Source organism: Nicotiana tabacum, chromosome 6, assembly GCF_000715075.1.
Source record: "Nicotiana tabacum cultivar K326 chromosome 6, ASM71507v2, whole genome shotgun sequence".
In the NCBI taxonomy this organism is placed as follows: Eukaryota; Viridiplantae; Streptophyta; class Magnoliopsida; order Solanales; family Solanaceae; genus Nicotiana; species Nicotiana tabacum.
Window position 1 is genome coordinate 142,385,373 of NC_134085.1, and position 72,089 is coordinate 142,457,461.

The following is a 72,089-nucleotide window of genomic DNA, read 5'->3' on the forward strand; positions in this document are numbered from 1 at the left end:
ATTGATGCCAGGGTAGCCAATGCATCGGCAACCTCGTTATGGATTCTTGGAATATGCATGAACTCCACTGATCGAAACCGTTGACAAAGATCATGTAGACATTGTCGGTAGGGTATGAGCTTCAAGTCTCGTGTTTCCCATTCTCCTTGAATTTGATGTACCAGAAGATCCCAAGACCAAGATTTCCTGGATTCCCATGTCTGCAGCTAGCCTTAACCCCAAAATACAAGCTTCACACTCAGCCATATTATTGGTGCAATAAAACCGCAATTGAGCCGTAACAGGATAGTGATGCCCGGTTTCAGAAATAATCACAGCTCTTATCCCGACTCCTTTCATGTTAGCAGCCTCATCAAAGAAAAGTTTCCAGCCAAGTTTTCCAATTTGCTCCATCTCACCGATATGCATTACTTATTCATCGGGAAAATAAGTTCTCAATGGCTCGTACTCTTCGTCGACCGGGTTTTCGGCTAAATGATCGGCCAATGCTTGGGCTTTTATTGTCGTCCGAGTCACATAGATGATATCAAATTCTATGAGCAATATCTGCCACTTTGCAAGTCTCCCTGTTGGCATAGGCTTTTGAAAAATATATTTCAACGGATCCAGACGCGAAATGAGGTAAGTAGTGTAGGATGACAAATAGTGTTTCAATTTCTGAGCTACCCAAGTTAGGGCGCAACATGTCCTTTCCAGATGAGTGTACTTAACCTCATAAGCTGTGAACTTCTTGCTAAGGTAGTAAATGGCCTGTTCCTTTCTGCCGGTGATGTCGTGTTGCCCCAGTACACAACCAAATGAATAAGACTGTCAAGTAAAGAATCAAAGGTATTCCTGGCTCTGGCGGAACCAGCACGGGTGGGTTTGATAAGTATCCTTTTATCTTATCAAATGCTTCTTGACACTCGTCAGTCCACTTGACTGCAGCATCCTTCTTCAACAATTTGAAAATAGGCTCACAAGTTGTTGTGAGCTGAGCAATAAACCTGCTGATGTAATTCAACCTCCCTAACAAACTCATTACTTCAGTCTTGTTCCTTGGAGGTGGCAATTCTTGGATGGCTTTGATCTTTGATGGATATAGCTCGATGCCTCGCCGACTGACTATAAATCCCAACAGCTTTCCAGATGGAACGCCAAATGTGCACTTGGCAGGGTTAAGCTTGAGGTTGTACCTGCGAAGTCTCAGGAATAATTTCCTCAAATCCCCAACGTGGTTGGCCTGATGCTTTGATTTTATAATCACATCGTCCACAAATACCTCAATCTCCTTATGTATCATATCATGAAACACCGTGGTCATTTCTCTCATGTAAGTTGCCCTAGCATTCTTCAAACCAAATGGCATTACCTGGTAGCAATAAGTTCCCCATGGGGTGATGAATGCCGTCTTTTCTGCATCTTCTTCATCCATCAGAATTTGATGATGCGCGGCATAACAATCCACAAAAGATCCTATCTCGATCAAAATATGGATATTGGGTAATGGGAAGTTATCCTTTGGACTTGCTTTGTTGAGATTGCGGTAATCGACGCATACTCTAATCTTGCCGTCTTTCTTTGGCACAGGAACGACATTAGCCAACCAAACAGGATATCGAGTGACTCGAATGACCTTTGCCTCCAACTATTTGGTGATTTCTTCTTTAATTCTCACACTCATATCAGGCTTGAACTTTCTCAACTTTTGTTTGACAGGAGGCACCATTGGATCAGTGGGCAATTTGTAAACCACTAAATCAGTGCTCAAGCCTGGCATGTCGTCATATGACCATGCAAAAACATCTTTGAATTCGATGAGTGTTTTAATTAACTCTTCCCGGATCTTTGGTTCAAGGTGGACACTTATTTTAGTTTCTCGGATATTATTTGTGTCCCCTATGTTGATGTCTTCGGTATCACTCAGGTTAGGTTTGGTTTTTTCTTCAAAATGAATTAACTCTTTACTAATCTCTTCGAAAGCCTCATCCTCATCATATTCTGATTCATAATCACAATATACTTCTTGAATTATTATTTCGGAATCAAATTGATTTTTAAGACTGAGCTGAGGATTCCTTATGCATGCAATATCACTAGAGCCAGCGTAAAAAGAACAAGACTCCTTTCGAATGGGGAGAGGAGTGGCTTTCCAATTATTAAGATTTGTCTCTGGCCCAACGAATTGAACTTCCGTGTTGCTAGAACATTCATCGTTTTCCACCATGTTCACATCGTCAAACAGCTTTTCAAATCTTTCAATTAATTCCTCCTCAGGATTAATCATGGATTTAGGAATTGTTGTTATCGGGTGATTTCTGGTACCGAACTTGACAAAAGACTTTGATAGATGTGGGACTGGTTTTGGAAGGACCCATGCCTTTTGTTTCGGCTTTCTGGCCTTTCTCACGTCTGTGACAATGATTTAATAAAATGACATTACATGTAACATAGTTATACATCTGAACCATTCGCAATATTCCAACATCGTAAACGTAACGGATTATATCAATTCACCTTTCACCTATTGGTTATACACATAACCGTTATCATGCCATATACGAACAAAATACAACTTACATCATCTAGCTTTAAACAAAAGTCGGATATTTGATGAGATACGCTAATAATGTAGTTTCTTGATATTTCCATACTATCCTATACTTAGCCAACAATATCACAAGATTTAATTAATGGCCAGCTTTCTGCCATATTCCCTATCTTAACAATTCAAAAATAAATGTCATCACTAAACTTCAAAATAAATAAGATTACCGCAGAATTTATACTACTTCAAAAGGCAAATTGGCTGATAGTTTATCAGGTCAAGTATAATACTATATTAACCAACTAAAACAAAACTGAAACTTAACTAATAGATTTAAATGAGTAGAGGATATAATTGCAATTCTAAACTTCATTTACTTGCAATGTTGAAGCTTTTCATGACATGATCTACAGATATGTACCTGAAAATGAGGGTAAAAGAGGTAAGGTTCAGCAGTCACAGCAGCAACAAAAACCAGCAGAAAAATGCCAATGATTTAGCAGATTTGAGCCAAAAACAGCAAGACCCGTGAAAACAGACGAACAGTAACAGAAATTTTATGAAAATTTCAGATCCAATCAAACAGTATCACCAAACAAACCCAGACAAATATGAGGAAATCATATTTCTGACTTCTCTTATTTTTCTGTTCTGTTTCAGATTCAGTGTGTGTGTGTGTGCTTTTTTTTTTTCCTGTTTTTCTCTTCTTTTCTATCCTCCTCTATATCCTTTCTGCCTATCTATTCTCTCTATCTCTTCTCTATCTTTCTCCTATCTGTTCTATTCTTCTTTTTCTTCTTGATTTTTTCAACCCTCTTTTCTTTTTCTTCTGTCCTCTTTTGTATATCTCTCTCTCTGTCTATTTTTTTATTTTATTTTTTCAAATTTTACACAATTAAATTGTAAAATCAATTAACATTTTGACATACAAATTAAAATAAGTAGTTAAAATCACAATCTCTCAAAGGCATACTTAAATGACAAAATTTATAACAATTATATATTTTTGTGATTTTTCCTTTTTTTTATAAAACAAACCTGTTAATTCCTAAATTGAAAAAAAACTAAATCCTAAATGTATTATATTATTTTATTTATTTATTTATTTGTATTTTTAAATGCATTAATAAAATTACACACGCACATATACCTATGCAGACAAACAGGAAATCCGTACAATATTTCCTAAAAATAACACATAATTAAAGAAAAGACCTAATTTCGGGAATTATTTTGGAGTAATTTGTATGAGGAAAAAATCATGTGCTCACAGGGAACACTTCGATTAAAGTCCATTTGACCTCAAAGAAGTCAAGTCTGATTCAGGCCTGATTCGTTTTTTCTGTAAGCTTCCGGGGTAATTTTCTTTTCTTTCCTTCTGTTTGTGTGTTATTCGTATGTCCGTAGATTTGTTTTGGATTTTTGATTATTTTTCTGTCAATCCTCCCCATCTTCAAAGACCCTTTTATTTGGTCGATTTCTTTTCTATTTTCAGTGTTAGGTGTATGTTATGAGATATCTATTCGCTTCGACTAATGTCGTCGAATAGTTAAGTTTCGTGAACTCCCTGTTAAATGTCCCGAGTATTGAAATAATTTGGTGGCCTGTTTAGTCTATGTTGTTTGTCGATTGATTGTTCATATAATAGTTTGTATAGTCGACCTGAGTAACGTCGTCGTATACTAATTAGTCGCTAATCAACTAGAATCAACTTAACTCTTACTGTCTGACTTTTGTTGAATGGTTGCGGTGAACTAATTATAGGTTATTATTTGTTAGTTGTGGGGGTTCGAACTAGGTTTCACATAGTTATAACTGGCAAATTCAACAGAATGAAAAGGTGGGGCAAGGCAGTAATGATCAGGGGTTTGTTGGGTAATTTTGGTTTGACAAAGACTGATTAAATGTTTAGGATTAATGGGCTGTCAAATGGTTAGTCAAAAATACTATTAATCTAGTATTAGTGTGGACAAAACATAAGAGCATGGGAGTTTAAAATGAATACTTTAATGAACCCATGACTCTTGATTAGAGCAATAGGCCAAGGATGGGGAACCAAATGACTGGTATCAAGAAGATGCTTAGGCATGGGAAGTTGAAGGTATGGAGAGGAAGTCTGGATACGAGGCTGTCCTGTGAAGGTCCTTTGGGCCTATAAATGAGCTCATTGTTTTTACTAGAGGGGGGGATTTAGGAGAGAGAAAAAAAAAATAAGAAAGGTTGGAATATCATTAAGGGTCGAGAGAGAAATTGAAAGAAGAAAAAATCTGTTTTGCTTTTATTATTGAAATTAGTGTTCACCTCTGTTACTGTTGCATTGAGAGTTGCCAGAAATTTTCTGAAAGTTTGTTTGGTCCATCTTTTGTTGCCAATTCAAAATTTGGTCATCTTGTGCTGTTGGGCATTTGTGTTGCAGTCTGGGATTCTTCTGTTGCATTTGGTGTAGCTGCGTGGTATAATCTGAGCTGTTGTTGGGTTTAAATCTGTTTGTTGCTGCTGTGTTATTGTTGTCCGTTTGCTTGTTGCTGTTTGTTATTTACTGCCGGACTGTTTCTGGTTTTCATTGCTATTAAAGTGGTTATTGGCTGTTCATTGAGTTGTTGTTATTGTGGAACTGTTGTTGCCGTTTGTTGCTGTTGTGCTACTGCTGTATTACTGATGTCTGTTTGATTGCTACTGATATCATTCTTCTTCTTCTCGTTCTTATTGTCTAACATCCAGGTACACATTCTAATTTCACTGGTGTAATGATGAACTTGGAGCATGAATAAGAGTATAAGAAGAATTGCAGTCTGAACTTAGTGTAGTGGTTTTTATCTTTTTGCTGTTTGCAGTTTAGAACATTCTGTATACCCGACATGTAAAGTTTGACCTCCAAACTGTGTAATGGAACAGTTTTCAGTCTATAAGAGTTTGGTCCAGTAATTTGTCGGTGTATGTTAATCAAGAAAAAACTAGTGGTGTAGTAGTGATGTTCGGCCAACAATGGTTTCACATAGGGTCGGTTAAGAATGACAATGCAGTAATCGCGTTTGTTTCACCTTGGTTCATCAGTAGATAATGTATATTTCAAAGGCATGCTAGGCAGTTTGGATTATCGCAAAAAAGATAAAAATCGTGTAGGCCATGTTATTGGATAAATGTCGCCTGAAACATGTAGTGGTATCACCTAAGTTAGATAGGGTCAGTTTCAGTCTTTTCGCCTTTAAGTGTTAAGCGTGTATGGAATAATTAACTGAACCTCATACGTATGCCCATCGATGAACAAGGTTGCCATATGCATGTCTACTTTTTCCGATCCAATCAACTGGTTATCACATTTTGCGAGCAGGTAATTGAAAAGTACTTCCCGTTTGTTTTATTCCAGAGACGGATTTAATAGAGAAAATGTAGTCATTTTAGGATATCCTTTTAAAATAAAAATGAGACGAGCCTCGCCAAATAAAACGCGTAGATTGCGGGGCCCTCACAAAATGTATTGCTTTAATTATTTAGCCTTCGGGACGAGCCGTTTAGCAAATTTCACGGTTTTCCCAAAATAACAATACGTTAGTCTCTTTAGGACACGCTTTAATAAATCTTACCTTCTTAAACTCGGGTGCACATTTATGTGACCCAAATCCAAATCTCAATAGAATCGAAATGCGTCTCTAATCACGGGTACATTGATTGTGACGTGGTTCGAGATGCGTGTCCATGACATTGCAAATTCCTTTTAAAAGAAAAATAAGAATGAGATGAGCCTCGTCGAATGAAAAATACAAAATTGCGGGGGCCTCAGTAAATATTTGATTTTAAAATTTCTTAGACTTCGGGATGGACCATTTAGCAAAATTCCATGGCCCTACCCAAAGTAAATGATACGCTAGTCACTTTAGGCGCGCCTTTAATAATTTAATTTTCTTAAACTCGGGTGCACATTTATGTGACCCAAATCCAAATATCAACAGAGTTGAAATACGCCAACAACCACGGGTGCATTGATGTGACGTGGTTCGAGATGTGTTTCCACGATGTTGCAATTCTTGATAAAAATAACAGTAAATGATAAAAGCGGTTAAAAGTTAAATTTTGCACATAAGTTCATATTTGTATAAAATCAGATAATCAAGCCGAATATAACAGTTGAGCGACCGTGCTAGAACCACGGAACTCGGGAATGCCTAACACCTTCTCCCGGGTTAACAGAATTCCTTATCCGGATTTCTGGTACGCAGACTATAATATGGAGTCATTCTTTTCCTCGATTCGGGATTAAATTGGTGACTTGGGACACCCTAAAATCTCCCAAGTGGCGACTCTGAAATAAACAAACAAATCCCGTTTCGATTGTCCTTTAACTGGAAAAAACTCCTACGCCCCCGCGGGGCGGAAAAAGGAGGTGTGATAGCAGGTATGGGAGTCAAGTCCGATGGTATACAAGGTTGTTTGCCGTAGGTGGTTTTGTCCATGTAATTGTATGTTGCGTGCGACCAAGAAGAAGACAGGTATGTGGAAAGTGGGTAAATACATTCCCACCCACACATGCGAAATGGACACATTCAACGGGAATCACTTCAACTTGGATATTGACTTGATTTCTCTTGTACTTATTCCGCATATCGAAGCGTCCATAAGGTATACAATCAAAGAGTGCATTACATCGGTCCACCAGGAATATGGCCATACCATTACGAAAAGAAAGGCATTTCTCGGGCGCAAACGAGCGTTTGAAATTGTCTACGGTAATTGGGATAAGTCATTTGCATCTCTGCCAAAGTACATGGCCGCACTGCAGCACTTTAACCCCGGGACAGTTGTTGAATGGAAGCTTGAGCAGACTCCGGGAACACCAGAATACATATTCAATTACGTGTTCAGGGCGTTTAAGCCAGCAATTGATGGTTTTTCGCATTGCCGACCAGTAATATCCATAGACGGAACTCATGTCTATGGAAAGTACGATATCAAGCTATTGATAGTTGTGGTTGTGGATGCTAATGGACAAATATTTCCTCTAGCTTTTGTTGTTTGTGCCAATGAAAGCACAGAGACCTGGACGCTGTTTTTGAACCACATGAAAGAGCACGTTGTCAAACAGCGTTCAGGTATTTGTCTAATATCTGATCGGCACGGTGGTATATTAAGTTCTGTGGAGAACTTGCCTGCATGGCAAGAACCTTATGCATACCACCGTTACTGTGTGAGGCACTTTAAGGCCAATTTCCAGAAGGCACATCCCAACAAGGATCTACATGATTTGATGTGGATGGCAGCAACAGACCACCAACAGCATAAATTCCGGAGGCATATGGATTCTATCAGGCAAGAAGACGAGGCAGCCTATCGTTGGTTAATGCGACATGACCCTGAAAAGTGGACGTTGCATGCGGATGGTGGCAGACGATGGGGAATTCTTACTACAAACGTGTCAGAGTCCTTCAACGGGTTATTGAAGTCGGCAAGAGGATTGCCCGTCACAGCCATGGTGCGGATGTCGTTCAAGCAGATGGCGGAGAGGTTTGTTCAACAGTCTGCAGCTGCAACGAAATTGATGGAGAGGGGTGTTGAATTTATTCCAGTGCCTATGAAGGGATTTGAGAAATACAGACGGCGAGCACATTGGTATTCATTTTTGCAGTATGATAGCGAAAGAGGTGTTTTTGAAGTTCGCACCGCTATCCATAATAATCGGGGTAATAATGTACATACTGTAAACGAATTTGTAAGGTTATGCTCCTGTGGGAAATGGTCCATCTACCACATGCCTTGCTCACATGCCATCAAGTGTTTTCAACGTATTGGTTATGCGGAGACCAACTATGTTGATCAACAATATAGTGTTTCCAAGTATCTAAACACATATAGTAGTCAGTTGCAGCCAGTGGGTTCTGAGCATTATTGGCCTCCGGAACCATTTAAAATGGTGTGTAACAATTCCTATTTGCGTAAAAGACAGGTGCAGAAGAGAACACGTATACGGAACCAAATGTATGTTAGTGACACCGTTTATGCGCGCAAATGTGGTATATGCTCGCAAACAGGACACGACCGTCGTAAATGTCCTTCAGCTGGTTTGGGTGGCAAAACTAATCAAGTTCGTGGTGGGTGTTCTTCTAGTGTACCTAACTACCCCATGAGTTGATGTTGTAATAATTAGTTGTTATATCTATGTTGCAAGATTTATGAAATAAAATTATGCTTGTTAACTATTATTTGTACTTTCCCATTTTATCTATTTAAATAATAATTTAATAAAATTATCTGTATATTTATTATGTGTGCGTTGTCTTGTCGAACTGAAAAAGCTGACCAGCTGACATAAAGTTGTCTTGTCAACATCATGATATTTAACAAGCAAAGTATAGCGCCATTAGATAGTCCGTTATGTGTGTGTTGTCTTGTCGAACTGAAAAAGCTGACCAGCTGACATAAAGTTGTCTTGTCAACATCATGATATTTAACACACAAAGTATAGCGCCATTAGATAGTACGTTATGTGGGTGTTGTCTCGCCTATAAATAACGGGCTCATTGTAGATATTTTGTTTGCTCAAAATTTACTAAAAGCAAATATTTTATTAAAGGTAAAGTTTTTTTTACTAAAAGCAAATATTACACAAATGGCTCAACCTCTTCGTCCACCAAAGTGCAACTGTGGAAAAGCATGCTTGATGCAAAATTATTGGGAAGGTGGTGAAGTTGGACGCTCTACTGGCACTGTATGAACCAGTTTTACAAGGTTCCCGGCGAACCTATTTGTGATTTTAAAGAATAGGTTGATGAACCATGTTATCAGGAATGTTACAGAGAACAACTATAGTTTCTTCATAATATGTGTTTAAGACAACAGGAACACGAAAAAGAAAGCAATAGAATTATTGCAGACTTGAGGGCGAACCTGAAGGAGGTGGGAGAAGAAAAATGGAAAACACAATGGAATTGTGAAGCACAAAAGGATCGGAAAAAAAAATATAAACTGGAACTTGCGGAGGTAAAAGCGAAATTGAAAGAGGTAGAAGAAGAAAAAGAACAACTGGAAGAACGATTTAAGTGGTTGGAGCGGAGAATAAATAGCAACCGGGGCTAAACATTGGCATGTATGTGTTTAGTGTATTTTTCATATTTCATATATTTTTATTATGTTGGCCTGCTATGTTTGTGTTTGTGATTGTGTTTGTGCTGTAGTAATGTTTTCCTTGTGTGTTGTACTAAATTTTATTTTAATTGAAGTAGAAGTTAAGTTTAAATGCTTGTGTTGTACTACATTTTATTTTAATTGAAATGGAAGTTAAGTTTAAGTGCTTGTGTTGTACTAAATTTTATTTTAATTGAAATGGAAGTTAAGTTTAAGTGCTTGTGTTGTACTAAATTTTATTTTATGAAATTATCAAACGAATGGAGAACTAAAAAAAGTAATGCGCATATTCGATTAAATAATATTGTTAATATATACAAAAATATTATTTACACCATGTCAATGTGTCCCGCATCCGGTGTGTCTCAATGCAGCCGCTGGCCTGAGGCGCATCCCCTCCCGCCCGGGTACGGTATCAGGATCATCATCATCAAGTCGTCTCCTTATAGCCGGATGCGGCGCAGGATGACATGTATCGGTGGTGTTGTCAGCTCCAGTAGAAGGCTACATAATAATATGAAACTTAGTATAGAAAACTACATAACAATTCACAACAATTTATATTGTCTTACCATCATCGTCTCTAGATCTTGAATATAGTCATCCGTCGCTGCATCGCATGAAGCCTTAAAAAGGAAATTAATAAACTTAAAGAAAATAAATAAGTTACAATTAAAACAAATTCAAATTCAATACTAATAAACTCATACTTGCGCATGTGATGTGGAGTCATAACTCAGTCGGCGCCCACTATAAAAATCTCGGGTCGGTCGATCCTCAACAGTGGTAGACGGGCCTGAGAAGTATCTACCCCAATCCACTCCTTAAATATCCGAGCCCGTGATCAATAAATGACCCGATGGGGTCACCTGCGATGGCACTGGAGTGCAAAAAATGCCAAGGCTGTAAGACGGCATGTCCGTCTCATGCATGCCACCTGCCATATCAGCAGCAACATCATCAGCAGGAGCCTCAACGCCCCCTTGCCGGGGACCACCTCCTCTCCGCCCACGACCACGTTGCCCGACACCACCAGCTCGTCGGCCACCACCAGCTCGTGGGATGCCACGACCCCGATGGTATTGTGCTGGGTCCACATAATCAGCCTCGTGTGCCAAACGCTGATCTGATCGGGCTCGCTGCAATGTCTGGGCAGCCACATCCATGAATCGACGACTATACTCCTGCATGGCCACAGGATCGTGGACATAACTCTGCATCTGCTACCTCATATGGTAGACGGTATGCAATCCAATCGCCTGCACAAAGTAAAAAATATAAATGATATATTTGGCACTAAATTATAGCTATATAACTAATAATAACAGAAAACATGAAAGGGCCTCGTGTCTCCCGGCGTATGGGACGTACCGACCGTGTGCCTGATGAACTGGGTTCCCGATAAAAAGTCGGGAAACAGTGCGGTACCATGTCATATAACGTGGAATAGGAAAGTGCTGCGGAGGTGGGGTCAAGTCCCCTCGCCTGTCCCAGGTACCAACTGCTCGTTAAGCCATGCCATAAATGTGTCGTCCGCCCTGGACCGATCATCCCTCTCATAATGTAAAGCATGCCATGCAGGCGGAGTCGGTATAGGTTGCGGCAGGCCAAACTGACGAAATACCCGCTCGGAGGCATGGTGCTCGACAATATCGAGGCATATGAGCGGGACAGAAGCCCTCCAAATATGTCAGCCGAACGTGCAATACGCTGGCAGGGTACCTATCACCTCATCGATGTACGACGTCCAGATGAACTATCAAATAAGAACACAAACCGTTAGTATGCACAACACTAAGTTAATCTATAACAAGTAAGTTTAGTTAGATATTCACTTGTGCATCTTCCAGCAGATCCAACACATCCCTGCAGAGGGGGAGATTATGATGGGCATCATACTCTCGTGCAAGAGTACGACGCATAACCCACCTACAGGCTAGAGGGAGTTGCGGAATTTCTACATTAGCCGGTAGCTGTGGTAGAGGTGGCTGAAACTACAGAAATCGCTCCCAGACCCAAACCTAACATACAAAGTTGGCGTAAAGTATAAGATTAAGTATAACTAGGTAGAATTGTAACTAATAGACATATTATTTGAATATGTTGTCACATGTAGAAGCCGACAGAAAGCCAGTAACGTCTCTCTGTGTGCCGATGCAAGCCCGACACATCTGCCTGTACAGATATGAGATGACAGCACCACCCTAGCTGTACAAAGATGTATCCTCGAACCGGGCAATATGATGCAGAAAACGGAGGCTCACTAAGTTCCCCAAAGTGTTCGGGAACAAGACCCCTCCAAATAGAAGGAGCAACAACAGCCTCGTATATCGTTGTACATCCACCTCCGTAGACTCATCGGTGATAGTATGGTGGATCTACACCAGGTGGTCTCTAATGGGGACCAACTGTATATGACTGGACCCATACGCTACCGCCTCATCCTCCGGCATGAAACCCGTGAGCATGTGCAGCATATCCCAATATGCCTGCCGCGAATAATATCTCATGGTCGGAGGCAGTAAAACTGGCAAGCCATCAGCGGACAGGCCATATAAAATCTCAGCGTCCTGGAATGTGATGGTGGCCTCGCCGATGGGCAAATGGAAAGTGTGCGTCTCCGGTCGCCACCGCTCAATCAAGGTCGTGATCAAATCATAGTCGAGTTGTATCCGGCCAATACTAATAATCCTATATAATCTCATCTCCTCCAAGTAATGGACCACGCGGGGAGGACTCAAAAACTCCCACAATAGATCCACTCTCCTAGCCCGGAAAGTCTGCGTAAGCAATTGTCCGTCCCATATATACTCGGATCTATGCTGGGGCTGTAGGGCTAATAGATCCAACATCCGAGGGCCGGGATGTATAGTCGCGTCCATGTCGTCAACTGTAAATTCATATTTTTTAATAACTTAATTGTACAAATTATATATATATATATATATATATATATATATATATATATATATATATATATATATATATATATATATATATATGGGTTCAGGGCTCGATATTTTGAGGACCAGTGACACTAAACTATCATTAATAATTATATGTTTTTATTATAATTTAAATTCATATTTTTTAATAACTTAATTGTACAAATTATATATATATATATATATATATATATATATATATATATATAATTATGTGTTTTTATTATAATTTAAATTATTATTTTTTAATAACTTAATTGTACAAATTATATATATATATATATATATATATATATATATATATATATATATATATATATATATATATATATATATATATATATATATATATAATGTGTTTTTATTATAATTTAAATTCATATTTTTAATAACTTAATTGTACAAATTATATATATATATATTCAGGGCTCGATATTTTGAGGACCAGTGACACTAAACTATCATTAATAATTATGTGTTTTTATTATAATTTAAATTATTATTTTTAATAACTTAATTGTACAAATTATATATATATATATATATATATATATATATATATATATATATATATATATATATATATATATATAATTACGTATTTTTATTATAATTTAAACTCATATTTTTAATAATTTAATATATATATATATATAATTTGTACAATTAATTTATTAAAAAATATGAATTCAAATTATAATAAAAACACATAATTATTAATGATAGTTTAGTGTCACTGGTCCTCAAAATATCGAGCCCTGAACCATATATATATATATATATATATATATATATATATATATATATATATATATATATATATATATATATATATATAATTATGTGTTTTTATTATAATTTAAATTTATATTTTTTAATAACTTAATTGTACAAATTATATATATAAATTATATATATATATATATAATAATGTATTTTTATTATAATTTAAATTCATATTTTTAATAACTTAATTGTACAAATTACTAATTATGTGTGTTGATACAATTATTAACTTAATTGTACAAAGTTTGCATTTTCAACTACCAGTATAAGATACTTAAACAAAAGGAATTCTAAGCTAAAATACTACACATTACTACGCTACAAGGCTCTAAATTTTACTACGCTATAAGGGTCTACGTTTTACTACGCTAAAAAGGTCTGGATTTTACTACGCTAAAAAATAATCTAAACTAACCATAAACAACAAATAAATTTAATTGCAAATAAAATACAAAACGGCATGAAAACACATATATATAAATCAGGATATTAACAAACAAATTTATTTTACTAATTTATATTTTTTTATAAAACACTAATATTAAATCCGGATAAATTTAATATGCTAGTTTCGAAAAAAAATACAAACCGAAATAGAACACATACAAATCAAATAATATATATTATTATAAATGTTTCAACTTAAAATAAATCGAAATACCTCGATTTAGAATTTTGGCAAAGCAAAAAGATTGAAATTTTGACTCTGGAATTGTGAATCAACAATAGCACGAAACTCTAGTCGAATGTGGGACCCTTTTTCTTCGAGTTTTATGTATCGAGGGGACCCAAATTTTATTTTATTTTTTTAAAAAAATGGCAGAAACGGGGTATTTGGTGGGGGACCAAGAAAGATGGGGGTTTAAAAATGGAGGATGAATCGAGTGGAAGACGGAGGGGTATAAAATATCTATGTATAGCGCCACTATACCCGGCGCTATACATTAATGATGTATATATAGCGCAAGGTATTGTGGCGCTATACCTGGCCATGTCAGCTTTTACAGTATAGCGCCACAATACCTCGTGCTATACCTTAACGGTGTCGTTACTGTTAGTATATAGCGCCAGGTATTATGACGCTATATATAAAAAGATCATTTTTTTACCACCTATTTGTATAGTTTGACTCCAAAAAATCACATTTTGATTCCGGACTCCTAAAATTTATGGGGACACGAGTAGGGCCTTATGGATCACTTGGTTGGTGGGATCAGGATAAAAAATAGAATTATTTTATCTCGTATTTAGTTATAGGCAGTAATTAGTTTGAGAACTATTTTGTATTAAAATGGTGGGATTATCATTTTAGATATCTCATATAAAAAGTGGGATAATTAATCACATGGGATATACCAACTAATAGAATATCCTTGTATATTCCATCCCACCAACCAAACGAATCCTAGCAGTAAGAATTATCAATAATTAAAAAACAATTAATAGAATTCAAGAAAATTAAAGAGAGCAATGGTGATTTTATTGATTCGTTACCTGAGGCCTCTTGTATCCGTATTAGCTAATTATAGTAATAAAATAAATTATACTCCGAGCCTTTATTGTGAGTAGAATATAATAAGTGAGGCGTGGGAATATCCCTTTATTTGTTGTGCGCGTTTGCCAGGGACGTTGAGTAATTTGACAGGGAGTTGGTGGTGGGGCCGGGGGTATTATTCCTTTTTATTGTTCTTTGGCCAACAAGTACACGCTGTGAACATTTTTAAAAAAAGAACATTCATCCTTCCCATGCCTTACACATGGAAGGTCTAAGCTATAGAAATTGCTTTTTGGTTCTAATAACACTAGTATTAAAATATCACAACACGCCTGTTATATAATCCTTTGTTTGATGTGAACCTATTTCCTTTTTGATCCGTGCCAAAAAGAATGACCTTTTTTTTTATTTGGAAACAATTTACCTTTATGCAGTGATTTATACCCACACAAAATATATGTACCTTATTTTACACCACAAATTCAAAAGTCTTATCTCCTTTCTTAAACTTCGTGCTCAGCCAAATGGGTTCACATGAATTGAAACGGAGGGAGTAGTAAATATATCCAGATTATGGAAAATTGCATAAGAGGAAGGTTCAAGCTTCTTTCTTTCTTTTATTCTGCTAGTATACACAGATATGTACATAAATTAGTGTGAGGGCGACTTTGCAATCATCAAAGACTGTTTGTTTCTTTTCCCCAAGAGAAAATGACCCCAATCCTTATTCATTTGTTTCTTCATCTACTGCTACTACTACACTCTGGCGTAGAAGTAGCAGCCCAAGATAAATGCTTGCCAACAAGATGTGGCGAATTTGGTCCGCTCATCCGGTTCCCATTCCGGCTAAAAAATCAACAACCACCTGGCTGTGGCTACCCTGGTTTCGAACTATCTTGTACATCAGACAATATTACTCAATTCATGCTCCCATTTCCCCTGTGGGCATCGACCAAGAACATTGACATTTCACTATCAACCAATGTTTCTGTTGGGGAAATTGATTACAAGTCACAGAAAATAAAAGTATCAGGTTTCAATCCTTTGTGTCTTCCAAGGCACCTTCAAAACATAAATGCGTCTGCTTCTCCGTTCACTACAATTCCTCAGGATCCATATGTTGGCTACACTTTATTCAATTGTTCCTCAGACAAAGGGTACGCAATTCCTTTTGATCGGATAACTTGCCTTAGCGGCCCACATTATGACGTCCTTGCTCTTGCCTCTTCAATGAGTATCTCTTTTTTACCATCTTCTTGTAAATATATGTACAATATTTCATATATCCCAGACGAGGTACTTTCTGGGCAACGAGAATTAAGTCAAACCCAGATTCCTCTCCATTGGTCTGAACCATTTTGTGGGAATTGTGAAGCTGATGGAAACTACTGCAAGTTGAAATCCAATGGTTCAGGTAGCGAAACCGAATGCGTTGACGGCCCAGGAGAACCTAGCAAAGGTACTACTGTCTTTAGAGTTGACTTATTAAACTCAAGTGACAAGTTAATAAATGTCAATAGTATATGGTAACGTTATTCTATATTTGACTATTTTAGTTAAATGCAACTCTATATATACGAAATTTGAATTAAAAGATAATTTTGAAATTATAGATAAAGCTCTAAAATTCAAATTCAAATTAAAAAAAAATTATCTTTTTTTATCATGTTATCATACGTAATTCGGTTAATGATCACATGCAATTAGGAACTTTTGTTATTTTTTCTAATTATTTAAATACTACTTCGCCTCTAGCAAAAAAAAAATACTTCATATAAATATAAACTCTTTCACATTTAATATCCTATAAGTATAGTTCTTTGAAACACTATAGCTAGATTTGAATAAAATGAAATTCTTTTAAAATAAATGTAATATATAGGGTACACGTTTATGTTTATATAAATAACAAAAAAGAGTTTACAAAACCAAATAAAAGTTTACTTACATATATAATAAAGTAAACATACATGCTGGAGAAAGAAACATCACAAAATCAGTCAATGTTACAAAAATTTATTTCTTTTTAGTTCTTGAAGAATATTTGTTTGAAGAGTCAATTTGCATAAATGGACATCAAACAAATAACAAAACTTTGGCTATACAATTGCAATCATTAATTTCAATTTAGCACGTTCAAGAAATTGACGGGTATAAGCTGAAACCCCTTCATTTAGCTGTAGTCAAGCCAATATTGCAAGGATATAATATTTTTTTCGTTGAAGAATTTTATTTTAGAATTATTAGATTATGTGAAAGGTTTTTTTTTCAAACTCAACAAGAGAGAAATTGATTTCTAATTGATAGTTTCTATAGTGACTTTAAGTGTAACAAAAAAAAATATAAAGAAAAAATTGGTATGACGTGAATTTTTTTTTAAATGTAAACAAATTATTTCGAGAAGACTCTTTACTTTTTTTAATTCAAAATAATAAAAAAAAGATATTTTTGAATATTAGTAGAGAGTTTTAAAATTATTATAATAGAAGTTATATTATGGATAAACTAAAAAAACTGAAATCTTATGGAATATTTACATAATATCCGGCCATATTTATTGTTTACTTTTTATAGCTAATATAAATAGATGATATACCGACAACACACGATTATACACATATTATATATGGATTATATATAAATTACACACCATTCAATTTTTTAATTTAAGTGGTCAAGTGAGCACCTATTTAGGCTGATTAGATAGAGCCAAAAGAAAAATATGAAATAATTTCAACCAAAGACTAAAAATATAATTAAGTTCATATGTGGACAATTTTTATTAAAACTCATCCTTTTATAGTGAAATAAATTATTTTTTTGTAACAAAAGAAATAATGACATAAAAAATAAGATAAAAGAAATAAATATTGAAAATAAATTTCTTCTTATGTTTCATCTTTGTTGAGTATAACAAATTTGAAAGTTAGTCTTATCGATTTCAAATATATTTTTTTCAACTCAAATACATAGATTATAAGATAAGGATATCTTAGATTTTTTTTTTAATTTACATTATGTGCCGTTTTTAAAAAATTATTATTACTAACCAACTGATATAATATTCGAGACACCTATGAGAATAGTGTAAAAATAAAATTATCACTACGAGTATTGAGAAAATGTTAATCTTTTTTCATGTAGTGTTTCTTAATTAATATCTGACGATTATATATAATTATTTAGAAGGTTTAAATGTTAAGGTTATTTATATATAATTCAAATAACTAGGATATTTTACATGGTTAATGTCAAATATCAATTTGGAGTAAAAAAATCACTCGCTAAAGAATTTTTTATATTATTAGATAGCCAAATAAAATGAGTTTTGAATTAAGAATAATATTTTCAATTACACTATTATATAAATAATTATTATTGAAAAATAATGTTTTAGAAACTGATATTTTATGAAAGAAATATTTTTTAAGAGATATCAACACACCAAATAAGGGGTAAAGTAGTAGTAAAAAAGTTAAGTCTTATCCAAAGAGTCATTCATTGTCTCAACATTTGATTGTTTTGCCATAAATATGAGTTATTATTTTGTTTCCTAACTATTTTTAGGATCAAATGACACCGGCAAGAATTGTATCAAAATAGAAAAATAGAAGAAATGATTAATTTGTTTCATGTAGTTAATATCCAATGATTATCTACATTTACTGAGAAAGTGTAAATTTAAGATTATTTACATACAATCCAAATAACTTAAATATTTGACATGATTAGTGTCTGCGCATTTGCGCGAGTACTAATACTAGTTAGTCATAAAGGGATTGAGAGTCTTGTTTAGGGGAGAACGTGAGGCAAGTGTTATACTGTCACTTATGTGTGCATCTTCATGAGGTTGTTCTCTCGATATATTGTATTCTCTTTATATAGTGGATTACTCATCTCCCCGTAGGTCAATTGACCGAACCACGTTAAATGTTTGTGTTTTTTTTGGTGTATTTTTCTTATGTTCTCTGATTTATCGTTGTTCAAGGTTTGCTTAGTTAGCTTCTGCATGATACTTGATTATTTCGATCCTAAACACTTTCTTTATAATAATACAAACTGATAATGCTATCATCCTCATTTTACAGGGCTGTCAAAAGAAGGCATTGTCGCAAGTGTACTGGGTGGTGCGTCTGCTTTTGTAGCAGTCTACGGACTAGTCAAATTGAAAATAAAGAAAGAGGATCAAAAAAGGGTTGAGAGGTTTTTGGAGGATTATAAAGCTCTCAGACCTACAAGATACAGTTATGCAGATATCAAAAAGATTACAAAGCAATTCAAGTATAAACTAGGTCAAGGAGGTTATGGGAAAGTATACACAGGGAAGCTGACCAAGGAAATTCTTGTTGCGGTTAAGGTCCTTAACAATTTCAAGGGCGATGGTGAAGACTTTATTAATGAAGTGGGCAGTATAGGCAGAATTCACCATGTGAATGTTGTGCGCTTAGTTGGATATTGTGCTGATGGATATCGACGAGCTCTTGTGTATGAATATTTACCAAACGATACGCTTCAAAAGATCATATCATCAGGGAATGGAAACACGTCACTAGGTTGGGAGAAGATGCAACAAATAGCTGTAGGAATCGCCAAAGGGATCGAGTATTTGCATCAAGGGTGCAATCAAAGAATTGTACATTTTGATATTAAGCCTCATAATATCTTGCTAGACCAAGATTTCAATCCAAAAGTTGCAGATTTTGGGCTAGCAAAGTTGTGTGCCAAGGACCAAAGTGCTGTATCAATGACTGCTGCTCGAGGCACCATTGGCTATATTGCCCCTGAAGTGTTCTCCAGGAACTATGGAAATGTGTCATATAAAGCAGATATTTATAGTTTTGGCATGTTGTTGCTTGATATGATTGGTGGAAGGAAGAAATTTGAAGTCGCAAATGAACAGAACGATATTAGTGAGATTTACTACCCAGAGTGGATGTACAAACAACTAGAGAAAGGAGAAGAAATAGAAATCCAAATTGAGGATGAAGATGACAGCAGCATAATCAAGAAACTAGCAATTGTAGGACTTTGGTGTATTCAATGGTCTCCAGCGGATAGACCATCCATGAAAGTTGTGATACAAATGCTAGAAGGTGAAGGCATTCCCATTATGCCAGCAAATCCTTTCGGCTCTATAAATTCGCCAAACGTGGGTTCAAATGCAGAAAGAAGCCAATTCGGCTGTGAGCTTGGAAGCAGTTTTGGAACTGGTGCAAGTTTGAATATTGAGTAACTGTGATATATAATATTTCTCACCTTAAAGAAAGAAACAAAGGGAAGGAGGCCCTCCCTACTTCAATGGAAAGGGGCGAGTCGCCATTTCACAGCCGCTCCTCTACAACTACCTTTCCCCAAACATGATCACGAACGAAGATAGAGAATTGCGTATATAGGAGGACGAAACGAACCAACCCGGTTGTCCTGATCGGAATGATTGAATCGAGACACTCTTTCTCTTATAGCGGAATTCCCCTTCACTTGCCAAACCTTCTTCTTCCTGGTCCTATCGAACCAGACACTGAATACCTGGCCGTACCCAAGTCTAGTCTGCTAGCATATCCTTGGTGTATACCTATATCAATTTGGTTGAATAGGACTTTGAATATTTATTTCTCAAACAGCATCTATACAAAACAGCAACTAATCAGTCTTGCAAATTGCATCATGACCATTTGGCATGTAAGATGAGGATGATATCATTATTAGCATGTACTCCAAAAACCATGAGAAAAAAAAAAGTTTTATGGATATTTCTCTAATTTTTCACAAGAACATTGAGTATGACTTCCAAACATCTATTTCTCAACAATAAAAGCCAACAACCAGTAGTGAGCACCTCATTATACATACATAGTGCGCAATAACTGGGAGTCCTATTCCATGAGGCTCTCAGTTCACTAAACTAAGGTTCATCTCGTGTAGTCATATCATAAATCAAAAGATGAAGTTTACACTCAAATGAGACATAATTAGGGAACCTCACTAAGGGATAATGGCTTGGGCTTTGGAGAGTTGCGGCAAACTGGACAGGAAGCATTTAATCGAAGCCATTCATCAATGCATTCTGAATGAAAACAGTGTTGGCATTCAGGAATTGTCCTTAAGGTTTCCTTGGGCTCATATTCAGCCAAGCAAATGGAGCAAATATTATCATCGGGCTTGGGCAAACGTCGGCTCTCTCCCAAGATAGTTTTGGGATAGGATTCTATTGTAGGCCCATCTAGGCCCATAAATACAATGGGCTGTGGTGTCACAGTAGAACTGAATTCTAGTATTGGTTGGGCTCTACCTCTCCTCCTGCAAGACCTTATCCTTCCACAAATGAAACATAGAAGCCCAATCAGGAACAACATTGCCGGCACCCCAGCTCCCACTGTTATAGCGTAGCGTGCGCCTTTTGGAAGCCCTGCAAAATTTTCAAGTCATTACTTCAGTTAATAAAATTGATCTAACATAACAGCAGACAAAATATCAGCGTTACATGTGCAGATGAGAAGTGACAGATCAAAGTTAAAATGCGTGCAAAGCTAACGCGAATAACATTAATATAAAAGACGGAAAAGGGCCAAAAATACCTCTATCGTTTGGTAAATTGTTTAAATTTACGCTCCGTCCACCTTTTGGTAATAAAATATACACAACATTATCTTTCGGTCTATAAATACTCTTGTGACTAACGGAATATTGTGTGGTCCCCTTTTTAATGTGCTAGCAAAAAATTATTAGGTCATGCGGCACCCCCGTCCGGATTGATAAACCCGCCCCAGGTCGAAATCTGGGGCAAGTTTATTCAATCCAGGCTGAGGTGCCACGTGACCCAATAAAATTTTGTCAACACATTAAAAAAAGGACCACACAATATTTTGTTAGTCGCGAAGGTATTTATACACCGAAAGATAACGTTGTGTGTATTTTTGGACCAAAAGATGGACAAAGAGTAAATTTAAACCATTTATCAAACAATCCGGTATTTTTAGCCCTTTTTATGAATAATGGGAGCTTTACTTTGATTTCGCTCTTTCTTTTCTTTATTCGTTTTGTTTTGTTCAACCTTTTTCCTTCGTCACTTTTCCTATTAAAATTAAGCAAGAAAGGAAAAAGTAAAGGCAACATTCCGCGCATATCGTTATAACGTAGAAGAATGGGTGTGTGGTTGCGTATGTGGGACTGTTGACTCACTCAAACACAGTGCTCCAATTCCTAAGTCAAACTTAGGCAGAATATTGAGTGCAAAGGGAAAGGCGTTTGATAAAAGTTCTTTTTCTTTTGGGTTAGATACAACTATTGAGTGAGAGAGAGAGAGAGAGAGAAAGAGCAATGAAACATAAAGATGCAAAACCACCACGACGGTCGAAAACAAAGGCCACTAAAATAATGAAAAACGGCTTAAAAAGTCAGATGATGGGGTCAGCTGCTACACATCAAGTTCATCCAAATAATCATTTCTTGCATCTTCTTCTCCTTATTACTTTATCTTTTATGATTGACTTAAAACTCATTCGTTGATAGCTTCAAATTCCACTTCAGCAGGCTTATTATTAAGGAAAAATGATACTCATTGTACAGTCGTTGTAAAAATAATAGTCGAAAAAATGTATAAAATTTATATATTTTTTGTATATATATACCTTCTGTATGTTATATACAAAAATTATATACTTTTCCGACTACCAAATTTAAATAGTTTTTGGCTCGGACTAAAAGTGATAATACCCCTATTATTAATTCCTAGATTGCAGCTTATAAGTTACAGTAACACCAAAAATCTTAAGGTGTTCTTTTTTTTCCTTATCGATTTAAGCTATATGGCAAAAAACATTTACAATAGCATGCTACTTATCATTAATTGTAAGTGAAGAATGGATGTTTATCAAATAATATTATCTACAATCATAAGTAATCCGACTACGTAAATATGAGTTTTTTTTCACTGTTAGTACGTAAAACTTGAATTCTCTCCTTTTTTTCCCCTTCTCTTGAAGCCACTTTCAACCTAAGAATTTCTCCCTGTTCGTTTGGTATTAACTAGAGCCTATTTCCCGACCTTGATGGATAAAGTACAACTTCAAGTATTTTGAACTAAAACTACATTATATTTAACATTATGGATCTAGGGTGTGCATATTCAGATATTAGAAACTGTATCCCTAGTTGATTATTAAATAATTTTTTCAGTACTAATATATATTATTGGACTACCAACCACATGAAATGAACAAAAAGTCTCCCAAGGCAGCTGTTGACTTAAACATGTGAAGAGAGGTAGGGATTTCTTTGCTTCGAGAAGATTGAATTACCAGAAAGTTAATTACCCTTAATACAGACCTTTATGTATAAAACCCTACTTCTATTAGATAACACGAAAAATTAAACTTCTGTCATATGAAAAAGCTAACTACGTACACAAAAGAGATTAGAAACATAAGAGGTATTTCAAAAGAAAGAAAATGATTTCACGTATATATAGTTATTAAACTTAACTCACCAACCGCTTAAATTAATAATAACAGATATAATATATGCGTAATTTATATATTGTGTGTATATAATTGTGTATAATCTATATATATAGATAGAAAAAGTAAATAATGAATATTTGTGTAAAAGTCCCTTAATTTAGTGACAAAGTTATTTTCATCACTTTAAAATAGTTCAAATATATCCACCTTCTGTAAAGTCATAAAAACTGGAGTAATTTTTTATGACATTAAAGTAACGGTAAAAGGAGGAAAGCCAAAAAAGGCAATTTTCAGTTTTTAGCATAAAAATACCACTATACAAAAAAACGAAATTAGAGAAATTTTAAGGAGTAAAAAAAAGATGAAGTTATGGATATTACCGCGTTGGCGAACATTTTCACAAACGATCTGCTGACTAAAATTGGTTTTCCTCAAACCACATCGTCCACCCTTAGACTCGCACTTTCTACAATCTGGATTAGCCCAAGACAGCCTAATATCACCACTAAGATCCGAAGACAAAACCTGTTCGAAAAATGGCCACTGAACTGGAACAGCAATAGTTCCAATCAAATTACATGCTGGTGTTGACAACAATCTAGCTCCTCTCATAGAAGATGTAGCGTACACCGTATAATTTAAACCACTTAAACAAGCTATTGGATTTAGCTTGGTCCTTGTGTAAGAAAACGAGCAATTGAACAACGTAAAATCTTGATAATAAACCCCAGAAAAAGGAGAAGAAGAAAGGTTAAGTTTAAGAAGAAGCTGAGGTAAGCAATCTTTTGGGTCGTTAAGCCATAATTCTTGTGTAGAATAATCTATATCATGAACAGTAAATTCTCCTGATGAATCTGGTAACTTAAGAATTGTTTGGTTTGCTGCATCACAGTGCAAGTTGAAACCTGAATAGCCACAATTTTGGGATTGGATTTTCTGTAGACGAAAAGGGAAACGAATCAAAGGTTCGTCCCGGCGACATGCAGAGGTAAAGCAAATTTCAGTGCTTTTGACTATGGTAATTAAATAATAGGAGAGGAGAAGAAACAGAGCAATGGTTTTTTGCAATTCCATGGGGTTGCTTGCCTTGTAAAATGGTACTACTATATGTTAAACAAGTCGATCTAGTTTTAAAAACAAAGTAAGAGTAAATATTTAGGGGGTAGAAGGAGGGGTGATGAGCGACTTTTAACCATTGATTGGCTTCTTCAAGATAAAGGGTGTCATTATATATCGTAAGTCAACTTTCAGAAAAGTAGTGTAATTTAATATTAAAACAATAGTTGGAACTTTCTCAAGGTAATTTACTAATCAAATAATTCAGGGATAGTTTTTCTCCCTGGAATGATTTACAGTAAGGATGAAAGAGAATGACTTCCTACTCTTTACCTAAACATAAATATTGGAGTAGTTTAGTTTCATTTCGGTGAGTATTAGGAGAAGTAGACGAATTTAATTAAGCTTAAATTCCTCGTCAACTCTTTCTTGGTTCGATGTAAATCTGATTTCTCCTTCCTACACTTACCATGCTTTTTCATCCATTTAGTACTACATATGTCAATCTAGAAAAATACTAATAAGTACTAGCTAACCTTTTAGTTTATCTAAAAAGAATGTAACATTCTCAAATTTAGTACTATATTTTTAATTCTACCATTCCTATTTTACCTTTAGTAACTCCCCGGTAGAAATGATATGACATATTTGAGACCATCAAATTCCAAAAGTATTTTAATATGTTACACAAAGCTCTAGTTTAAAACCACATAATACAAAAAATTTCTTTACATTATTAAACTCTATGTCTTGTCAAACTAAAACATAAAATGAGACCGGTGGCGTAATAAATTTCTTTTGTGTTCCACTTAAAAGATAATTTTTGGTTGACGGCTAAAGCACACTTAACGTTGCAGATACCATTTGTTAATCTGGTTTTAGGAGTCATTTCTAACCTTACTGCGAATACTTCAGGAAGAAACGCTACAAGGGAGAAAGAAGAAAGCTTGTATTACTCAAAACTGGCCAGCAAGGATCACATCCTCCTTTCTTAAGATTGTCATTTTGGTGGTGGGGAATGGAGAAGGAGAAAAATCATTTATATCATTTTGGTATTGACTCTTGACTTTATAAATTAGGGTTAGTCAATGCCATTAATTCATTCAACAAAACCATGTACCCACTAGGTACTGACTTAGAAAATGATAAATGGCACATCGGGAAAAAATAATAATTGAATGTTTCATTACAGAAAGAATGATTGAAGTCACCTTCAAACGAGATAGGCAATTATTTTAAGTGCAAGCGAGTTATCAACTCCTTCACTTTAATGAATAGACGATTAAATCGTCTTATTCCTTAACTTCTGACTGCCTCAAAAGTGAACCCTATATGTTGGAAAACAACCGTAGCTAGCCTGAGAAAAGAGACATAAATAGGTCCCAAATATCAGAAAACTTCAAATCATACAATCCTCTAAACGCTGCTATCGTTAATTGATACACTGCAATATTGCGGCATCAGCCAGGCATTCCCATAATCATAAAGAGAACTTCCTAATAACAAGACTTATCACCTATACTATCAGACTGCTCTTATTCAATGAGTGCAACATTCAAGCATCAGAGGAACAACCCTATCATCAGAAAAAGAAAACTTCGAAACTAACACGACTGTTTTGACTGTCACTCACGTTATTATTTATTCGTCTCCCACATATGCAACGGGTAAATCATCACCTATGAGATGGAAGTTGAATCAAAAGCTGAAAGAAAATCAGAAATCAGAGCAGCGACCACCACGCTCCCAATCGCCATAGCGGGTGGGCTCAGGACCTTTAGGGCCTCCAATCTCACCAGTCTTTTTATTAATGTGATCACTGCCCCCTTCATCATTCTCGCCCTCAACTTCAGTACTCCCTTCATTTTTGTTATCAACCTTCTCCTTCTCATCTGAGGTACGAGGATCGTGCTCTCCAGGACGATCCTGTTTGATTTGCGCTCCTTGAGTTGAAGAGCAAATGAGTCGACCAGCTGAGTTCTTTGTAAAACCAACTTTGGATACTGGAAGCTCAATCATCGATCTCAAGAGATGACCCATATTTCTTGCCATTTCCTGTGTGTTTTGCCAGTCTTGACCAGACTCGTTAGCTGAGACAGAAAACCTTCACAAACAGTAAAAAATAGCACCTGATCAGATTACAGTTAACCCGTGAACTCGCTCCTTACAAGTGCAATTCCAACTTTTCTCCTTGACTGGCACCAAAAAGCATTTGAAAATTGTTGCCAACTTAAAATCTCACAAGCATATGCTTTTGACATTCAAAGTCGCAAATCAATAGAGATTCCAACTACTTACCACAATGATTTCTCAAAGGACAGCAGTTTCTTTTTTAAAGGAAAAAAGAACTTTAAAAAAGGAATACACTGTGTTCATCTGAACGGAAATCGTCTTTAGGACTTATATCATTCAGAGAAGATGCTCCATGATTATTAATAGTATTAACTTTAAGACAAATATCATAGGATGAGAATAACTTCTATCCGCACATTTGAAATTTTGAGAAAGTTAATAGGGAAAGAAAAACTTGCAAGATGTCTAAGTATCGAAAATTCACATGATATAAGTTCCTCTCTGAGATGAGTAGAGAAAAACAATCAACTGGAAGACGCAAGATTAGTTGGTCAATAAACGATTCCAATCATTGTTCTTGCTTCTAATTTTCTCAGCTCCGAGGAAGGAATTACAAATGATGAGATAAATAGCAACAAGGGAAAAAGGACAAAACTCGTATAAAGGAGAGAAAAAAAGAGAAAGCATGAAAATCATCGTTTAACAGCGTCATTGGACCTTGTCTGCCACCTAAATAAAACAGTTCAAGTTATTTTTAAAAAGGAAAAGTTAATTGGGAAGAAAGCACAGAAACAAATGACGATAGCAAAAAACAGCAATCCTACCAGGGCAGCAGTTCACAGCACAACTAAGAGAAACAGAGGCAGAGAAAAGAATTGGAGATAGACAGGGAGAGATCAGTGGAAAGCAAAACTGAGAATAGAAACGAAAGCTTGAGAAGTCCCCCCCCCCCCCCACCACCACCACACCACACCAAAAGTGTGCTTTAAAACTTAATGTGGAGGAGCTTGTGATTGGGGAAAAAAGGTTCTCAGGAAACAAGAAAGCGTGGAGATGACAAACAAAATTAGATGTCAAAACTTCAAGATATGTAAAGATCATATGGGTGATCGGATAGAGTGTTAACTATTAAGAAGGGTCCTCTACAAGTAACTCATTTTCCTCTTGCTTCTCCTTTTGTTTGTTGACTTAAAATGTTTCTGTACGGTGTAAGTCCCTAAAATAGTACATCCTGGGTGTATCGTGCCTAGGCTCCAAATAACAGTGCCTAGGCGATAACAGATGAATCTGAAACAAAAACTTCAAAGAGACTGCCGGCTAGGCACCATCAGTTGGCGCATGAACGCAATCAAAAATACATGGATTCACAGAGGTGCTACCAGAGTGTGTTTTCACAGACTGGTGCTAGGCGCTACAACAGCCACCTTGGCTCCATCATCTAGAGTCTCCATGTCATCCCAGCACAAATGTTCTTTTTTTTTTTAATTGAAACATTACATCATAAAAGTCACCAAAAGAAAATTATAGATTATGAGGAAATAAAGTTCGACCTAGGTTTTTTTTTCTTTTCTCATCGTTTGGTTTTTTCTTGGTTCATAGTATTCTCACCACAAAGACGTTTATTTGTTTAACCACTATAATTAGAATCATAACCATCCAACTGAGGAATTTCAAAAGTAGTTTTCAATAATGTTGCATATCGTCTTCCATCAATTATATAGGTAATAATATTACGATTTTGAGCATATTTTGCAAATATTCCGTATATCTTTTCACTCTTATTTATTTAACTCGTAGATCAGTGACACAAACACCACATACTTTGAAGTATTTCAAACTTCGGTTTCTTTTCCCTTTATAACTCGAAACCTTCATTTTCAGACCCCTATATTGGACATAACAAGCATCAAGAATAGCTTGATCCCATAAGTTATAGCATATGTTCGTACATAAATTAACCATATCATGGGGGTATGAGTTTTCTATACACTGAATACCATGTTCCTCACAGAAAGTACTATAAATTTAGTATAAAGATCTAGCGGAGTACAGTTTCAGATACAAATAAGAATTTCATTTTCCATGAATCTTAAAATTTGATGATATAAAAACTTTCAAGAATAAAGATGTGCATAAGCCAACTCTCTAGACTCATTTGATTCTACATTCTTAGAAAGTGAATTTCACGTAGAATAGCAAATTGTAGTTATGCCAACTCATGCAATACTCTTTGGCATTAGAATAGCAAATTGTAAGTAACCACAGCAATTATGCTTTTCCTAAGCACAAATGCAACACGAGATCATCACTTTGTGATGCATCTATCCTAGCATTGATAGATATCGGACTATACCAAAACCACAAAGGATAGCAAATAAATAAATGATAAATAAGTAGGCTTCAATAAAGTATAACCCTATTTTGCTACTTCTTGTTGTATCTTGTTGATAATAGGTGAATTTAACTATATTCAGGCCCTAAATAACCGCCTTCTTGCATAGTTTTACTAATAAAAGTGATAACAAAATGCTCTTATTAGTGCTTTTCATGATTTGCAGGTTATATATGACTAGGGAAGGCTAGGGAGCACTTTTGGAGTCAAAAAAATGAAGAAAGAGAGGTCAACCGTGAAATGTCCCAAGTGAACCGCGGTGAAGGATGCTCGCGGACAGAAGGAGATTCAGAGGAGCTGTTTGGCCGCGGTTCCACCGCGACCGCGGCAGGCGCGAGAAAAGTGCAGGGACTAAAGTGCAAACACGGGATTTTTAGCCCTAAAACCTATTTTAAACACTAGACTTCGCCTAAGAGAGGCATGTATTGATTTTTAGAGTATCTTGGCAAGAAAAACAATTGTGAGAGATCACCCAAAACATCTTTCTTCTTTTCTTTGATTTTGATTGCTAGTTTATGATGGATCTTATCTTAGTTTGTTTACCCATAGTTATGAGTAGCTAAATCTTTTGTCTAAGGTTTTGATGGAACCTATTGGGGGATGAACTTCTTGTTTATGTGAATACAAATTGCTAGTTTCAATCTTTATTTATTCAACTATGTTCTTGTTGTAGTTAATTGACAGGATCCTCAATTAGCTGTGCCTATTTAGTGTGCATAACTCGGGAGAGAGTGCATATTTAGGTTATTGTTGAATAACACCACTCCTAAAGTATAAGAGGAATCTATAACTGCGGGTTTAAAGGCGGGATTAGGGATAACGAAGCATTGGGTGCAATCTTAAGTGAACTGTGTTAATTAAAGCTAGCTAGTGTATCTCGGGAGAGTGCAATAGTATATTACTGTGATTACTCGGGAGAGATTTATGGTAAGACGAGCATTCATGATTGATAGAGAAGTGTTGGTACATTTGTATGAAGCATAAACAGAAGGGATTCCATCAATAGGGGAAATCTTTACCTTAGCTTTATCTCATCATTGTTTACAACCTTAGCGTTTTAGTTTACAACCTGTTTAATTTACTTGCAATCTTAGTTACTAAAGAAACCATCAACTTGTGATTCAAACATTTGGGAAGCTGGTTCTGAAGAGTTTAGTGGGTCTAAAGATTGTGATTGATAGGTTAACTCTCTGTGGGATTCGACTCCGGACTTGTAAACCGGATTATATTTGCAACGACCGCATTGTCCTTTTTATGGCATAGTTGGGCGTGATCAAATTTTTGCGCCGTTGCCGGGGAGTTAACGGAATTATCAATTACCATTGATAGAAATACAAAAATTCTTAGTGTAGGCAGTTTCTCTACACCCAATTTTTGATTGAAACTTTTGACGATTGTTGACTTGGTTGCACAGGTGTATGCCTAGAAACTCTACCAGGACTTGAGAACTACTTGAAGGACTCTCAGACCCTGAGAAAATATTCAGGGCATTGAACCGTGCCAACAGAAGACTTCAACCACCTCAACAAACAGACAAATTCGAAACTGACAAGGGAGACGCAATCGACCCCAACGGAAACGGCAGGCATGAGCAAGTCAACTTGAATGTCAGAGAAGCGGCACCTCTGGTGCCCGAGGGTGCACTGTATGACTGGGCACAGCCCACAACTGACAATTTGGCTACTGCCATAGTCATGCCCGCAATACAAGCTGAGTCGTTCCAGATCACAAATAACATGCTGCACTTGTTGCAAAACAAGGGACTCTTCTCTGGGACACAACTTGAAGATCCTCAGCAACACCTGAAGAACTTCCTGTCAATCTGCAAGACCCAGAGGCAGCCCAATGTCACTCCAGAGGCTATCAGGCTATTATTGTTCCCATTCTCGGTGACAGGAGCTGCACAGGTTTGGCTAAACTCACTCCCCATAAATTCTATAGCAACGTGGGATGAGTTAGTCAAGCAGTTTCATAACAAGTTTCATCCACCCAACAAAACTGCCCAACAAATTGATGAGATCGTGAGCTTCAAGCAGAAACCGATGGAGACACTGCATGAAACATGGGGCAGGTTCAAAGGAATGTTGGTTATGTGTCCACATCATGGTATTCCAGAACAGATGTTGGGACAACGATTTTATATGGGACTGTCAGATGGGTTGAAGAATATTGTGGATGCCTCAGCTGGTGGGGCATTCCTGAGCAAGACATGGAGTGAAGGTCAGAGTTTACTAGATAAAATGGCACAGAATTCGGGATGGACATCCAGGAATGCACCCATCACTCCAGTGGTGCACTCAGTGCCTCTTGATCCTTCAAACACTATGGCTGAAAATATGGCGACTCTCCTGACACAAATGAGCATCCTCACCAAAAAGGTGGAGGAATCAGGGCAGAAGCAGCAGGTACACATAGTAGATACTACCAATGGGGGCCTGTGCACATCTTGCATTAGTCAGCCAATTGGTAATCCTTGGAATACAGAGCTTGATCATCATCATCAGCACCCTGAAGATATGAACTATGTTGCTAACTATGGGGGTCAGAGACAGGGAAATCAGAACTGGGGTCAGCAGACTCAGCAGCAGTACAGACCACCTCAGCCACAATATAACGCCGGAAACATGGGAGGTATGAGACCCCCCAACAACATGGCACCGTATCCTAGACCACAGGGGTACAACAATCAGCAGCAGGGGTACCACCCTCCTCAGCATGGTAGAAGACAGGACGATGGGTTTGCTAGACTGGAAGCAATGATGCAGCAGGTTATTGGGTCCACTACGAAGATAAACGAGAGAGTAGATGCACATGATGCAACTATAAAAAATATTGAAGTGCAAGTGGGCCAAATTTCAATGTCTCTGAACAATCGTCCTCAAGGGACGCTACCTGCAGATACCCAAATCAATCCTAAAGATCAGGGCCCGAAGCAGCTGATGGCGGTGAGTCTCCGTAACGGCAGGGATCTCGACGAAGAGCAAGAGAGAGCTCGTGACAATATACAGGCTGAGACACTCATTCAGGTACCCATTGAGCTGGATGAATCCACAAGGTTGACAGATGTGACAGTCCAGCCTGCTCAGGAAGAAAAGAATACTCAGCAGGAGACCGAGAAAGTTGCTGAAGCAGTTGAAGAGCCGGAAGTGGAGATAGTAGCCGAGAAAGAAAAGTCCCAAGTGATTGGGAAGAAAAGACCTCCTCCACCATTTCCACAGAGGTTAGCCAAGCATCAAAAGGAGGAGCAGTACAAAAAGTTCTTTGAGAGCTCAAGCAAATTCAGGTAAATATTCCATTGATTGAAGCCTTAAAGGAGATGCCTGGATACGCAAAAATGATGAAAGACTTAATGTCCCGGAAATTTGATTTCCAAGACTTGGCTACGGTGACACTTACTCAGACGTGCGGTGCAGTGGTAACTAGACCTGTTGCTGAAAAGCTCTCTGATCCAGAGAGTTTTACTATTCCATGTACAATTGGAAACTTTGCTTTTGCGAAAGCACTCTGTGATTTAGGGGCCAGCATTAATCTTATGCCCCTGGTCATTTACAAGAGGTTGGGCATTGGGAGAGCTAGACCCACCTCTATGTTGCTGCAGCTGGCTGACCGGACTGTGAAGCGTCCATTTGGGATCCTGGATGATGTACTTATTCTGGTGGGGAAATTCGTGTTCCCTGCAGATTTTGTAATATTGGATTGCAAGGTGGATGAAGAAATTCCTATCATCTTAGGAAGACCTTTCTTGGCCACAGGGAGAGCTCTTATTGATTGTGAGACCGGGGAGCTTAAGATGAGGCTCAATGACGAAGAGATTATATTCAATGTGCAGAAATCTATGAGGCGCCCAAGTGAGTTCGCAAATTGCTCTCTTATTGATGCCGTTGATGTAATCGTACAGTCTGATGATGAAGTGTTGACGATTGAGGATCCCCTCGCTGCATGTTTGACGAATTTGGAGGAAGTGAACGGTGAGGACTTGGCAGAATGGGTGTTGGCATTGGAAGGTAGAGGGTTCTGGGATAGAGAACTAGAGTTTGAGCCCCTACACTTAGAAAAGAGAGAAACTCCTCCAGCTAAGCCATCCATTGAAGAACCACCGAAGCTGGAACTAAAGCCACTCCCAACCCACCTCAGGTATGAATTTCTGGGACCTGACTCCACTCTACCTGTTATTATCTCATCTGGTTTGTTAGATGTGCAGGTCCAACAACTTCTACAGGTATTGAGGGAGTGCAAATCTGCCATTGGGTGGACCATGGCAGACATCAAGGGGATCAGCCCCGCTTACTGCATGCATAAAATTCTGCTGGAAGAAGGGCACAAACCTTCCAGGGAACATCAGAGGAGGCTGAATCCAAATATGAAGGAAGTGATAAAGTGGTTAGATGCGGGAATTATTTTCCCAATCTCTGACAGCAACTAGTGGTCTTTCCGGGTGGCTAGATTCAACTTTCGATAATCCATGCAAATTCTCCAGCCTGTGACGGTTCTCGTTGGGATTAGTTCATTGTTGTCATTCTTCACAACCGTCATGCCACCCTTCTTAGGCACACATTGAACTGGGCTCACCCAGTTGCTGTCAGAGATTGGGAAAATAATTCCCGCATCTAACCACTTTATCACCTCCTTCTTCACCACTTCCTTCATATTTGGATTCAGCCTCCTCTGATGTTCCCTGGAAGGTTTGTGCCCTTCTTCCAGCAGAATTTTATGGATGCAGTAAGCGGGGCTGATCCCCTTGATGTCTGCCATGGTCCACCCAATGGCATTTTTGCACTCCCTCAATACCTGTAGAAGCTGTTGGACCTGCACATCTAACAAACCAAATGAGATAATAACAGGTAGAGTGGAGTCAGGTCCCAGAAATTCATACCTGAGGTGGCCTGGATAAATCCAATTTCACAAATTACTGATTCATTGCCCTTGAAGTTTGTACAGTGGCCATCTAAAGTAACTCACTAAAATTGATGAAAAATGCGAAGATGGTGACAAAACCAAGATTACATGTCAAGACTCGCAACCAAAGGCGGATATACCGCATATGGTACGGGTTCGGCAGAACCAACAGCTTTGGGCCAAACCCTATATATGTGTTGAGCAATCCACTAACATATACATACAATAAACAGTAAACCACCACCAACAACAACAACATACCTAGTATGATCCCACATAGTGGGTCTGGGGAAGGTAGTGCGTACATAGACCTACCTTACCTTGTGGAGGTAGAGAGACGATTTCCAATAGACCATTGGCCCAGGAAAGCATAAGCACCACAATAATAAAAAGAAAAACAAGACAAGACAACGCCAAGAAGCCATGTAAAAGCAACATAAATAACAACAAGATAGTAAGATGAACGAAATGCAAAAAATCAAAGAAACCTAATACCAACCAAATGCGAGAGTACGTACTAATGCTACCGGTATGAATAATTTAGACTACCTAACCTACTACTCTAATCCTCAACCTCCACACCTTCTTATCAAAGGTCATGTCCTCGGTCAGCTGAAACAGCGCATGTCATGCCTAATCACCTCACCCCTCTTCGGCCTACCTCTACCTCTCCTAAGGCCCTCCAATGTCAACCCCTCACACCTCCTTGGGGCATCTGTGCTTCTCTTCCTCACACGTCTAAACCATCTAAGTCTTGCTTCCCGCATCTTGTCCTCAATAGGGGATACACCCACCTTGTCCTGAATAACTCCATTCCTAATCCTATCTAACCTGATGTGCCCACACATCCATCCCAACATCTTCATCTCTACTACCTTCATCTTCTGGACATTGGAGCTCTTGACCGGCCAACACTCAGCCCCATACAACATAGTCGGTCTGACCACCGCTCTATAAAACATACCTTTAAGTTTTGGCGGCACCTTCTTGACACACAAAACACCGGAAGCAAGTCTCTATTTCATCCATCTCGCCCAATACAATGTGTGACATCTTCGTCAATCTCCTCATCCCCTGTATGATAGACCCAAGGTACTTAAAACTTCCCCTCCTAGGGATGACTTGTGAATCCAGCCTCACCTCGCCTTCCACTACCTGAGTTGCACCACTAAACTTACACTCCAAGTATTATGTCTTGGTCCTGCTCAATTGTAAATCCAGTAGCATAAATGGGTTGTAGATTCGGTGGCAGTCAAGGGGGGCCAATTCCAATAGACTTGTTGGAGGGCCCCATTGGTGTGCACCCAGTACGAATTGAACCTACGAATTCGCCATGATCCATAAAATTCAAATCCTGGATCTGCCTCTGTTCACGACTACAAGGCACGATGAATCTCCTTCTTTATAAAGTTACTTGTTCCTGACGAAGTTCGCTAGCGGTTAAAGCAATAAGACTTTCATTATATAACAAGACCTTATGCATTCTACAACTACCAATATTAAAAAGTTCCGCATCTAAAGTATTGGAAATTCACTCTACTTTTAAAAAGAAAGATACTGCAATATATCGCAATTGATCATACTATTTAGACCACCATTTGACAAAAAAAATTCTCTTAACGAAGACACTGTTTGATGAAATGTAATATACTTATACAAAGTGATCTGTTAATGGATTGAGAAGAAGAACATAACAAACAAGAGAAACCGTCAAATAGCTAGTAATTGTTTAGGTTTAGTCAAACCTAAAATCACCAAGAATGAAACGGTTGTGACTTTTGTAAACTACCACATACAACAAAAAATTAGGGAAAACCCAGGAATAAAAGAGCTGAAAATGAGCAATCTTCATATTCTGCAATCAATTAGCTACAAGCCAAATGAAAAAGAGAAAGTGGACATGCAAGAAGAAGACATATCGGAAGAATTTTATGAAGCAGTTGTAGGAATTGAAAGCTAGGGTTTTTGGGGGAAAATCTCTGGAAAAAACTTCGAAATAGCAATTGGCTGAATGATTCACCTTTCAGTATGCTGCGCGTTCGATCTTCGCCTCCCTCTATTCACCGCCTTTGTCTTTTTTTCAGTTCTATACTGAAAAAGATGAGCTGATTTGGTGGAAACAAATGAGGTCAATTTACAATCAGTGATGGGTTTAATCGCGGGAAAGCAGCCACACCGCCAAACCTCAAAACACTATTTAATGGATGATCGTGGCTTTGAAGGAACCACAGTTCAAACATGTGATGTTTTGCAGCTCATATATTTAGTTATACGAGGGATTATAAAAGATAATCCCGATAATTTGGGATAGATGCATAATAAACATACATCTATATTAGGCAGACGCAGACACATGATTTGGCGAGGCACCATAACATTTAATATAAATTTATATGCTAATATCCAATTATTTTTTAAAGATATTTACAAGTATATATGGAGTTTTTGCCAAAGTTTTCGCTTGTCGGTTATCCCTCGACTCTGCATCCGCCTTTGGATATAAGTATTCAAAGAATAAAGGTGACTGATACACGATTATTAGAGGGGCAGTTAGTTGGGGAATTCAAAAGGCAGTTAAAACAGTTAGATGGGAATTCAAAAAGTAGTTAGAGTTAGTTAAAGTTTGTTAGAGCTGTTAGTTAGAAGAGATCGGTTAGCTGAAGGAATCGGTTAGAAAGCTCGATCATTTCATACAATGTAATAGATATAAATACATTGTAATCAACAATTTACATATATGAAAAGATATACAATTCCTATTCTACTCTCTTTTTTTCTTCTTCCTTCTTTTTCTTCTCTGCACTCATTTACAGTTGATTTCTCGAGCTATTTTTGAATCAACCTTGTGATTCTCGAGTTAGTTAAACTCATGCAATCGCGTAACATTGGTATCAGAGCTTTCGATCTTTGGAACCATGGCAAAGGGCACTCGATCGACTGATAACTCAATTGAAGAACCAGCTGACCTGCGTGAATTGATGCAGAAATTAGTCGTAGATGTTGGGGCTTTAGCTGAAGAAGTCTCCAATCTGAAACGTCTAGACCAGACTGTTCTAGAACTCAAGGAACAGTTGACTCATTCTGGAGAAAATCGAAGGGATAAGACTCCTATACAACATGAAGGCGAACCATCTGATGAAAGGTCACCAAGAGAAAAGAGCCCTGCCAGTTATAACCATCACAATTCCAATTTTTCAAGGTGGTCGAGGATGGAATTCTTGAGGTTTAATGGGGAAGATCTAAAGTCATGGCTATTCAAAATTGAGCAATTCTTTTCCATGGAGAAGGTTCTTGCTGAAGAAAGAGTGAAGGTGGCTGCAATGCGGTTAGAAGGCGAAGTTATACAGTGGCATCTAGCATTTATGAGGTATAGACAATATCTCCAACCAGCTACATGGACCGAGTATGTGATGGCATTGGTGGAAAGATTTGGAGTCGACTTTGAAGATCATATGGAAGAAATCAAGAAGATCAGGCAAACTGATACTGTCAAGGAGTACCAAGTTGTTTTTGAGAGAAATCTCACAAGAGTTAATCTGTCACAACAGAATACCATCAGTTGTTTTCTTGGTGGACTGAAACATGAGTTGAATATTGCAGTAAAACTCACCAATCCCACTACCTTATCTCAGGTGTACAAAACTGCTAGGATGCAAGAGGCTTATTTAGCTGCTATTAGACAACCTTCATTAGTCAGCTATGCATCAAGCAATGCTCCCAGAAAGATCATGGATCAAAGGAATAATAGCAGATCATTGCTACCAACTCCTAGCCAAGGTAATGTTGGGATTTCTAAAGGATTCAGTAGAAGAACACTAAGTCTAGAAGAAATGAATAAAAAGGGGCAAAGGGGTTATGCTACTTCTGCAATGAGAAGTATGTACTTGGGCATAAGTGTAAGAATGCCAAGCAGATATATATATTAGAGTTAGAATGAATGGAGGAGGTACATGACACAGAGGTGGAGGGCGAACTGATACTGCAAGAGGAAGAGTTCAATCAACTAGAACCAGCTCAATCCATAGAGCAGATGGAGATTTCCATTCATGCTCTAAATGGTTTTTTAGGCTACAGAACTTTGAAGGTGACTAGGTATCATGCTAAAAAGGCCTTGAACATATTGATCGATACTGGGAGTTCACATAATTTCATAGATCTTGATTTGGTTCATCACTTGGGATGTAAGATCAGATCAACTACTCTTCAAATGGTGGCTGCTGCTAATGGGAATATGATGGTGGACAGAATGTGTACCATCACATGGTTGTTGCAAGGTGCTGAGTTTTCAGCAGAATTCCTACTACTACCACTAGGTTCTTGTGGAGTAGTATTAGGAGTGCAATGGTTGCTAACCTTAGGAGATATAAAAATAAATTTCAGGAAGCTAACCATGGAGTTTTAGTACAGAGGAAGAAAGAATCTTTTGAGAGGAGATGACAACCAAGTCAAGGTTCAAGAAGCTGGAAAGATAGCCAAACATACAAGTAATACTTCTCAGTTATGCATGATTCAAGTAGTGCCTATGGAGTACTGGAGAACAGTGGCATGCACTTAAGGCTAAAGAAGAACCTAAAACAGATGTTAGACTAACTCAATTGTTATCTGAGTATTCTAAATTGTTTGAGGAATCTAATGAACTAGGGGTAGGCATCGGTCGATTCGGTTCAGTTATGAATATTATCAGTTTAGCATAACCGAACCGATAAGATATCGGGTATCGGGTATCGGTTAATCGGTTATCGATCATTATCAGTTCGGTTTTCGGTTTACCCGATAAGATAACTCAATCTAGAGTTAAGCAAAAAAAAAAAAGACAATTCACTCGAGTTAAGCAAAAAAGAGAAGAATTCACATATAGTATACTACTCATTTTTGCGTTCTGTCCAGTGGCCACAACTGGAATAATACTAATTCTTCAACAATAGTTATCCAAATACATTAATAATAATACAAAGTAGTAGCAATTTCACCTTAAAATTAACAATTCCAAACATATTGTACTAACAGTTCCAATTCAAGTTAACAAGACAACAACTACTCAATCCTTATAGGCTTCACCAAAAAATCAGTGAATAAATACTTATCAAACTGCAACAGTTCCCACAAAATGTTCCAAGGCATTAGCTGCCTCCTCCGATATGATAACTGTCACACCTCCTTTTTTACCTACACCTCCGTAAAGGGTGTATAAGGGAGTTTTTCCAATTAAAGGACAATCGAAACGGGATTATTTTATTTAAATATTCAGAGTCGCCACTTGGGATAATTTATGGTGTCCCAAGTCACCGGTTCAAATCCCGAATCGAGGAAAAGATTGACTCTGTATTACAGTCCGCGAACCAGAAATCCGGGTAAGGAATTCTGTTAACCCGGGAGAAGGTGTTAGGCACTCCCGAGTTCCGTGGTTCTAGCACGGTCGCTCAACTGTTATATTTGGCTTAATTATCTGATTTTAGTACATGTTTCAGCCTATGGTGCAATTTTAACTTTTTAACCGCTTTTGTTCAATTAATTTTAAGAAAAATTCAACATTATCAAAAATACGTCTTGAACCACGTCACATAAATGCACCCATGGTCCGCACCATATTTTATCTAACATTGTTGAGATTTGGATTATGCGCACCCGAATTTAGGAAGGTAATATTATTAAAATAACGCGCCTAAAGCAGCGACGCTCTTTCAACTTTGCGAGGGCCATGAAAATTCGACTAAATGGCATGCCTCGATTTCTAAGGATTTAGATATTCTGGATCAATTAAATGAGGGTCATGCATTTTGAGATTTTATTTGGCACGACACACCTCGATTTATCCTTAACGAATCGTAATTATAACGTGTACACAATCACAAGTGTTCATTATTCTTGCTAGTTATTCTTAGGAAGGCCGAGTTCTGAACATCAACTATACAGCAAATAGGTGCAGTTAACAGTTCCTATTAGGAGCCGTTTGTGACTGGTTGCATATTTCCTTAAAAAGTGCGAGAAAGATGAGCACATGTAGTTAATGCTAATAGATTACTTGTCAACTACATTTTTAGGATTCCCCTCCAAGATGTGAGACATAAATCAAAAGGCACAGATGGTCAAAGTAATTGTTCTACCACTGTTTTGCTGAATACTAAGTCATAAAATGAATGCTTGAGTTTGGATATTCTAACTTTTGAGTCGTGCCATCAAATGCAGATCAAATTTCGGAGAGGCACGAAAGCAGGAGCCTCGGATTAGAGGAGAAAATCTGCTGTTAAAGTTATTAATCTAATTTCTCGCAAATTTCAGCAAAACCAACCCTTATTCTCACTTAAAACCCCAAACAATCCGCTCATTAACAACTGTAATTTCCAGATTCCCCAAAAACTCTTTGAACTTTTATGAACAAAATAAGACAGCAACAAACCCAAACCATAATCTCGGGAAACAGAGAAATTATCAGATTCAAAGATCTAAGCTCCATAAAATGTACTAGAATTTCATGCCATCGAATAATTACACAAAAACTGATTAATACAGTCAATGGATGAACAAACAGTGAAGAGGAGAAAAAGAGAACCTGAATTACTTTCAATTTTTCAAAGAACCTCCTGCCCGTGAAACTCAGGCCGACGAAGCTAAACACGGACAGAACGACCAGAAACCTCAACGAAACAATAGCAGTCGATTCAGCGATCGAACAACACTTCTACAACTCAAATGCCACTCGAATTTCAGAAAGCTTAAGTAGAAGAGTGGAAGTTCGGACAGCTTTCAAATCCTCCTTTTGTCTCTGTTTTTGTCTTTTGTTTTTTTCTTTTAAAAAAGCTCTGTTTGAGTTTCAGATCTGACTTGATTTCCAGAAATAGTTCTAGTTGTTGGTTGGATAAAGTGAGATGTGCGTGAAGGAGTATCGTGTGTGTGTGTGTGTGGTCGTGGTGGTGATGGAGCTCGGCAGCTATTGGTTTGGTGATTGAGAGGTGAAGGAGATGAAGTTCAGGGGTGGTCGTTTGGAGAAGACACAGTCGGGGGGGTGGGGTCTGCGGAGAAGATAAGGTCAGGGGGGTGGGTCTCGTGTATTTTTGCTGCGCAGCTCTTGTGTGTTTTTCTTCGGCCTTTTTCTTTTTTGCTTTTTTAAGCATTAATTTATAGGTAGAATTTAGGTTTAGGTGTATTTTTGTGTGTTTTGCCCATTAGTTCACAGGTCTTTTTTGTTAAGTCCTTAGTATCTTCTTTATTTATTTTTTTATTCCAAAGAAGAGTCTAGAAGGGTCCCTAGACTTAATGCTTAATCCGAATTGGGACAAGAATTGGGTTCTAAAACTCTTAAAATTATGATCCAACACTTTAATTGACTCATTTTAAAGTAAGATAAAAATACTACCACATGCCAAAGGCTAACATGAAACTATTATATATTTTTTATTTTCAAAATTATATAAAGATAAAAATAAGTACTATTTTTGTATATTTTTATTTAAATTTATGAAAGACACGTAAGCTAAAAATATATTTTTTTCGTAATTTTCCATTTTTATGACGAAAATAGCTGAAATAGCTATATTAGGCCTAAATTAAATATTTACATGCTAAAATATAAAAAATCTTGGGGAGGGTCAAAAATCACATGTCTACAATAACAATAATAGTTGATTTAGAATTTTTATTTCACACAATACATGCACTTCCACAAGCGTTGAAGCCCTCAAACAGTCCAATATAATATGGATGTTGTTTGTCAAATGTCTAACCTAAAAAAGAAACCATAGAGCAATCTCTATGTGAAGATGAACTTTGTTATAGAAATTAAAAGCCTAATGTATAAGACTAAAGACTTACGGTAGGAGTAACCAGTAAGGTTTATGAAGAATGAAGATGAAGCAACTGAAGAGTGCGGCTGAGAAAGAATAGGAGAGAATGAACTAAAGCCCTAGCATATGTATATACTTAAGGTTAAGTCATAATTTTATTAATTCTTATTGGGTTATCGGTTAACCCATTAATAAAAATTGGCAAACCGAGGCTCAAACCGATAATCCAATAGTGAAAAAAATTTAAATTTACCGAACCGTTAACCCAATAACCCGATACTGATAACCCAATAATAAATTAACGGTTCGGATTATCGATTTTACCCGATATATGCCTAGCCCTATAATAAACTACCTCCTTCTAGAGGTGTATTTGACCATAGAATTGTGTTGCAAAGTGGCACTGAACCTGTAAATAAAAGACCCTATAGATATCCTTCTGTGAAAAAGGATATCATTGAGGGCCTAGTACAGCAGATGCTTGATCAAGGCATCATACAACCTAGATGTAGTCCATTTGCATCACTAGTGATCTTGGTAGGAAAAAAAGATAGTATATGGAGACTTTGTGTGGACTATAGAGATCTAAACAAACATACTATGGAGAACAAGTTTCTCATTCCAATTGTGGAAGACTTGTTAGATGAATTAGGGGGATCCAGAATCTTTTCTAAGATAGACTTAAGGTCAGGCTACCATCAACTTAGAATGGCAAAGGAGGATGTGCCCAAAACAGCTTTGAGAACTCACTCAGGTCATTTTGAATACCTGGTTATGCCTTTTGGCCTCTCAAATGCTCCTGCAACTTTCCAAGGATTAATGAACTCTTTCTTTCACAAGTTTCTTAGGAAGCATGTACTGGTTTTCTTTGATGATATCCTAATCTACAACAACACTATGGAAGATCATTTGATCCACCTAATATCTGTATTTTATGGAGATGATGAAGCATCAATTATTTGCTAAGAGGAGCAAGTGTTTCTTTGGAGTCCACAAAATTGAATACTTAGGTCACTTTATTACAGCTGAAGGAGTCTCTACTGATCCCCACCAAATAGCAGTTGTGATGAATTGGCCTACACCAACCACTCTCAAATAGTTGAGAGGATTTCTAGGCCTAGTTAGATACTACATGAGGTTTGTCAAGGGCTTTGGTATTATTTGCAAACCATTAACTGAATTAACCAAGAAGAACAATTTCAAATGGTCACAAGTAGCTGATGTAGCCTTTGCAGAATTGAAGGAGGCACTTACTCAGGCACTTGTCTTATCTTTACCTGATGCCAGCAAGACATTCATTGTGGAGACTGATGCAAGTGGCTATAGGATAGAGGCAGTGCTTATGCAAAAAGGGCATCCAATAGCCTTTATTAGCAAAGCTCTGTCACCTAGACATGCTACCTTATCTGTCTATGATAGAGAGCTATTAGATGTTGTTCATGCAGTTTCTAAATGGTCACAATACCTGCTGAGACAGAAGTTTATTATAAGGACTGATCAGAAGGCTCTGAAGTTCCTTATGGAGCAGAAATCGCACACTAATTCTCAACTGATATGGTTAACAAAATTGATGCCTTTTGACTACTCTATAGAATACAAGAAGAGAGTGGAGAATAAAGTAGTTGATGCTCTCTCAAGGGTCATTGGTGCTGAACTATTAGCACTAATGCTATCACCTCATAACATAGATCTGTTCCAAAACATAGTATCCAGTTGGAGTTCAGATTTTGAGCTTCAACAACTTATTATAGAACTTCAACATAATCTTGTTGCTCATAAACAGTTCACTGGACTCAAGACCAACCAAGGAGGAAGGGCATACTGGTGATTGAGAAAGTTCCAGAACTAAGAAGGGCAATCATGAAAGCTTGGCATGCTAGTCCTCAAGGTGGTCACTCAGGGATTGAAGCTACATTAAGGAGGTTGGTGACATTGTTTTACTGGAAGAATATGAGGAAGGACATAAAGAAATTTGTCCAAAAATGTGATGTATGTCAAAGGAACAAATCAGACTTGGTTGCTTAACCCAGGTCTATTGCAACCACTACCTATACCAGATGTAGTTTGGTCACAGATCAGCATGAACTTCATTGATGGGTTGCCCAAGTCGAATGGATGTAAAGTAATCCTATTAGTAGTAGACAGGCTAAGCAAATATGGTCATTTCATTCCACTCATACACCCTTACACTGCTCAGTCAGTTGCTAAGGTTTTTTCTTGACACAATAGTTAAGCTACATGGGATGCCTGATGCTATTACAAATGATAGGGATGATGTTTTCTTGAGTTCATTCTGGCAGGAGCTATTCACACTCCAAGGAGTACAGCTGCACACCTCATCAGCTTATCACCCTCAATCTGATGGGCAAACTGAGGTCCTGAATAGAAGCCTTGAAACTTAATTGAGATGCTACTGTAGTGAGGATGCTAACAACTGGTTCTCCTATTTACCAATGGCTGAATATTGGTATAACACTTGCTTCCATTCTGCCATTCAGACCACCCCTTATGAAGCATTATATGACTGACCACCCCCTTTGCATTTACCATATATACTAGGAGAATCAGCTTCTGCTGAAGTAGACAATACATTGGTCAATAGAGAGCTCAAGCTACAGCTGCTTAAGCATTATCTGAGAAGAGCACAACTTAGGATGAAGCAACAACAGATTCTCATAGAAATGATTGACAATTTGAAGTTGGAGATCGGGTTTATTTGAAGGTCCAACCATATAAACAAGTAACTATTTCAAATCATTTCTCACACAAATCAGCTGCAAACTTTTATGGTCCATTTCAGATTATTAGAAGAATTAGTCCAGTGGCCTATACTTTATTACTACTTGCTAGGGTGAAAATTCATCCTACAGTCCATGTTTCCTTGCTGAAAAAGTGCCACGAAGTGCCCTCACAAATCTCTTATCCCCAGTTGTTGATTTGGCAAGCCCTTATTGCCTTGACCCTGAGTTGATTTTGCAAAGGAGGATGATCAAAAGAGGCAATAAGGATGTTGCACAGGTTCTAGTCAAATGGCAAGGATTGCCTGCTGATGCTGCTACGAAGGAAATTGCTACTATTTTACATACCAGATTTCCACTCTTTGATCCTTGTGGGCAAGGATCTTTTATTGGAGGGAGTAATGATACACGATTATTAGAAGGGCGATTGGTTGGGGAATTCAAAAGGTAGTTAAAACAGTTAGTTGGAAATTCAAAAAGTAGTTAGAGTTGTTAGTTGGAAGAAATCTGTTAGAAAGCTCGTTCATTTCATACAATGTAATCGATATAAATACATTGTAATCAACAATTTACATATATGAAAAGACAATGTCCCTAAAATAAGTAATGTAATATAATATCTTTTATATTATTACTCACAACATAACAATCTTTCAATTCATACATTAGATAAAAAATCTATATATCCGAGAGTTCTATTAATGTGTCATTAAATGATTAATGTCCCAGAGTTTACATTCAAACACAGTGCAGTGTCAAGAATTGAATTAGTTAAACTTTCCACTTACCTTTCTTGCTCCTACTCTTCTTGTTATAACTAAAAGCTTCAAATATAAGTAGGATTCTAAGGGCTTTACCTTAACAAAGTATACATCCACAGCTACAATTGACAGAGGTTCAATTAATTACGCAAAGTCTTATCAACGAAATGATTATTAACCATCTCTAGTAAGAATATGACTCAAAATATGTAGGATTTGAAGAAGAAAAACCCGCCTTTTGTTTCTCCATCTCACTACTTTACTATATTCCTTTTGTTTATTTAAGAGAATAAGCATTAATTTTTCATACAATTCAGTCAGGGTTGAAAATAACTAACTAAAATTCGCCGTCAAAAAAATTTGACACTCAACTATTCGTGCGAGCAAAATATCTAATAGTTTCGGACCTCCGTCCAACTACTTTATTGCAATTTCTATGTTTATGTCTCAAAAGTCGAATAAATATATGAAAACAGAACTGTAACACAGTGAATGAATTCACAAAAGATTTTTCTGTATGTGAATGCTCAGAAGAGTTGCATCGACGAAATACTTTAACTTAAAGTGCAGGACCACCTAAAACTAGAAATAATCCCCCATAATATTAATTTCAAAGGAAATTTTGCACAAACGAGAACTGTACATGTTATTTTTTCCACTAAGCCTGTGCTGGAGCTACCCTCCAAACAACCAACACGGCAATAATAAACTTTATCGACACCCAACATGCAGCAAAAAACAAATACTATCCCACTACCCCCCAACCCTCAAACTCCCAAGAATCAGAAAATATCAACTATTATCCTATCCTATATTCAAGCTGCGCTGCAATCGATTTACTCTGCTTCTTTTCTTGGATTTGGATATCATGTGAAGGAGAATCCCTAATCCAGCCTCCTCATAGTGTCGTTTATTCATTTGCTTTGCAAGTGTCTTATGTCACGACTGTCTGCTGCTTGCTGCCATCTTGTTGCTTCTTGACAAATTCTTGTTGGCTAGCCACATCAACTGTGAAGTCGTCCTCGTCATCCTTCATGAGAAACTTGTCAACTTGAGCAGCTGCTTGCCGGCCTTCGGAGATGGCCCACACCACCAAAGACTGTCCCCTGCGACAGTCTCCTGCTGCAAACACCCCTTCCACACTTGTAGAGAAGCGTCCATAATCAGCCTTGAAGTTAGACCTGTTGTCCTTTTCTAGTCCCAGTTTGTCTGCTATTGTCTGAACAAAGATCAAACACAAGAATAACCATTAAATATAAATTGAATTTCATCAGAGCAAAAAAAATGAAGAAATGAAAATGGAAATCATAAGATACTAACCGATTCAGGACCAAGGAACCCCATAGCTAGCAGAACCAGATCGGCTCCGATAATTTCTTCAGAGCCTTCTACTTCTTTGAATTGGAATCTTCCACTGTCATCTTTCTCCCACTGTACACGTATGACCTCCAACCCTTTCACATTTCCATTCTCATCTCCAATGAAACGCTTAGTCAATACCTCATAGGATCTCGGATCCTTACCAAACTTTGCAGCAGCTTCCTGATGCCCATAATCTACACGGAAGATACGAGGCCACTGCCAACAAGAAATGGAAAGGACATATCAAATTGACATTCAAGAAGTTAATAAGAAAAATGTTAATAAAAGTTTAATGATCACTTTATAATCCTAATTCAGACTATAAAGCCAATTCTAGAAACTTCCTCTGAAAGTATAAGGAGCAAATCCTTCTAATTTAAGCTGACAAAACATCATATTGCTTCTGAATTGTCCGTCATGCACATGATAAACATAAAGCAACCCCGCTAATTGAAGTGACTGCCGGAAAATGTAAGGTGCATTTGCCACGGTAATAACAGTAAGGTGCAAGCGTGCTAATTGAAGTGACTAACTATGCATGGGAAAGAGTAAGGTGCATTGCCACATAAAACATGATCAAACCTGCGGCCAAGGATTTCCAGGAGCCCTAGTTTGTGGCGGCTGAGGGAGAAGCTCTAGATTAACAACACTGCTGCAGCCATGCCGAATAGACGTTCCTATGCAATCTGTCCCAGTGTCACCTCCACCAATAACAACCACCTTCTTTCCCTTGGCAGAAATGTATTTTCCATCCTGGAGATTGCTATCAAGCAAACTTTTTGTGTTTGCATGAAGGAACTCCATTGCAAAATGAACTCCTGAGAGGTCTCGTCCAGGAACAGGAAGGTCCCTACCAATGAGTCAACATGTAGTTTGAGTGAGCAATTACTTATTCAGAAAGCACAATGAACCAAAAGCGATATGATGCGATCCATGGTACTCACCTTGGCTTTGTGGCTCCAACAGCCAAAACAATTGCATCGTGATCTTCACGAAGCCGCTCCAAGGAGTACATGGGATCATTTCCAACATTTGCATTGACCACAAATTTCACCCCTTCCTTCTCCATAAGGTCAACCCGCCTCTGAACGACATCAATCTTGTCGGTCTTCATGTTGGGCACTCCATACATCATCAGACCACCGATTCTATCAGCACGTTCAAACACGGTTACAGTATGACCCTTTCTATTTAACTGATCAGCAGCAGCCAAGCCTGAGGGTCCACTCCCGACAATTGCGACTCTTTTCCTGTCAGAATGAGAACAATTAGAACATGAGCTATCGATGTAATGTACGGTAGAGCGTAGATGTCGATCTATCAAAGCTTAACTACTCTTAGAATAAAACATCTACATAATCCGTAAAAGCACAGCTTTTTGCTGAAAAAATATGCTGCTGACAGTGGACACGCTGAAAGACAATCAACTTAGTAGCTGCAAAGAGTCGGTTACCAGGAGCAATTGGAAATGAGAAAAAGGGGCACCTCCAAAGAAAATAAAAGCAGGCACAGGTAGGATTGTGGGGGCAGGGGTTTGGGACAGTACAGTACAAGCAAGTGATGAAATGCTTACCCAGTTCTCTCAGAAGGAGGTCGTGGCACCATCCACCCTTCCTCAAAAGCTTTGTCGATAATGGCACATTCAATGCTCTTGATAGAAACAGGATTCTCAATGATACCAAGCACACAAGACCCTTCACAAGGTGCAGGGCACACCCGACCAGTGAACTCGGGGAAGTTGTTTGTCTCAAGAAGCCTATCCAGTGCTTCACGCCACCTGTTTTGATACACTAACTCATTGAATTCTGGTATTTTATTTCCAAGAGGACACCCAGAGTTCTCCTGCAACAAATTTTTCATGACATGATCAAATCAGATTTTGGCTGCTTGCATTCATATTGTGCATCAATCACTACACATTTCAGCATTTATATTACCTGATGACAAAAAGGAGTTCCACAGTCCATGCAGCGCGCAGACTGTGTCTTAAGGAGTGGACTGGGTTTTGACTCTTCCATAACCTCTTTCCAGTCCCTCATCCGAACATCTGGATCCCTGTATGACACGCCCTGTCGCTCATAAGCAACAAAACCTCGATGCTTGACTGCATCAGCAACTTCGGTGGGCCTCTTCAATGTTTTTTCCTCTTCAACCTGTAGAAGACCAAAAGTGCATATGTAAAGTTGCAAAACCTATTGTAAAGCCTCTTACGGCAACTAAATACCCAAATGGGCCGGCAAAGGCCAATAAAGCAATTAATGGACAAGTCAGGTGCCACAAGGTCCCTAAGCTACATCTATAGAAAAAATAGAATCTTCTCAGGAATATCATGAAATAATACAGGAATTCCAAGGCAGCTCCTTCAGAAACTTCGTAAATGAACTAACCTGACTGGATTGGTCCTTAGATGCAGCTGCTAATTTCTTCAGCTCTTCAAAGGCATCTTTCTCCTTCAAATCTGCCTCTTCTTGCTCCTCCGCTTCCTTGATGGCACGTTCATTTGCTGCTTTGTTAGCTTCCTCTTTTTTCATGCTTGCCAGAACCCGTTTATAATCTCTAGGGAAGACCTTAATAAATCTAGGCAAAAGATTATCGAAGTCTGCAAGAACATCTTTTGCCAGTTGGCTGTTTGTGTTACGCTGATGTTGCTGTATCATCATCTTCAAAGTCATGATATCGTCGTCTTCTTCAACTTTATCAAGATCAACCAGCTCTGAATTGCAACGACATCGGAATTTTGAATCCACATCAAGAACATAGGCAACGCCACCACTCATACCAGCAGCAAAGTTTCTTCCAGTTTTTCCAAGGACAACAACTGTACCGCCAGTCATGTACTCACAGCCGTGATCACCAACACCTTCCACAACAGCTTTGGCCCCTGAGTTACGGACACAAAATCTTTCTGCTGCCATCCCATTAAAATATGCCTCCCCAGTCGTTGCCCCATAAAGAGCTACATTTCCAATCACAATATTTTCCTTGGGGTCAAACTTGCTTTCTTTTGGAGGATAGACAATGATTTTCCCCCCTGACAAACCTTTACCAACATAATCATTGCTGTCTCCTTCAAGCTCTAATGTGATGCCAGGGCAAAGAAAAGCTCCCAGACTCTGCCCTGCACTTCCACTAAGTTTGATATGAATAGTGTCTGCAGGGAGTCCTGCGAGGTGATATCGCTTGGTAACTTCATGGCTTAGCATCGTTCCGACAGCACGGTTTACATTACATATTGGAGTTTCAATATATACAGGAAGACTTTTCTCCAAAGCAGCTTTGGAAAGGGCTATCAAATTGTTATCTAAAGCCATGTCTAAACCATGATCCTGTTTCTGTACACAATATTGAGCAGCTTCAGGACGGATATCAGCAGCAGGTCGAAGCAGTAGGGACAGATCGATGTTCTTTAGTTTGTCATTGTTCTTGGTTAAATCTTTATCCAGTTCAAGCATGTCTGAACGGCCAACCATTTCAGTAAGTGTTCTAAAACCAAGCTGAGACATGATTTCTCTTACTTCCTCAGCCAGCATGAAGAAGAAATTTATGACATGTTCTGGTTCTCCAGCAAACTTCTCCCGAAGAATTGGATCTTGAGTCGCAATTCCCACAGGGCAAGTGTTTTTGTGGCATTTTCTCATCATTATGCAGCCAAGTGTTATGAGGGGAGCAGTGCTGAAACCAAACTCCTCCGCACCAAGAAGAGCAGCAACAGCCACATCTCTTCCAGTTTTCAATTGGCCATCTGTTTGCAGTGTTGTTCGGCCACGGAGGTCATTAGCCACTAAAGTTTGATGGGTCTCTGCAAGACCAAGTTCCCATGGAAGCCCGGCACTCTTGATACCAGTCCATCTTGAGGCACCCGTGCCTCCATCATGACCGGAGATCAAGACATGATCAGCATGTCCCTTGACAACACCGCTAGCAATAACCCCAACGCCAGCTTCAGAAACCAACTTGACACTTACACGTGCCCCGGGATTTGCATTCTATAGGCATAATAGGGCAATATCTCAGGATCAAAGAATAATAAATAAAGAAAGATGCACAGTGCAAATACACGAGATTTTAATACCTTAAGATCATGAATCAACTGCGCAAGATCCTCAATAGAGTAGATATCATGATGAGGAGGAGGACTAATTAGTCCAACTCCAGCTGTGGAGTTCCTAGTGACAGCTATGTCACCAATGACCTTGTGTCCAGGAAGTTCACCCCCTTCTCCAGGCTTGGCTCCCTGCAAAATACAAAGGGATGTGAATAGATGTATCCAACGCGTAACAGAAAACTTTACTGTTCACATTTATCTCACCAAATGCCAAATGCAGGTTTCAGTTAATGAGGCAAAGACACCTATAGGTGCCCTGCAGATGCAGCATCATCTGTCCATGAACATAAATTCATAAACAAGAGAAACCTCTATTCCAACTGGAATACAGGATCTAATAGGAATGGATCAACATTTAATACAAACATGTTGATGAATGAAATATATTGCAATGCGCATGTAAAGAGTACCTGAGCCATTTTTATCTGTAGCTCATCCGCATTTGTGAGGTAATAACTTGAGACTCCAAATCTACCACTTGCAACCTGCTTAATTGCACTTCTTTTTGGATTCATTGAACCATTAGGAAGAGGCTCCATCCGAGATGGTTGCTCACCACCCTCACCTGTCCAACAGTAGGTACAGCTTTCATTTTACAGTCAAAAGAATTTCAGCTCCAAAGGGGTAAAAATGGTAGCCTCACAAGAGAAAGATCACTGTCAACACTCCACTTAAGCAGCCCCACAGGGGTTAGCTCAATTGGCAAAGGTTGAAGGACTTGTGTCTTAGGTTACAAGTTAGAACCATACACCAGGCGAACTAACCACAGTATTTAAGTGGAGAAAGTTAAGAGCGGCGGACTCATCATCCCCAAGTTTTTTAACGCTGTGGTTGGCCCCCAGACTGATTTCTCGGTCATAAAAAATAAAACATTCCAGTAAAACATACCTGTGTTAGATTTGCCCCCAATTTTGTTCATTGCCATAGCAAGAGTAGCATGTGCCTCCAAAGAGATTGATCCATAACTCATGGCTCCAGTAACAAAACGTTTTACAATCTCACTTGCTGGTTCAACTTCTTCCAGAGGAACTTTCACCTCTGCCTCTTTAAACTTCAAAAGTCCCCTTAAATTGCATTGTCTATTTAATTCCTGCACACGCTTAGAATATTCTTTGTAGGCAGCTACACTATTAGTTCGTGCAGCCTCCTGCAATTTTGCAATGGCAAGTGGATCATTAAGGTGAATCTCACCACCTTTTCTCCAATGATAATCACCAGGATTAGGGAGTGCCACAGCCTCTGCACTCCCTGGAGCCAAGGCTCGTGCTGGGAACGCTAGTTCATGCAGCTTGAGTGCATCTTTTGCAAGTGCATCAAAAGTTGCACCTTCCACTCTGCTAGGAGTTCCATTGAAACACCGCTCCATCACTTCTGATGAAAGGCCAACTGCCTCAAAAATCTGAGCGCCCTTGTACGATGCCAATGTTGATATGCCCATTTTTGCAAGAACCTTCTGCATGCCATAATGACTTGCTTTGAAGTATTTCTTGACAAGCTCATCCTTGGAACGGAACTCACCAGTTGACTTTGGTGGGATTTTTCCATCAACCTGTAGTCTCCATATAGCTTCTACAGCCAAATAAGGGCAGATAGCATCAGCACCAAATCCTACCAATGTACAGAAATGGTGTACTTCTCGTGGCTCAGCAGATTCAACAATCAGTCCAACACGAGTCCGCTCAAGCTTTTTAACTAAATGATGATGGACAGCACCAACAGCCAATAAAGAGCTCACAGCAACACGCTTTGGCGAGAAGGCTAAGAAGGTTAATAAGTAAATATCAATACCATATCGATAACAGAGATAAAAACCATGTACAAAGGAATGACATACTTTTTATTTTATTTTTAAAATTAAATGGCTCTCTGTAAAGATTGGTACCTCTGTCAGAAAGAATGATTGTTGTATAACCCTCCTGAATCGCGCTGTGCGCTTCAGAGCAGATCCTATCTAAGGTCTCCTCGAGACCCTTCGTACCACGGTCTCGGGAGAAGGTAATATCAAGAACCTTACTGCGCCACCCTCTGTAGTTCATCTTTTTCACAGCTTCCATTTCTTCAATGGACAAAAGAGGTCCCTTGAGTGAGAGGCGGTGACACTGTTCTTCGGTGGTCTCTGTAAGATCTCCTTCAGGACCAATCATACATTCCATAGACGTAACAATTTTTTCCCTTATAGGGTCAATAGGAGGGTTTGTGACTTGAGCAAACATCTGCTTGAAATACTCAAATGTAAGTTTTTCTCTAGTAGACATCACTGCTAATGGAGCATCATTTCCCATTGAACCAAGAGCCTCGACACCATCTTTTGCCATTGGGAGTAGCAGCATTTCTAAAGACTCCACAGTGTAACTGCATAAATAGGTCAGCGATTAAATACTTAATACATGTTGTCACAAAATTCTGGGGAATTGTCAGTTTGTGGCAAAAGAAACATACCCGAAGGCCTTTAATGGAGCCAATAAACCATGAAGCCCCATATTTTCCATACTGTCATCATCATTTAACGCCTAAAATTGTAGAAGAATAGATTGGTAAGTTAAGAGGCACTTAAAGAACCAACTAATAACAAATAGGCACAATTAACAGCAGAAAAGAGAAGACCAAAAACAAAGATTTAGAGGAATTAAATTAGTATGAGACACGGTGCTCACAGGCAAAACTCCGGCAATGGGTGGAGGGACCCTGTAGGATTTATTTACAGACTCAACAATGTCTTTCAGCTCTATCTTTTGCCTTTTAAGCCACTGTCCATAAGGTCTTGCAAGAGAGTACTGCTGCTTCAAAGCTTCATCATCTACAACAACATGGTTCTCAAAGTCCACCAGAAGCATCATTCCAGGGTTTAGTCGACCTTTTCTGCATACATCTTCAGGTGGAATATCAACTACTCCAACTTCACTTGCCATAACAACCCTGCCACTGTATGTGACATAAAAGCGACCTGGACGCAGACCATTCCGATCTAATGTAGCTCCAAGATAGCGCCCATCAGTAACTGCAAGGCAATGTCCACATTAAGCAAATGCCACAAAGAAAAAACTCATATAAGAAATCAGTTAATTCCTTGAAGTCTATTACATGATATAAGGGCAGGTCCATCCCATGGTTCCATGAGAGCTGAAAAATACTCGTACAATGCTTTGCGGTTAGGATCCATGTTCTTGTCATTTTGCCAGGCTTCAGGAATCATCATCATTACAGCTTCTGGGAGGCTTCTACCAGCTCGAAGCAGAAGCTCAAGTACACCATCAAAAGCTCCTGAAAAATGGAGATCAAAATCAGATATGGGACAATCAAGACAAATATCTGCTAGTAGGAAAGTTGATCACAGCATGTTCAGATATTGACTGCTTTGAGGTGCAGAAAGGTAGCACAAGAACCTGAGTCAGATGAACTGGCATCAACAATGGGCAAGAGCTTTTTCATTTCTGTCTTCGAAAGGCCAAGCTCTTTGCATTTAAGAAGACCTTCACGAGCCCTCATCCTGAAGAGACAAAAGAATGACGTTTCAAACAAAACATCAATGGAGAGGACAAATCAACAAGATACAATGGAATTTAACTTCGCAACTGTCAAATAACTTAATCCTATTTAAGATTCTTCCTTAGCTTCTGGGAAGAGCATGCTAGTCGATTTGCAGTCAACATGTTACTCCAGAATTGAGGGGAACAAAGGAAGATATTTGATGCAAAAGGAAGGATTCAATCATGTGCATCCCTCCACTAGTGTAATGTGGAAAAGAACATCACTGACCTGCAGAAACTACTGTTGACACCTTATCCTCACAATTCACTTTTTACAAGGATCAGTGAATCCTCTTTTCAATTTTCAAATGGAAAGCAAATCATCTAAAATACCTTTTAATTCAGGAGATCAATCTTAGATGAATTTTATTAAGCTCTGCACATATTATACCAGAAAATGTAACTCGGCAGGAAACTTACCAATTCACGTTGCCTCGAAGTGTGTTAATTTCCCCGTTATGACCCAAAACACGCATAGGCTGAGCACGATCCCAACTAGGAAAGGTATTTGTAGAGAACCTAGAATGCACCTGTACCAGAAAACCCCAAAAATTTACATTTGGAAGATCCAATACGACAAAAAGAAAAAAAATGGAGCTGCTGAGATATGTCTTCCAGATGCAATGGTAATTGAGTTCTGGCACTTTGAAGATTTGTGGCAATGACAGGACACAGCACATTGAGCCCTAATCTAACCTTGAGCACACACAAATTCCTCCACAAGATTTAAGTGGATATTTTCTCGTTAAGAACAGATGGCAGAGAGGAGGGCACCAAGTTTCTGTAAACATTATTTACTTGGTAATGAGTTTCCTTACCAACTCACCAAAGAGTCCCACCGGCATCCAAATTCAAATTGTGATCAAGGGAGTGGAAGAACTTAAGAGATCATTCATACTTCAATGCCTCAGAAGCCATTCCTCAACCTTGCATCTCTTCAGTTTACTGGTTGATCCAATGCTGTTCGTTGTTGAAGTATGGAGTCAGTGTACAAATTAAAAGAGAATGGATAAAATATTTACCAGGGCCATGTAGCTCGTAAACCTTTCATTGCCCAAATCTGCATAGTAGTACTCCTTCAACTGATTAGGCTTCAACTGACCTTTGTAAACAATAGTCCTGCGCATTAAGAATATAAAATTTAAAGTTAGCCACAGCACCACAGCAAATAGTGATGTATTCTGAGTCTTGTGGAACAAACCTTGAAGAAAGAGAGCATATATAGAAATCTCTCACGCCACCATGTTGGAGGTTTAAAGCAGCTCGGATCGCTACCATTGAAACCCTCCTCAAAATATACATCTGCAGGGGGAACGGATTCAGAACCTATGATGAACAATAATTGATAGGGAAATACTAAGTAGTAACAAATATACTACTTCAGTAACAGACAACTACCTGCCGCTCAAAGTCGACCTTTGACCGAGGAGTTGGTGTCAGAAACACTTGCTCAATGACAGGTTCTGTCTGCAATGCCGACTTGCCCAGTCCTGAATTATCTGTAGGGACTGGACGCCATCCAAGAACTGTATGACCGAGCGACTCAGCCACCTGCCGAAGCACAAATATTCAAAAAAAAAATCAGAATACGTAATAACAAAATTCACCTGCATAAATATGTCATCAAAATCATCAAATAGAGCAGGAGATGAATTTCACCTTTGTAAATACAATTTTGCTTTGCTCCCTTCTGCTTTCAGAGGTAGGTAGGAAGAACATCCCAACTGCATACTGGCCAGGTGGTGGTAGCTCAAATCCCACCTCACTTGCTACCTGAGGCAGTTACACAGAAGATACAAGCAACAATTGAGTGTTATATCAGATTTCAAGCCACAATTGGTAATTTTGCAACTAAGAGATCAGTATAAATACTTTAGTATTAAATTTTGAATAAATAGTCTATTTTTTGTTGTCATTCTCAAGTGATATTATTTTATACCCAATAAAAATACATGTCTTAGAAATACCTTGGAAAAAACATATAGATGAAAACTATATCCTTTTCATTATTACATGTGAAAAAAAATTGATCAGGTTACTACTTGTTTCTTTCTTGTAATTTCTGTAGTAGTAATTTTACATTATAAGTAAGCATTTAAAATAAAATTCCAATAATTAGAAGAACGCAAAATTTATTTATTTATTTCGTATTTAAGATTCCCCTATCATCCTCTCAGGTAATACACCCACACATGATCAACCATAAATAGTACAAAAGCAAAGAAGCAACTAACAAAATCATCAAATTAGCAATTCATAACAAGTCTCAAGAACATCACTTGAGGTTAAAAAAATTCCACTAACTGAAAATTAAGTAGCAGTAATTCTGAGCAGTTAAAATATGTCAGTCACCTCCTTGTAGAAATCATGAGGCAAAGCCACAAGAATACCGGCCCCATCTCCAGTATTAGTCTCACAACCACACGCGCCTCTATGAGACATCCGAACTAACATCTCAACAGCATCAGTTACCTAAAAACAATTTGAAAAATTCAAACTTTCCATAGAACTAAAAAAACCATCACAAATACTTTTGAAAAGTTTTCTGATTTACCGTTTTCCGGTTGCTTTCACCGGAAAGTTCAGCCACAAACCCAACACCACAAGAGTCCTTATCGAAGGACGGATCGTAAAGGCCGAGTGGCTTCTCCGGCACATTAGACAATGCAGAACGAACAACGACCTTAAGCTTCGGAGCCTGGCCCGGCCCATCTGATTGCCAAAGGTGCAACCTTTCAGAACCCGAGGCCCGGAGTTTGGCTCCGTAAAACCTCTTATCGAAACCGGTAGTCCTCTTAGCTAAACTTCTAGAGGCCCTAGTAGTTCTGCCCAGACCAACACCGACTCTGCACAAAGGCATAGCATTCAATTGATGGCCCGCCAGACTCTTGGCCGGCGATGGCATAACCATGCCATTGTTCACAGAACTCGAAGCAATCGACATATTAAACCACCAGGTTCAGTTGTTTACAATCTTTTTAAGAGATATGTGTATATATATAAATACCGTAAATTGTATACAGAATTAAGTTATTAACGAAAATAACCAAATAAGTTCAGATCTTTATGAATAAAAAAAGCGTTATAAAGAAATCTCAGATCCGTTGTTTAGAAGGTTTTTGGAATGATAAGATGAGTCGACTTAGAGCAGATCACGTGAAAAATAAGGGTTTGAAGAGAGGGCGGTGGATAAAGCGTAAAAAAGGTAGTCCTTATCTAATCAAACTATTCCAGATTGAGTTTTAATATAACGAAACAAAGGAACCAAAATCATAGGTAGGAGAGGGATTTTTGTTCAGGAAACGCAGATGAGGGCAACGAAGGCAAAAGGAAAGAGGAGAGAGTCTGCACAGCGTCAGAGGGGGTAGGTGGCGGCTCTCTTCTATCTTTCTTCGTTTTCGGCATGGGCGAGGTGGCTTGTGTTAGGATTTATAGATGAGATTGGAGTAGAAGTTGGCAGGGTGGGTGGGTGGGTTTGAGTGGGTCCTACCTGATCTGTGTTTCCTGAGAAAAACGTTTATCCGTGTTTAAACTTTAAACTAAATCTTTCACTAATAAATGTGCTGCTATATCTTTTATCTAAAACTTTATAATTGAATATAAGTGAATGTAGTCACATTTTTTATTTAGTACCGCATAGTTTATTATTTTTTTAACGCTATTTATACATCGGATATATAACATTATACGCTTATTATAATATTGGATGTAAAAACTTGATTTTACCTTCTACGAATTTCAACTCACATATAACTGAATAGTTCAAATCTTTACGGATAGCTTTAAATTTTTTACAACAACTTCTAAATGATATTCCTAACGAACTCTAATCATCAATTCGGTCAAAAAATTTCACAGATTATAAATTTTATTTATTAGTTTTTAAGCTTTTAAAACTCCAGGAGTAGAGTTTTTTATTTTTCACTTTAATGCACCTAATAATGTTTAAATGAATATCATTCTCAAATCAAAGTTTAACACAGATCTTCTCAATACACTATTAATAGATGAAAAAAAAGTTTCAAACTATATACAAAATAGGCTACTTTGGTAAGGTAAAGAATATAAGCTAAAGTTGATTAGGGAAGTATCCACATGTGTAATATCCCGTAATTATCTCTAAAATGTACTCCTCTCAGTTTGCATTTAATGGAGGTCTGAATTTTAATCATTCAGATCTCAGACATTAAGTGTGTTTGTTTTTAAAGTTTGAATCTTAATTATTCATATTTTAATCATTAAGCGCGTTTGTTGTTTTTTACTTCACAACCACTTAATGGGTATAAATATGTCTGTATGATTAAGATCTATAACAGAGACTTAATTTCATTAAGATGCTATCACATATTCATTATTAACTGTCGCCACCGCCTACCATTATTAACTACCACTATGTCGTTGCCGCCACCATACTCAACTACCACCACCACCGCGACGCCACCATCATCCTTATTCATAGTCACCACCATTATCGACCATCACCACCCATTATCCCCACCACTCCGACCACCATTATTCTCACCCACAATCAACACTCATCCGCCTCAATTACCACAACTGACCACCCCATCATCATCAACAACCACAACCGGCACTGTCCATTATTATCACCTACCACCACCCACCCACCACTTTTCTCAGTCACAACTACTACCACCACTCGTCATTATTAACTATCACCACCCACCACCACCATCCTCAATCATAATCGCCACTACTACCAATCACTACTAGCTACTAGCATGAGCCACCATCATTAACCAAAACTACCACCAAACACCGTCTTTAGTAAGCATTCACCAGGTAGCTATCACCACCAACAACTATCATATTTTAGAAAAACTATATATTCTAATGATAGAATATAAGAATAGTTAGTATTTCATTTGAATTTTATGTTTATCAATTTTCAAATAAAGATAAATTTTATACATTCAGATTTTAAAAAACAAACAGTCTTAACTATTTAGTATTCTGATCTTAATACGCATCTTAATATATTCAGATGTGTATTCAGATTCAGTCGTCTTAATCTTAATACACATCTTGATATTCAGATGTGTATTCAAATTCAGACGTCTTAATCTTAAAAAAACAAACGAGACCTAAGTAACCAATTTGCTTTGGGCACATCCATTAAGAAATTACTAAATTCTATACAAAAATACTAGTATGACTAAACTATCTTTAATTAAATATTTAATGTGAGGAGTAAGAAACTTTTTTAGGGATATGTACATAAGAGTAATTTTGTAAAAACAAATTGAGTTTTTTCTTGATATATAAATGGACATTTATTTTGGTCCAAAATAAAAAAGTAAATTGGTCACTTATTGTGGACAGGAGGGAGTACCATTTAGTGATAAGGTCTATCGTCAATTAATTTTGACTAATTAAATTAAATTTTGAATAATAATATATGATCTGCCGTAAACTTGTGTTAATATTTTCTTCGTAACTCTTATCCTAATAAGAGCCTAAAATCGATTAGTTAATATTTGATTAAAATTTCAACAGCTAGTTTTTAACGTTAAAATTATATTTAAACATAAATTTTACTTGAAAAAAAAGAGACTAAAACTCTGGAGGGAAAAATAATTAAGTTTAATATACTCCTTAATTCAGATTTTTAATTTTAAGATTCTATGTAATATGAGGTAGAAATACCAAAAAACAAAAAATATAAAATGAACATTAATTTGCAAAAATATTTTATTAAAAAGTACTAGTGATATTTTTGTTCAAAGGCCTACTCAAACTTCTTTTTCGCCACGTGTACAAAAGGAGCCTCCTATGCGGCACGCGACAAACGCTCATGGTGGGGCCTCCCCGTTGCCGCCGTTAGCCATTTGAGGTGCGGTGGTTAGTGGTGGTTAAAATAGACTGCTATTTATAGCCGCCTCTAGGCTCGGTTCCAGGCCGGCCTCCGCGGCTCGGGCACGGTAAACTTCTAATGAGTATCAACGTTTTCCGCTTTATCCTCTTCGTGGGCCCTATGTGTTTTCTCAGGTGAAAATGACTGAAACCTTCTGCGTGCGACTTGACCAACGGAAGTTAGGAAAGTTAAGACGTAATTTTGTTTAAATTTTTCCTTTTTCGAAAATATTTATGAAACGAAAAAAAAAAGTGTCAGTACTTAGTCCCAAATAGGGACAGAGCTACGTTCCGTGAAAGAGTTCAATAAAAATTTTAAAAATTCATATGATGTAAATACATATATGATTAAAATTCAACAATAACAACACACCAACTGTAATCTCACAAGTAGGGTTTGAGAAGAAAAAGGTGTATGCAGAACTTACTGATACCTTGTGAAGATAGAGATGTTGTTTCCGATAAACCCCTGGCTCAAAGAAAATATAATCTCAACGGTTTCGAAAAAAATACGATAGGGAAGAAACCATGAAAAAAGAAGCAACAACAAAAAAAGAAAATAAGATAACCGAAGCAAAAAAGACACGGAATAATTATAAAATTTTGAAAAATAAGAAAATAATACTAATATTAGAAGCTTCTTTGTAACTTTTAGTTTTTAGAAGCTTTTTTCTTTAATGAATTTTAATTATATTATCTATATAAGAAGAAATATGGAGAAAAGCTTATAGTATAAGAATAAAAACCTAAAAGTTACTTTAAATCATAAATTTGAAGATTGAAATTCGTTTACTTTTTTTGATCCTTCTAAGAATGAGTCTATCCAAAATATGGTTGCAAAAACGTTTTACTATGACCAATAAATATTTTTGTATTTCTTTTACTTTTTCCAATTAATCTAGTTTGATTATATTTACCGGACAGCACGTCAATTTTTCCCTTTGGATTTTGCATTGGTAACTAAGGTTGTAAAATAACCATTTTGTTCAGTAAGATTATAAAAATGGAATGATTGTACCCTGTTGTCTACCTAGATATTCAGTTGTGAAGTGCCACTCGTGGGGTCCCCCACTACATTACTTCCAATTATTACATTCTATTTCTTAATTAATAAGATTAAATAATTAAGGCTTCTTTTACTTAGAATAATTAAGGCTTCTTTTACTTTTCCAATCAGTGAAATTTATGCTTGAACAACAGCAACAGACTTTAATTCCACTTTACTCAGAAAAACACATGAACAGTACTCAAACAGTTCCAATATAATTAACATAGTTGACTTAGAAAATTAGCTATTGGGTAGGATTACCGAGTTTATAAGTTTGAGCCAATTAAAGAATTTGGACAGTAGTAAACGAAGCAGCCGATGATGTCTCTGATGACGTATTGCTTAATTACTGTAAACATAATAAAGTGAGTATTCTTTCTACCACTGATTCGCATTAGTGGTGATATAGATACATTTGTCACACCTTTTTTTTTTTGTACAAACTTCACTAAACCTTCTTAAAAATATAAAAAGATTTGTAAAGCTCAAGAGGATTTTTAATTAAAAAGTGACAAAATTGTGTTCAAAAGAAAATAACTCAGAGTCGTCACCTGACATTGGTTTCGGTATGCCAGGTCACCGTTTTTAAAATGATTTTCCTTTTAAAACACTTTGGACTCCAAACTAGGTCTGCACCAGAGATTTGGGTAAGAGGATTTATTTGACTCGGAAATAAGGTGTTAGGCACTCTCCAAGTCCCGTGAAATTCACGGTTGCGTACTCAATCTAGCTGGCTTTTAAAATACTCGAATTGAGGTAATAACACACAAAAAGAAAATAAACAATCAAGATAGGCTCGAGGTCATCCCCACCTAAATGAAAGAAAATTAAAAGAAGAAAAATTAAAGTTCTAAATTATCCTACGCCACTTCTTCTACGATGTTCGCTACGGCCTCCAATTACAGAATACTACGGGGCATTCCCCGGAATAAAATATATACAAATCCTTCGGGGGATAAATTTAACTAAGGGAATGACCTCTCGCTTCGAAACCAACAAAAATCCTAAAGCTTGCCTACCCAAATGTGGTTGGCCTAAACATGCTCCTAGTGATTATGAAAGAAAAGTAAAAAACAATTAAGCTAAAATAGAGACATTCCATGATCATGTTCAATCTTCAGTTCGTTTGTGATTCCCCCCCCCCCCCCCCCATGGCTCAACATCGTCATTCAAATAAGAGGTGTGTACACAAAGGAAAGAATGGCATCCAGAACAAAACAACAAACGAAACGAAACCAAAAGAATAAGTGAAAAATGATGGAACCAGCAAGGCAAATAAAAGGCAACTCGAAACATAAACCATGAAACTTCTGCATGCAAGGCAATGGGCAAATGGCCCACTGAAAATTTTTCTCTTAAGGTTATACTAACCCAAAGCAAGAGAATGACTGCAACCTAAAGAGAATTAACAAATTCAACTATAGAGTTTCCGATTCTAACTACACTAATGGAAAAATTCATCACTTGAATCTTAATATTACTGATGGGGATAATTTTGAAAGCACTAATTCATGGAAAACAGAAGCAGGGAATGAACATTTGTGACCAAAACTAGTTATATGAACAAAGTCATGTCTCCAAAACCATTCTCATATGTTTATTAAATTAAAGACTATTTGGCATATCTATGAAACAAAAGATGATACTCATGTAGAAAGAAGAAGATCAAATATGTGAGTACAAGATAACTACGTTATATCCATTACAATTAAACCTCAAGCATGTCTTAACAGAAAAAGCATCATAAATTAAGTCCAACGAGCATTAGCTGAGCAATACTATTTTAATAGAATTAACTACAGCTAAGTGAATCTAAGGTTCCTAATCTCATTCACAATGATGTAAAATTGTTCCTATGATCCGATATTATGGAGCAATTTATCATCTCATACAAAAATAACATTGAAAATAAGAGGAAATGGGAGCAGAATGAACCTGTTTAGCAAATCCTCTCCCTCTATACGAAAATCAGTAAATACAAGGCTTCGGTTCCGAAATTCGACCAAAAAAAACAACAACAACAATCGACCAGGAATCACGAACCCGAACAGAAAAATTTGAACATCACCCGAAAATATCAAACCCGAACACAACCTCAACACCAAACGGCTTCCACAATCCAAACGAACTCCATAGCTTTAAAATGAAATCAAACCAAGAAATTGATTTTTCCTTATTTTTTTTATTGTATTTCTGGAAGCAAAAAATATATATATAAAAAAATAAAGATGGAAGAATTAGAAGATAACCTCAAGAACCTTAGAACCCTAATTTTTCTCTTTTTCCGATTTTCTGTCCAGATTTTTCGATTTTTTTCTCTCCACCCAAAATCTGAGAAATCATCCCAATATATAGGGGGTCTCTAACCTCCTATGTTTCTTCACCAAGAAATCGATTTTTTTCCTCCAAATCAGAAAAAAAAACTCCAAAATTCCGAAAAACCTTTCGTACAAAGGGATTTTAGGCAAATTGTCGCTTAGGATCCAAAGATTTCGATCCTACGGCTCCCATTTAACTATTATCCATTCATGAATGGCCGGGATTCTTCAAACAATTGCGAAAAACGCGTGAAATGAGAGGAAAACACGTAGAATCGGGTTATAATGATGAGGGGGGACCATGGGGGGACCAGGGCTTACGTGGAACGCCGGAAAAATGACTTTTCCGGCGGGTTTTGGGGTGTTGGTGACGGGCAGAAACGTGTGAAGATGGGGGCACCGTTTGGGTGTAGTCACATTAAGGTAGGGTTTGGAAAATATTAGGTTTTTATGTTATGGTGGGGAGGAATAGGGGCTGTCGGATCAAAGTGAATGGATGGCCAGGATTAGAGGGTAAAATGGGGCGGGTAACGGGTCAAACGGGCGGGTCAAGGGATTTGATGGATTAAGGAATTGGGTTGTTAGGTTTGGGCCTCTATTTGTTAAAATTGGGCCAAAAGAAAGCTGAAAAATCCAATTTAAATACCTACAAAAATGTAAAAACTTCTAATTGGTTTTGAGAAACTATTAATATTAAAATTAAAGCTAAGAATTAAAGCTAAAACTATTTTTGGGTATTTTCAAGGATTATATTAGAATAAAAATAGGTTGAAAGAAATATGTCTTTCTAAAAATACTTAATACTAAATTAAATAGAAAAATGAAACTATTTTTATTTATTTTATTTTATTATTTTTTTTGTATTTCATATTTTTCAATTTTTGTGCCTAAAAAGTAGAATTAAAATTAGTAATAAAGTGAAATCTTATAGAAATAAACTCAAATAAATATCCTAAAAATACTAGGACTATTAAAGGTAATTCTAATGTGTGGGTCAAAAATTACATGTCTACAGCTGCCCCTCTTTGATGGAAAATACGCAGTGCTTTCAGACAAAGAACAACAAGACATGTTTTTTGACCCGACCCTTATTTAGAAAGACAAAAACTAAAAGAAAAGAGAATGTGACCGAACCCTGGTATCTGAGCTACCTACGTATCCTTGGCTATAAAGGAATCAGACCATGTGTAGTTCACAAGTGAGAAGGACGATGGAGTACCGAGGTGGAGAGCCGAGTGAAGTGTCGTCGAGGTTCCGGTCTGCGGTTCCTGCCATTACATCAAAAATAAAAGGGAAAAATTACAGCAAAAGTACAGAAAAATAAAAGATCCTATCTACTTCTTGTCTTGAATCTTCCGTGAATCTCTACTTGATCTTCAATAGGCAATTGAGAAATGGACCTTGTTCTTCAGGCAGGCTTCTGATGCTTCTTGAATTTGCGAATTGAAGTAACTCTAACATGAACTCCCTCGTTCTCCAGGTGGGCGCCTGATTGCTAGAACTTGAATTGTATAGGTGGGCGCCTGATTGCTAAAACTTGAAATTGTATTCCCTCGTTATCTAGGTGGGCGCCTGATTGCTAAAACTTGAAACTGTATTCCCTCGTTATCCAGGTGGTCGCTTGATTGCTAAAACTTGAGACTGTATTCCCTCATTATCCAGGTGGGAGCGTACTTACTAAAACTTGAAACAGTATTCCCTCGTTATCCAGATGGGCGCCTGATTGTTTAAACTTGAAACTGTATTCCCTCGTTATCCCGGTGGGTGCCTGCTTGTTAAAACTTAAAACTGTATTCTCTCGTTATCCAGGTGGGCGCCTGACTATCAAAAACTTGAATTGCATTCCCTCGTTATCCAGGCGGGTGCCTGATTACCAAAAACTTGAATTGTATTCCCTCGTTATCCAGGTGGGCGCCTGATTGCCAGAAACTTAAATTGTATTCCCTCGTTATCCAGGTGGGCACCTGATTGCTAAAACTTGAAACTGTATTCCATCGTTATCCAGGTGGGCGCCTGATTGCTAAAACTTGAAATTGTATTCCCTCGTTATCCATGTGGGCGTCTGATTGCTAAAACTTGAAACTATATTCCCTCATTATCCAGGTGGGCGCCTGACTATCAACAACTTGAATTTGTACTCCCTCGTTGTCCAGGTGGGTGTCTGATTACCAACAACTTGAATTGTATTCCCTCTTTATCCAAGTGGACGCCTGACTATCAACAACTTGAATATGTACTCCCTCGTTGTCCAGGTGGGTGCCTGAGTACCAACGACTTGAATTGTATTCACTCGTTATCCAGGTGGGCGTCTGCTTGCTAAAACTTGAAACTGTATTCCCTCGTTATCCAGGTGGGCGCCTGACTATCAACAACTTGAATTTGTACTCCCTCGTTGTCCAGGTGGGTGTCTGATTACCAACAACTTGAATTGTATTCCCTCGTTATCCAGGTGGGTGCCTGATTACCAAAAACTTGAATTGTATTCCCTCGTTATCCAGGTGGGCGCCTGATTGCCAGAAACTTAAATTGTATTCCCTCGTTATCCAGGTGGGCGCCTGATTGCTAAAACTTGAAACTGTATTCCCTCGTTATCCAGGTGGGCGCCTGATTGCTAAAACTTGAAACTGTATTCCTTCGTTATCCAGGTGGGCGCCTGATTGCCAAAACTTGAAACTGTATTCCCTTGTTATCCAGGTGGGCGTCTGACTATCAACAACTTGAATTTGTACTCCCTCATTTTCCAGGTGGGTGTCTGATTACCAACAAATTGAATTGTATTCCCTCGTTATCTAGGTGGGCGCCTGCTTGCTAAAACTTGAAACTGTATTCCCTCATTATCCAGGTGGGCGCCTGCTTGCTAAAACTTGAAACTGTATTCCCTCGTTATCCAGGTGGGCGCCTGATTGCTAAAACTTGAAACTGTACTCCCTCGTTGTCCAGGTGGGTGCCTAATTACCAACAACTCGAATTTTATTCCCTCATTATCTAGGTGGACACCTGATTACCAAAACTTGAATCTGTATTCCCTCGTTATCCAGGTGGTCGCCTGATTGCTACAAAACAGTTAAAACAAAAGAAATTTTCTGCCACAGTTTGGGATCTGGGCATATTTTGTGAGTGTTAATCGGATCATGTTACCTACAGAGCTCTAAGAATTTAAAGCTAAATCTCATTTTCCAGGAGGGTCCTGAAAATTTCGAATTAAATCTCATCTTAAGAGTGATAACTTTAAAGCTAAATTATATTTTCTAAAGGGAGAACTTATGCTAAAACTTAAAACTAAATCTCATTATTCAGGAGGGTCCCGAAAACTTAAAAACTAAATTCCATTATCCAGGAGAGTCCTGAAAACTTAAAAACTAAATCCCATTATCCAGGAGGGTCCTGAGAACTTTTAAAATTAAATCTCATTATCCAGGAGTGTCCTGAAAATTTTAAATTAAATCTCATTATCCAGGAGGGTCCTTAGAATTTAAAAATAAATCCCATTATCCAGGAGGGTCCTGAAAACTTAAAATCTAAATCTCATTATCCAGGAGGGTCCTGAGAATTTAAAAACTAAATCCTATTATCCAGGAGGGTCCTAAGAATTGAGAATGAACTTACCTGAGCCATGCTCTCATCTTTGAGGATTATGAACAGAATTTCTTGCTCCCTGAACCATGCTTTTCCATGGGAGGTCCTTGTAGATTAAAAAAATTTCTTGCCCCTATTTCAGACAAATAAAATCTTGTTAGTTTGAAAACGTGGTGGTTAGTTTGTGGCATCCTTGCTGAGTGTCTGCTTCCGCCACTGCCATGCTTCATTCTGATTAGCTGCTTCGGGCTAGCAAGAAGTTGTTTGACCTTTTGATTGGAACTGGACCACAAAACCTCTGCATGACCTGAATCTCTCACACTCACTTGTTGCATTATGTTTTCATTTTGAAAGTTGTTTAATCCTTGTATTTTCTCAAAATTCAAGATTCACTTGATTGCCTGAACCTCAGTTATCACCATACTGTTTATTCTAAATCAAGTAAATTGTGATGTGCCTGGCCAGACTCCGCTTTGTGCAATTTAAAAGCTGGTAGTAGGTTTTGAAATCCTTTCCTACTTGTTCAACAAGGTCTGACTCGAAAGAGACCCATAAAGATAGACTCAAAGAGCAAAGCAAAATGATTTTTGACAAAAGGAACAAAGGAAAATTTTGAACACAGATGACCATATGAAGAAGAATGAGATAAAGAAGACTTATCTGAGGGAAGCCGCCAGCTCCAATGGTCATGACATGCATTTCAGACTGATCAGCCTAATCCATCCAATCAATCATATTTTCAGTTCATGTCCTGTCTTCATACTTCAAAATCAGGCTTTCACTGATTCAATTTCTCTGTAAAGTCATGAGCCTCATTCGACTTGTAGTGCCCTAAAGGGTTTTCACCAACAAGCCTCTCTCATTTGTTCATCTCTTAACTCACCATCGCCTTACGGTGCCCGTGAGGGTTTTCACCAATAAGACTCTCTCATTTTAAATTTTCTCTCTTGCGCCCATGAACAAAGTGTTACCCGTGATGTAAATCATACCTCTATCTCGCTTGATCTGACATCTTTAAAGATTGATAGGAAGGTCTTTCTTTGGACTGTAATATAGACTTTTGGACGAGGTTAGAAAGAAAGGGTGGCATGAAGGCTCAAACTAACTTAAATGGAAGGGGTCAAAATTACAACTTTTGGAATCAGATCTTTTCAAAACCAAAACTTCTGCCCCAGTTTCTTTGGGTCTGGGGAATTTTAATTTTAATTTTGATGGGACCGAACTGTGAGGCTACATACGTATCCTTAAAAGGAATCAGGTCGAACGTAGTTCAAAAGAAAGTTGTTTGTTTTTATTTCCCTTTTTCTTTTTTTCTTTTTTTTTTCTTTTTTTTCTTCTTCTTTTCCTTCTTTTCTTCCTTTTTTTCTTTTCTTTTTCCTTCTTTTTCGTTTTTCTTATTTTCACTCATTCATCATCATTTTTTTTCATTCTCTACTTCTACTACTGATTCCAAAAGAGGGGTATGAAAGAAAATAAATAAAGCTCAAAAGGGGTAACAAAGGATGAAAGTGTTTGGGTAGCGGAACAAAATGCCTTCGTCATTTCAACTTTGAACATGCCAAGTACAAAATACAACTGAAGGTAAGCAAAGAAATCATACATAGTACCTCTTAACTGTATCAGAATTGATAGCTATATCTACACATTTGCCTTCTATGTCTGTTAAATACAAAGCACCATTGGGCAACACTCTTGTCACAACGAATGGCCCCTTCCAGTTTGGGGCGAACTTGCCTTTGGCTTCCGCCTGATGAGGAAGAATGCGCTTCAATACCATCTGGCCCACTTCGAATTTCCGGGGATGCACCTTTTATTGTATGCTCTTGCTATTCTCTTCTGATACAATTGACCATAACATACTGCAGCCAATCTTTTCTCATCAATCAAACTCAACTGCTCAAGCCAGGTTTTGACCCACTCATCATCATTAATTTCAGCTTCTACAACGATTCGAAGGGATGAAATCTCAACTTATGCAGGTATAACTGCCTCAGTTCCATATACCAGCGAATAAGGAGTTGCACCTACTGAAGTGCGAACAGTAGTGCGATAACCCAGTAAGGCAAAAGGCAACTTTTTATGCCATTGCCGAGAACCTTGAACCATCTTACGAAGTATCTTCTTTATGTTCTTGTTAGCAGCCTCAATAGCTCCATTTGCCTTGGGACGATACGGAGTGGAGTTCCGATGCATGATCTTGAATTGTTGGCATACCTCTTTCATCAAATGGCTATTGAGATTAGCAGCATTGTCTGTGATGATCACCTTGGGAATTCTGAACCGACAAATGATATTTGAATGAACAAAATCCACCACTGCCTTCTTGGTCACGGACTTGAAAGTTACAGCTTCAACCCACTTGGTAAAGTAATCAATGGCCACCAGAATAAACCTATACCCGTTTGACGCTGTCAGCTCAATTGGTCCAATAACATCCATGCCCCAAGCAAAAAAGGGCTAAGGTGCAGACATTGTGCGTAACTCAGATGGGGAAGAGTGAATCAAATCACTGTGTACCTGGCATTGATGACACTTGCGAACAAAACTGATGCAATCCCGTTCCATGGTGAGCCAATAATACCCTGCTCGAAGTATCTTCTTTGCCAAGACATACACGTTCATATGCGGCCCACAAACTCCAGAATGCACTTCGACCATGGTAGTTGAAGCTTCTTTAGCATCTATGCACCTCAACAGTCCTAAATCCGGAGTCCTCTTGCACAAGATTCCTCCACTCAAGAAAAATCCATTAGCCAAACGTCGAATGGTTCTCTTTTGGTCACCTATAGCATGTACTGGATATACCCCTGACCTGATGTATTCCTTGATATCGTGGAACCAAGGTTCATCATCGATTTTCTCTTCCACCACATTACAATAAGCATGTTGATCATGAACTTGGATATGCACGGGGTCGACATAAGCCTTGTCCGGATGGTGTAACATTGACGCCAGAGTAGCCAAGGCATCAACAATCTCATTATGAATCCTGGAAATATGTCTAAATTCAACTGACCTGAATCATTGACAAAGATCATGCAGGCACTGTCGGTACGGTATGAGCTTCAAATATCGAGTCTCTCATTCTTCTTGAATCTGGTGAACCAACAAATCTGAATCTCCCAGAACAAGTATTTCTTGGACTCCTATGTCTATAGTTAACCTCAAACCCAGAATGCATGCTTCGTACTCAGCCATGTTATTGGTGCAATAAAATCGAAGTTGGGCTGTTACAGGGTAGTGTTGCCCTGTTTCAGAGATAAGTACATCCCCTATTCCGACCCCTTTCATGTTAGCAGCTTCATCAAAGAAGAGTTTCCAACCTGGCTTTTCATCATAGTCAACCTCGTCAACACACATGACCTCTTCATCAGGGAAATAAGTCTCCAGTGGCTCATACTCATCATCCACCGGATTCTCAGCCAAGTGGTCGGCCAAGGCTTGGGCTTTCATCGCAGTCCGAGTCACATAGATGATGTCAAACTCTGTAAGTAAAATCTGCCACTTTGCAAGTCTTCCCGTGGGTATAGGCTTCTGAAAGATATACTTTACAGGATCCATGCGAGAAATGAGGTAAGTAGTGTAGGATGACAGATAATGCTTCAACTTTTGCGCTACCCAAGTCAGGGCGCAACATGTCCTCTCAAGCAGAGTGTACTTAACCTCATAGGGAGTGAACTTCTTATTGAGATAATAGATTGCTTGCTCCTTCTTTCCTGTGACGTCATGTTGACCCAATACACAACCAAAAGAATTATCCAAGACTGTCAAATAGAGAATTAAAGGTCTTCCAGGCTCTGGTGGGACCAGCACAGGTGGATTCGACAGGTACCTCTTGATCTTATCAAATGCTTCTCGACACTCGTCAGTCCACTTGACTACAGCATTCTTATTCAGCAGCTTAAAGATGGGCTCATAGGTTGTCGTGAGTTGAGCAATAAACTTGTTGATGTAATTTAACCTTCCAAGTAGGCTCATCACCTCTGCTTTGTTCTTTAGCGGCGGTAACTCTTGAATGGCTTTGATCTTCGACGGATCCAACTCAATACCATATCTACTGACCACGAATCCCAGCAGTTTCCCAGAGGGGACACCAAATGCACATTTTGCTGGATTGAGCTTGAGGTTGTACCTGCGGAGCCTTTGGAAAAACTTCCTCAAGTCCCTGACATGGTCAGACTGCTTCTTTGACTTTATAATCACATCATCTACATAAATCTCAATCTCCTTGTGTATCATGTCTTGAAATATGGTGGTCATCGCCCTTATATATGTTGCCCCAGCATTTTTTAGACCAAATGGCATTACCCGGTAGCAATATGTCCCCCATGGCATGATGAACGTTGTCTTTTCTATATCTTCCTCATCCATCAAGATCTGGTGATATCCCGCGTAACAATCTACAAAAGACCCAATCTCATGTGAATGTTCGGCAACGGAAAAACATCATTTGGGCTTGCTTTGTTAAGATCATGGTAATCAACACATACCCTGGTCTTACCATCTTTCTTTGGTACTGGCACAACATTGGCTAACCAAATGGGATATTGAGTGACCCGAATGACCTTTGCAGTAAGCTGCTTTGTGATTTCTTCTTTGATCTTCACACTCATATCAGTTTTGAACTTTCGCAACTTTTGCTTAATAGTAGGGAATGCTGGATCTGTTGGCAATTTATGAACTACTAGATCAGTGCTCAGGCCCGACATATCGTCATATGACCATGCAAAGACATCTTTGTACTCAAACAATGTTTTGATTATTTCATCCTTAACTTGCGGTTCTAAATGCACACTTATCTTGGTTTCTCTAACATCATCCTAGTCCCCTAAATTGATTGCTTCAGTTTCACTCAAATTAGGCTTTGGTTTTTCTTCAAATTGTTTTAGCTCTTTACTGATTTCCTCAAATGTTGCTTCTTCATCATATTCTATTTCATCATCATATTCTACTTCTTGGATTGTTATTTCAGGATTAGATTGGCTTTTAAGATTCGGCTGAAAATTCTTCATGCATGTCATATCACTGCAACCAGCATAAAAGGAACTGTACAAAAGAAAAAAGAACAAAATAAAACACTATTAAGAATAACGGAAAACTGGAAATTGCATTTCATTGAAAAATAGAAAGATAGAAGGGTTTGAACATTAAAACAAGCAAAAACTAAAAATCTGGATTACAACCCTAGAATAACCCAGATAACGGAAAGGAAAACAAAACAAACTACCAAAACTCCTTCCTGGTGGGGAGAGGA

The 72,089-nt window shown here is 37.8% G+C and overlaps 3 protein-coding genes and 2 long non-coding RNA genes across 6 annotated transcripts; 2 read left to right on the forward strand and 3 right to left on the reverse strand.

The window, feature by feature from the left end:
- Positions 1–15,182: 15,182 nt before the first annotated feature.
- On the forward strand, positions 15,183–20,607 carry LOC107767941 (rust resistance kinase Lr10-like). The gene is made up of 2 exons (XM_016587049.2): positions 15,183–16,328; positions 18,958–20,607. Exons 1-2 carry the CDS (start codon positions 15,581–15,583, stop codon positions 20,100–20,102), a joined length of 1,893 nt encoding a protein of 630 aa, XP_016442535.2. The 5' UTR covers positions 15,183–15,580; the 3' UTR covers positions 20,103–20,607.
- Positions 20,608–20,643: 36 nt separating this feature from the next.
- Positions 20,644–24,649, reverse strand: LOC107767942 (putative RING-H2 finger protein ATL21A). Its single transcript, XM_016587050.2, has 2 exons — positions 23,709–24,649; positions 20,644–21,275 (listed from the first exon to the last, which is right to left on the reverse strand). The coding sequence occupies exons 1-2, from the start codon at positions 24,400–24,402 to the stop codon at positions 20,839–20,841; spliced, it is 1,131 nt and encodes a 376-aa protein (XP_016442536.1). The 5' UTR covers positions 24,403–24,649; the 3' UTR covers positions 20,644–20,838.
- On the forward strand, positions 23,962–25,980 carry LOC142181878 (uncharacterized). Its single transcript, XR_012710788.1, has 3 exons — positions 23,962–24,101; positions 24,221–24,316; positions 25,300–25,980. It is a non-coding gene; the product is annotated as an uncharacterized LOC142181878 (long non-coding RNA).
- Positions 25,760–40,832, reverse strand: LOC107767940 (uncharacterized). The gene is made up of 2 exons (XR_012710787.1): positions 40,296–40,832; positions 25,760–26,488 (listed from the first exon to the last, which is right to left on the reverse strand). It is a non-coding gene; the product is annotated as an uncharacterized LOC107767940 (long non-coding RNA).
- Positions 40,833–45,608: 4,776 nt separating this feature from the next.
- On the reverse strand, positions 45,609–57,422 carry LOC107822887 (glutamate synthase 1 [NADH], chloroplastic). Of its 2 annotated transcripts, XM_075255516.1 has the most exons (22): positions 56,574–57,422; positions 56,372–56,491; positions 55,679–55,792; positions 55,418–55,570; positions 55,221–55,321; positions 55,042–55,138; positions 54,440–54,549; positions 53,876–53,979; positions 53,574–53,753; positions 53,147–53,490; positions 52,932–53,002; positions 52,375–52,844; positions 51,381–52,250; positions 50,903–51,057; positions 50,460–50,621; positions 48,775–50,373; positions 48,325–48,540; positions 47,961–48,229; positions 47,332–47,637; positions 46,970–47,237; positions 46,346–46,603; positions 45,609–46,244 (listed from the first exon to the last, which is right to left on the reverse strand). In XM_075255516.1, the coding sequence occupies exons 1-22, from the start codon at positions 56,961–56,963 to the stop codon at positions 45,960–45,962; spliced, it is 6,642 nt and encodes a 2,213-aa protein (XP_075111617.1). In that variant the 5' UTR covers positions 56,964–57,422; the 3' UTR covers positions 45,609–45,959. The 2 variants fall into 2 exon arrangements, with proteins under 2 accessions (XP_075111617.1, XP_075111618.1); XM_075255517.1 differs by lacking the exons at positions 55,221–55,321; positions 55,418–55,570; positions 55,679–55,792; positions 56,372–56,491; positions 56,574–57,422 and adding an exon at positions 54,838–54,979 and having other exon boundaries at positions 55,064–55,116.
- Positions 57,423–72,089: the final 14,667 nt, after the last annotated feature.

Coding starts and splice junctions, on each gene's coding strand:
- LOC107822887 (XM_075255516.1), bottom strand. CDS start 56,963: ATGTCGATTGCTTCGAGTTCTGTGAACAATGGCATGGTTATGCCATCG. Junction 50,374..50,459: donor AGTTGATTCATGATCTTAAG/GTATTAAAATCT, acceptor TTATGCCTATAG/AATGCAAATCCCGGGGCACG. Junction 48,230..48,324: donor GAACTCCTTTTTGTCATCAG/GTAATATAAATG, acceptor AATTTGTTGCAG/GAGAACTCTGGGTGTCCTCT.
- LOC107767941 (XM_016587049.2), top strand. CDS start 15,581: ATGACCCCAATCCTTATTCATTTGTTTCTTCATCTACTGCTACTACTA. Junction 16,329..18,957: donor CCCAGGAGAACCTAGCAAAG/GTACTACTGTCT, acceptor CTCATTTTACAG/GGCTGTCAAAAGAAGGCATT.
- LOC107767942 (XM_016587050.2), bottom strand. CDS start 24,402: ATGGAATTGCAAAAAACCATTGCTCTGTTTCTTCTCCTCTCCTATTAT. Junction 21,276..23,708: donor TGAAAATGTTCGCCAACGCG/GTAATATCCATA, acceptor AAAATTTTGCAG/GGCTTCCAAAAGGCGCACGC.